This window comes from Atractosteus spatula, chromosome 10 (genome assembly GCF_055471065.1).
Source record: "Atractosteus spatula isolate fAtrSpa1 chromosome 10, fAtrSpa1.hap1, whole genome shotgun sequence".
Lineage (NCBI taxonomy): Eukaryota > Metazoa > Chordata > Actinopteri > Semionotiformes > Lepisosteidae > Atractosteus > Atractosteus spatula.
Genome location: NC_142715.1, coordinates 1,364,427 through 1,436,515, shown reverse-complemented (window position 1 = coordinate 1,436,515; position 72,089 = coordinate 1,364,427). Strand labels below are relative to the sequence as shown.

Here is a 72,089-nt window from a genome sequence, read left to right as displayed (position 1 = left end):
TATTTACTCAAATATTTAGGATCGAAGGTACTGCTGTAATCCTTGTCTTTTAAAAGAAACGTTTGCAGTTTTACACCTTGCAAATTCAGTGGTTAGCACATAGGTATCTATAAACTAAATTTTGTGGATGCCTTTGTCGGAAGCCTTTACCCAACTATTGAATTTATCGCTCTATCTGCGCCACTTTACCAAAATCTGTTTGTTTTTACTACGCCCCCTGGCTGCTTTAATCTTTTGGATGCGATAAACGCTCTCAGAATTGGGGTTTATCTTCTGTAGTTCTTCTGCGTAGAAGGAGCCCTTAATGTCATCACCTGCATAGTCCTGCAGTTTGTCATAGGGTCTCAGAGCTAGGGTCCGCTCTTTGACAATGAAAATTTAATCTGTGAAGGTCTGTTCATACCCCTTCTCAAACATTCCCTTTTATTTTGGACACCCGCACATGATCACCTACATTAAATGAAAACTTTGACGGTTTTCGCTTAAAGTGTTCGCCATAGACGGTTCTCCACATCTCAAGGGAGTTATCGGTCATAACAGAAGCCGGGGTTCGTTTAATAGTCGTGTGGTAACTATGGTTATAAAAGTAAATAAGATCAGACAGATCGATATATCGAAAGGTGTTTTTGTGTGTCAGGTACCTCACATTTTTGTTTTAATAGTTCGGTTAAACCTCTCTATCACACTACTGCTTGGTGGGGGAAGGCGGGACATCCGCCCTATAACAACACCATTGGTTGAAAAGGGGTCGGGACATGGGGTTTTAAAGTTTTGACAGACACTGCACACCACAGTGGGGCAGACTTGAGTTTTTCAAATAACTCTCGGTTACCAGCGTTGGCTAGCAAGGTGCTTGGTACGTTGATTTCAGCCATTGCCCCCATGAACACATCCCAACATTTTAGCTTCTTACCGGCCACAACTGATTGCTGTTGTGTGAGAGCCCTGACAAGATCAATCATGTGAGAGCCCTCAACGGGTGCCCCCTTGTACACAAATTTTCCTTTTTAATTCCAGGCTATTAACAGTTTATTGTGTGCCATAGTCTTTAACAAGATCTCGGCATTTCTCTGGAACCACTGAGACGCGCTGTCTAAAATATACCCAAAGTCAGCGTCTGTTGATGACGGCTGTTGTGGTAACGCGTGTGATAGATTGGTGAGTGCATTTTCGGGTAGTACAACAGTTAAAGTCCCCTTTTCAGAAACCTCCTGGCGTACTAATGTCAAATACCGTTGTAACACCTGATTATATTATATTTCACTTTTTCATATTCAGGCAGATGCGAGTTCTGAAAAATGTCTCTCATTTAGACATCCAACCTGTGGGTTGTTCATTTTCTCACATCGCTTTCATTACCGGACTGCTCTCGGAGTCGATCGAGCTGTTTCTGAGGTACAGGTACATTTTTTTTCTGCGTGGTCCATTATCGGTGTTGTAGAAGCCCCGTAATCAATGGTACTGCAATACTCAACAGTGTCCCAGTAAAACTGCCGGACTGGTTCACCAAGAGTCTTTCTTTTAAGAGAAAGACCCTTTTTACTCAGTCTTTAAAAGCTTATGCTTTCTCTTCAGGGTCCCAAACTGCTAAGCAGATAATGGTATGTTCCCTTTCAAGGTGTTCAAGGTGATTTTAGCTATTGCCTGTACAAGATCACCTTAGGTTTCTTAAGAGAATAGGTTTCTGCTGACTGGGGCTGGCTTTCACCAGAAAATGTAAGAGTCAGGTTTCCCTGAACTCGTGAAGACATGTCGACGGACCGAATGTGTTGTTTTTTTTTTTACTGAGTCTATGGTTGCAAGATCACCGACTTTTAGATTTTTTTAAATCCATAAGCCGTGGGTACAGATGCAGCCATTCAAAGTGTGCGTCACAGACACGTACCGCAGGTGACGTCGCTCAGTATGACGCAAGATGACGCGCGGCACCGCAGTAAGTGATTGGTTGACCGACAGGGGCACTCGTGGTCCGTTGGTCTGTCGTAGAAAGACTTACAGTAAAAACGTCTTTGCTGTGCCCGTTGTAGATATTGAATTTACCAATGAAGGGAAATCTTAGTAGCTGAGCATAAAAAGAATAGGAGCATACTGTAACGCGTGTGAAGGCCATAAACGATATTAATTTTGGAACATAAACATACAGTATATAGCTGGTCTTGGTACTTTAAAGAAAAAAATACACACCAGTATTCCATTTCTCCCTAAACATTTTAAGCTTTGAAGTCTTTAACTAATGTGATACCGGAGTCAACAAGCATACTTTTAGAATTTGATTAAAAGGGAATATAATATGGAATCGCGTATCTAAGGAATTTAATAATGGTATTCGTGTGCTGCGACAGGGCTGTGTAGGGCTGTTTCGCCTGCCTGGTCATGCGAGCTGTGTTGTAGCCGACTGGTCTAGGTGCGTGCCTAGCAACTGGTAGGTTGTGTGTTCAAATCCAGCTGGTACCGGACTTTTCTTTTAACAAACATTTCTTCGAAAAAATAGAATAGCGATATTATGGACAATCAATTGACTTTTATATTTCAAAATATCGCAACATGATCGATATTTGCGATATTTTGAACATATCTTCCCTTCTGACAGCGGTTCCTCCTTCTATTGTGTGTGTGTGTGCAACAGAGTAATTTTTTATAGAGAAATGGAGGCTGGACAGTATGCGTTACAATATAAACATTTATATTGATTTAAATCGTGTTCTGATTTAAATCGCAAACGCGTGTTTAATTATGTGTTTTTTAATCATAATCAGGCTAATGCATTCCTACATTTTCTGTATGAACCAGCTTAGAGGTTCATACAGAAAGACAGCTTGTGTTTAAATTGAGTGTAAGGTAATTTATGCTTCTAAAGTCATGGTCAGCATTTATTATCGTACTGTGCTGTAAACTTTTTCTGTGCCTAGTCACATTATTTTATAGCGTTTTTATTGCGTTATTAAATCTGGTGGCGCTGTGTGTTACAGTAGTTTCGTGACTCCCATGTCACATGGTCTGTGATTGAATCCCATAGAACTATGACTTATTTTTTTAACAAACATTTCTTTGAAAAAATGAAACGTTTCCCTTGGTCAGAGATTAAATAAAACCTCACTCGCACCAAACAAATTTATATTTCTAAATATCACAAAATATGTTCATTGTCTTCCAATCGAGTCGAGTTGACATTGGAAGCCTGCCACACCCGGACTCTTAAACCAACGCATTAGCACGTCAAAGCCCATCGAGGGTATTGAGCCAGTATTGGCTTTAGTATTCCCCCCCTCTCCCCTCAATTCAATTCAATTCAAGGTGTTTTATTTGCATGACAGATGGGTACAAGCAGTGTTGGGTATGTATATTGTAACGCTTACGGCAGACAGGCACTGTGTAAGAGCCGGCGCACCAGAGCAGCGCACCGAGGGAGCGTCTGCATTTCTAACTTAGTTTTTAAAATTAGTCAAGCAATATGAAGCATCCCCTTTTACTTTGTGCCTGAGCATAAAAAGAATAGGAGCATACTGCAACGCGTGTGAAGTCCATAAACGATATTAATTTTGGAACTTAAACATACAGTATATGGCTGGTATCGGTACTTTAAAGAAAACATACACACCAGTATTCCATTTCTCCCTAAACATTTTAAGCATCGAAGTCTTTAACTACCGCGATACCGGAGTCAACAAGCATACTTTTAGAATTTGATTAAAAGGGAATATAATATGGAATCGCGTATCTCAAGAAATTAATAACGATATAATTATATTCATGTTGCAAAAGAACTGCAACGGACATAAAAACTCCCTTGCTTTTAATAGAGCGCTCCATAATTTCTAACTACGAAAATGCCAAGTGAAAGGATTTGTAAACATATTTTGTTAAAGCAAGTCAGTTTTTTCCGCAACACATAAAAGACATTTTTCCAAGAAAGTTTAGCCTTTGTCACTAATGAAACCACTAAATAAAGACATAAATATAGAAATCTTAAGATTTGTTTTATTTAATGTTGGTAGCAGGATGAACTGTCAGAGTGTATATTTTGTCGCAGAGTTGCTGCAAGATGTTAACAGTGAAAAAGGTATTTAGAAATTAGTTATTTCAAGATGAAAATTTTCAGAATAATTGCAAATCTAGCAGGATAGAGAAAGCACAGAAAACTGGCAGTTAGATTGATCAGATTAGTATGAAAAGTCATTTAGCAAAGGGAATTAGAAGAGTGACAAACTAGTATACTTTAGATCTTTTTTTTCTGAACCAGGGACAATCTGATCATGTTTCCCTATAACAATAATAAAAAACTTTATTTGATATATCACCATTAAAGGTGGCATCTCAAAGCAATACAGTAGATGTAAAAACAGATAAAAGGACCACAGATTACAAAGTAAATGCATATAAGAAAGACAAGCAGGTAGAGGTGCTACCAAAATTAGAAAATGAAGCAGATACAGACACTAAGTCTTCTGAAAAGAAAGGTTCTGAGGTTAGATTTAAAGTGGCCCTGGTGTGTGTGTGTTTGTGTCTGTCCTGTGATGGACTGGCGCTATGTCCAGGGTGTATTCTGCCTTGTGTCCGTCGCTTCATTCATGTGCATCCAACACACAGTTCAACGCTAGCAACTACACAAAATCTAAAATATGAGCTCTACTTGCCACTTACAGTACCAACAGTACCAGCTAACTTTAGTAGTGACATTTTCATGGATCTTTTTAACAATAAAATTTACAACATCAGACTTCAGACACAATTAAACAGGCCTCAAAAAAGTCTGGTACAAACATTTTCAGCATGGAATAAACTGTTACTTTAATGGTATAAACCTTAAATGGATTCATATTCTCAATAAGATTTGGTGCTCAGTAACATGACTTAGAAAATGACAGAAGACATGCGTATCATGCTTATCCTTCTATTTTTCATAATCGTAAACTCCTTAAGGCAGTTACATTTTCTCTGTTCTGACCTGGAGTTACAGAGAAATTTAAATTCTAATAAGAGATTTGTAATGAGGAAAGTCATACCAATCACTCATACAGTACCAGGATTTGCAATTACAATACAAATACTTTCTTTCTGTATGTGTTTATTTTGCAGTTTGAGTCTATGGCATTCCTTTGGGGGTCTATACTCCAAGGCATGACTTTTTTATGTATAAACATCAGTATTTACTGCTATTAATTACTGTACGATTTATAGTTGAAATCTGAGCCTAGATATAAAGTTAGATATAAAGTTAAAATCTTGACAAAGCAATGTAGGAAATACAGAGAAAATAAATTCTTTCTGACATCTAAAATCAGTTTCGATCAAGGTCTCTAAAACGAACAAGAAAAAGAAGATTTTCGGAGGGCAATTACGCTGTGTTTATATAGAATAAGTGATTTATGAGCAATCTAATTTCTTGTTCGTTTAAAACAGTGAAATGTCAGCTGTAAAAGATCGCACCAGAAACAGCACTCACTCTGCCTGTCATAGACGTTCAGGAAAGGCTGAATGAAGTCATGTCAAGTACAATAATTCGGAGAACAATAATACCAGTTGTAGGACAGTATATAAGGAGGATAAGGATTTTGAAGTTGACTCGAAATCTGATAGGTAACCAGTGCAAGGACTTGAAAACAGGTGTAATGCATCCCTGATAGGATTCTTGCTGTCATATTCTGAACATATTGAAGATTGCTCAGTGTGGATTTAATTTCCCCAGTGAACAGGATGTGCATTTATTAATTCTAGAAAAAAAGCCTTTCTTGATTTCTCTAGTTCTTAGTTTCTCTAGTTCCCTTTAAAATAAACTATTATTCCACAATGCAGAGTATTACATGGCCAGTATTTACACATGATATTTGTGATTTAAAGAAATTAACACAAGCAGCTTTTGGAGATTTAAGTGTTGGCTGAGTTATTGCAGGATAAAAGACTAGAGATGTTGGCAAGAAGAAGATAGTTTGGGGAAAGCTGAGGAATACACTTATAACAAGAACACTTCCTAATGGGGTTAGGCATACTTTTGATGAAGATGATGAAGTTAACAGACTATATGTTTACATAGATACTGAAATAAGGATTGTATTTTAGATTATGTGTAGTTGCTGGCATTGAACTGTGTGTTGGATGCACATGAATTGAAGGAATGGGCAAACATAGCTGATGCGGATCCACAGAGCCAGCATATTAAGATGTTTATAATTAGAGGCAATTTGTTTAAATAACTAGGTATGGATACTGATGTGCAAGAGAGGTGGAAAGGCTGTTTCCTTAAGCCAGCAGTAAAAAATATTTTATTCTCAGTGAGATGCTGCCATTTCATAGTGGGTTTCTAACACTGTGTATAGTTCCATCCACACAGTGCCTTTACTTCCATTTCTAATCTCTTTATCCAGTACAGAGGATTTGGAGCCTATCCCAGTAAGCAACGGACACAAGGCAGAATACACCCTGGACATAGCGCCAGTCCATCACAGGACAGACAGACACAAACACACACAGACCAGGGCCAGGTTTCCCATAAACTAATTAACTTACCAGTATGTTTTGGAGTGCGAGAGGGAGTCATATCACACATATGGAGAAAAACCATGTAACCCAGAGAGAACATGTAAACCCCACACACACAGGATGGCAGGAATTGAACCTAGGACCCCAGTGCTGCAAGATAGCAATGCTAACCACTTTGCCACCATTATAAATGGATGGATATCTTAGTTATCTTTCTAGTTCACAGGTTTGCATGCATAATTTAATTTTGAAAGCCACTGAGACATCAGGTACTACTGTTGTATTTATGAAAAAGAAACAAAACAAAAAACATACTAACAACTGTGCCATCCTACGCCTTAGCTAATACATTTTATTATTCATAAACAGTTAACATTGTTAGCAAAATATTTTGAATTATATTTAACCCTATTTTTTCTTTAGTTTTGTATTTAACTTATTATATGATAGTCAGACTTAATGTATATTTGAACAATGAAAATATATTTTTACAAGATTTTACATTAAGCACTTAAAATTAATATGGTTAATAATAGTAAACTGTAACATGCTGTAACAAGATCGGTTAAACAGCGAAGAAAATGCTTTCAGAGAAAATGTTTCAGGTGTGAAGAACATAGATCTCCAATGCAATTTCAACCAAACCTGTTCCCACACACCCTGCCCCCACTACCATTAGAATATACACAAAGCACTCAAATCTTTCGAGCTAATGATCAGGTGACCCGAGAGAGAGCGAGAGAAACACCAAGGGGTGCGGAACCAGGGAACTATTTACATGGAAAACGGGCGATCTCCCCAGACTGTCCGCCCGTTTCACTGTTACCTGGATACCTCTTTATTTAGAACTCACTAACACTGATTTTTAGTTTAGAAGGATTCAAGTAGGGTTTTAGATGAAAGGCAGCGACCTTAATCAAGCCCAAATCACAATTGAACCCATTCAGAGCCTACATTACATTTTAGCGTTTCATTCTGAGCAGATGACCCTCACACCTGAAGAAGGGGGAGGTGTTTTTCGCTGGAAATCTCGCCTGCTCCTACTTTACAACCGGAGTGCTGGCTGTGACGAATTAAACCGGTATTACAGGTTCCAATCACAGACCATGTGACATGGGAGTCAGGAAACTAACACCGCGCCACCGGATTTGATAACGCTATAAAAACGCTATAAAATAATGTGACTTGGCACAGAACAAGTTTACAGCACAGTACAAAAATGCTGACCATGACTTTAGAAGCATAAATTGCCTTACACTCAATTTAAACACAAGCTGTCTTTAGCCCTCTAAGCTGGTTCATACACAAATGTAGAGATCCAGGCTCAGAACACACAGCTTCATTAGCGAATACATATGCAGGACAACTAGAGAAGACGTTTTACAGAGGATGGATTTTTAGAAACATCCCATCAGTGACATCACTGAAGTCAACTCCTAGGTACTGTAACTGTCGTGTGGATAGTTTCACAAGAATCAGACAAAGGTTTAAGCATCGCTTGTTCTAGATAAAACTGCAAAAAAAAAACAACCACCCATAATGTACTTCTTTGCGGCTCTGTTTGCCCAAATCATATATTCACAACGTGAAATCTAGAACATAATATTACGTAACCAAAATCCGCAATATGGAAACAGAACCTGTGTAATTGTTGATAGATGATGTACTCGTAACATTTTTTCAAGACGAACTACAACATTTAAAAAATGACTTGTATGTACTTGATATCTCTAATCAATCCACGGGTCCCAGCACGAAACGAAACTAAAACGCATACCGTTTCGCGCTTCTTATTAGTTGCTCAAAAGTAATTTGACCGTATGAAATGCATAATATAAACCTAGAAACATATACGTGAGTAGTACTTAAGCACTGTAGTATCTGTGTTAAGACATCAGGATGTCTTCTATCTTCTTCAGGATGAATAAAGTGGGCCTATTTATCTATCAATCATATTTAAATAACTAGTGTTCTGTACTGTGGTACCCCTAAAAGTACCACACTTGTACCATACAACAGTAGTACCTGATGTCTCAGTGGCTTTCAAAATTAAATTATGCAATAAATAACCACATGTAAGACTCTGATGCTTAAAATGTTTAGGGAGAAAGTGGAATACTGGTGTGTATTTTTTCTTTAAACTACCAATACCAGCCATATACAGTCTGTAACGTAGGGATTTCTATACGTCTTTATTTAGTGTTTACATTAGTGACAAAGGCTAAACGTTTAGCTTCAGTAACGTGTACATATCTCCCCTTTTTATAAAACGACATGGTTGAAAACTGTTCCAGAGCCACTGTTGTTTCATCAGTGAAAAGTACATCATGAAATGCCTCTCCCTGTTCAATCCACTGGAAAAAAGAAAAGGAGCATAAAGCTTCTGATGGTCATAAACGATATTCATTTAGGAGCAGCATCAGAGGTATGTTTTTAACTGCACTGCATTGGAGAGAATACCATAGTGTGTTTTTTTTTACTCCCTGGCGGAAACTGGCTTCCAGAAGAATCAGTATGGCTCAGAGATTAAATAAAACTTCACTCGCACCAAACAAATGTATATTTCTAAATATCACAACATGATCGAATTTAAGTCATTTTAATAACAATGAATAGTCACCTATGCGTTACAATATAAACATTTATATTGATTTAAATCGCGTTTAAATCACCTTTATTTAAAACCCATAAATAAAGCTGATACTGTTTAGACTTCCAATTATTTAAAACTGTATTAAAGCAGCACGATACACAATGCAACGTAAATCGCTATCTTTGTCTTCTGTGTAATAATGTTCACCTCTCTGTCTAGCAAATTTACAGGTTAAAAACAATACTGTTAGGCTGGGAAAACGATTTTTCTCCCCCCCCCCTCAAAAACCCAGTAAGTACAGTACTTACTAGTTAAAGGCTAGGCTCCCGACTACGGCGAAAGGAACCCTTCTTTCATTAGAATACAATGAACATATTTTAGCCCTGAATGAATAAATAGCAAACATGGTTTACATAAAAGACATTTTTCCAAGAAAGTTTAGCCTTTGTCACTAATGAAACCACTAAATAAAGACATAAATATAAAAATCTTAAGATTTTTAAAATGCATGACTTTGCTAAAATTTATTTGAAAATAAAAACAATTACAACCGCCAGGGGAGAGAGAGAACAGGGGAGGGATGTTGGTTTTGCATAAGGGGCGGGGCTATGGAAATTAGGTCTGTTTGGGAATGTGTAGTTACATGTTCTGGCTGTTTGTGAATTATCGTTGTTGAGTATGGAGTGTTGAGGTATTGATTTTGTGTAATGCTTTATGTTGAAAATTGAGGTGGATTTTGTTTATGATAAACAGGATAAACTGGGATGGGAGGAAGGTTTGGTTTTGCATAAGGGGCGGGATTATGATAATTGGAGGACTTTGCGAGAGTAAAATGGTTTGATATATTTGATTTTGTATTGTGGTTGTTATCTATGTTTTTGGTTGGTATTATGTTTATATGGTTGTTTTTGTTGGTTGGTTGTTATTATGGTTATTAATAATACGATCTATAGTTGAAATCTGAGCCTAAATAAAAAGAAAAAGCAAGTGATTAGGTTTATGAGCAATCTAATTACTTATTCGTTTAAAACGCTATATAAAATAAAGTTTATTATTAATTTGCTGCACAGAGCGGTGAATATTGTTATGCATAAGACAAAGATAACGATCCTGATCAGTTTAGAAATCTGTGTACGCTGTAAGGTTTTTACTTCTTAAACTTTTAAAGTACACGTTTTGAATAGAAAGAAATCCTCTTCCTGTTACAGTATGTATAGCAAACTAGCACGTCTTTTTTCTCCAATCAGAGGGGTGTCAGATGGTGTCAGCCAATCACCATTCTGCGTTGGGTAGCAACGGGTGACTGTTCTCAGGCGGAAGATGTAAACAGCTTAATGTTCGTGTTAAATAATTTTTTAAAATTCAATTAAACGGGCACAATTAAGACATTAAATATACATATACATACTGTATACAGTACAGTTTGCATACGGTAATATGTTACGCGATTAAAAAATAAATAAATAAAACTGGAAGGTTCAGCACCAGCTGGATTCGAGCACACACCCTGCCCGTTGGCAGGCACGCACCTAGACCAGTCGGCTACAGTCAGCTCGCATGAGCAGGCAGGCGAAACAGCCCTACACAGCCCTGCCGCAGTACATGGATATAATCATACCGTTATTAAATTCTTGAGATACGCGATTCCATATTATATTCCCTTTTAATCAAATTCTAAAAGTATGCTTGTTGACTCCGGTATCACGTTAGTTAAAGACTTCGAAGCTTACAATGTTTAGGGAGAAATGGAATACCGGTGTGTATTTTTCCTTGTGATATTTTAAGCTCTAGTTGAATGATAGGTGTCGCATTTTAAATCATTTTCGTAGTTAGAAATTATGAAACGCCCTGTTAAAAGCAAGGAAGTTTTTATGCCCGTTGAAGTAAAACAAAATGCCTGACAAAGTATGGCTTGGACAGATTCCAAGTGCTTGTACAAATGTGCTAAAGAAATTATACTTTGAGTATACAGCTTGTCCAAAGTCATCCATTATTAATACTATTAGTAATATCTCCGGTAAAGGCTTTGATGCATAAATATTTCTGATAAAGGTAGGTTGTGTACTTTTGTCCAACTGAGCAATCTTGCTTTCATAAAATATACCAACATTTTAATGACTGAAGATTAACATGCTGTAATACACTGTTCAAAATTAAAGGCTCAAATGCTGTACATGAGAGGTTAAGCTCCCCCTGGCGGTTTTACAAGGTGACGCCGGATAGTTTCCGGCAGAGCGTCAAATGACGCGCGATTAACACGTCACACTGCGTGACACTGCGAGATGCCGCGCCACGCCCACCGGGGTATGCCGCAAAATAACGCACGCATTTTGAATGGCTGCATCTGTACATCTGGGGGGGAAAGACCTGTTCGCAAGCGATAGTCATCTGGGGTGTCGGCATTTAAATCCACCAACAAGTAACTGAAAGGTTTTTTAGTAGCGTCATCGAACACTTCCAAAAAATATTTGGCTTTACTGGGGTACATCTGCCGGGACAGGGATGTAATCTGTAGTTTATCTCTAGGGTTTTTAAACAGCACTATGTACTTTGTATTTAATGCGATGGTTCTACTTTTCCAGCCTTGAAAAAAAACATTTTGGACAATATACATAATGCTAAGGTTTCGGTGGTGTAGGTATTTGGTAAAAGCTTTTTCTATCTCATTATTTTCACACACAGACTCCATAAAATCATCAATTGTAATCAAATGTATTCTATCAGGCGGTAGTAACTGATCGTCGGAAAATGACGTTGGTAGACCACCTAAAAACTGAATGTATGGAAATTTCACAAGCAACTCCGTGTATAGAGGTTGCCGGCAGCTGTAACACGAGACGGTGTTTTCAGGTTTACGAGTCATAACGGCATCACCATTCTCCAAAAGTTGTTTTATAAAATTACTTTTACTGCAATTTGAGGGTCCGGACAAAATGCACGAAAAAGGGTGCTTTATCTCTTACTACCATTGGCTCTACAGGGTTAATTTCCGCCTGGAAGCAGGTACCTCTATATATCTTGCATTTTATTGGAAAACATGTATAGAACAGGCCTTGTAGAGAGTTTGAATTCAAGGTAACCCATTGGGTATTAAGTCTGAATCATCTAAACCTTTATATCCCTGACCCAGTACACACCCTAGAGTTGTAAAGGCAGAAAAAAAACAATAAAACGCTTTTGTTTTTTATATTTTCCATAGTCAAAATTTGAAGTTTTAGTATTGGTAGAGAACTATAACTTTGTCCAGGCCTTCTCCAATATGTCTACAGCTTTGCGTAAAAATCTGGAACTTGTGAAAAACAGTCAACAATTTCTGCATAGGTTTTTAGACAACCAGGTCCATGGGTCCCCAAAACCTCTCCAAACCTCTCACAACTGTGAATTTGTGCCAATATTGGTGGCCAACCATACCTGGGTTTTATGAGCAAAATTTAGTAGGGATGTCATTTTCTGTTATTCTAGATATTGTACTTTGCATAAACATTACAATTCTCAATCCCCTTATTTTCCTTTTCAGCAGTGGATCCAGTCCTTCATTAAAGACATCTTCTGTAAAAGAAGATGTGCTGTCCAGATGTGAGAGCACATCTGATTTTTCTCCCGAATCTCTCCGATATCATTCTTCGATTACCTGAGCATCCGTCAGCTTTTTAGCCTTCTTGGGTGCTTTGCTTGCCATTTTTAGTGTTTCTTAGCAAAAACTAAAAAAGAAAAATGTTTTCCAGTAAGCCGTACAGGTGCGTAACTTATCATTGGGCAGCTTTTGTCATTATTCTACTTATTATACCTTTATATAATAACCTTACCCAACTGATGAACCTGGTTGAAAGCCCCATTTTTTGTAGTACTCTTAACATACACTCATAACAGATACGATCGTAAGCTTTCTCGAAAAAAAGTTTAAGACAGCTAAATAATGCTAACATATCCCAAAAGGCCCTGTAAAACTCAATGAATAGACCATCCAACCTTGGAGTCCTGCCCGTTTTGAAAGTCCTCAAACTTTCCATTAACTCTTCTACAGAAAGGTCTTTTGACAAAACAGTATAGTCTTTTACACTCTTTGGAACCACTTTCACAGATTTTTCTAACAAATCCTTAGACGCTTGTTTCCTTCTAAACAACTCCCCATAGAAATCCTCAGCTACAGTCAACATGTCTTTTACGTAGAAGTTTTCAAAACCCCCTCTTGTCCCTTTAATGCTGACATTAGTCCCCTCCCTGCAACCCTTTTCTTGAAAAAGAATCTTGTACATTTTTCACCTTCTTCAAGCTCTTTCACTTTGCTTTGAAACATGATTTTTTAAATATTTTCTCTAGAGAGATTTAAAAGCTCATTCTTTAGTTCTTCAATTTCCTCACTGAAGTCCCACCCCTCTTCCAATAACTTAACATACCTCTGTAATCTCTTTTGTAATCCCTTTTCAACCCTTCGTATCCTAGCCTGTTTTCTCCTCCCCATCTCTATGAAGAATGTTTTTGTACGCTTCTTCACCTGCTCCCACCACCATGCCAAACAGGTCATACAAAGACTGCCATTCCTTATATCTTTCCCTGAACCCGCTCGTCACTTCCTCATCTTCCTGAAGTGAAATATTCAGCTTCCACACACCCTTCCCCACAGTAACAGCCATTGGAATAAAAAGTGTACATGACTGTAGACAATGGTCAAAGAAAAAAACAGGGGTTAAGCCTGCGGTTGTGCAAGTAAAATCACATATCAAAACAACATCCATGCGTGAGGCTTGGGTCCCATTAGACGTGTGCCATGTGAAACCTGCCCTTCCCTGACTATGAAGTTTGAAGGCATCTTTCAGTTTAAAATCTTTACATACTGTTTGCAATAATATTGATGATTTATCAAATTGGACCTGTCTCTCGCCCCTTATTCTGCCTTCTCTTTCTAAAAGGCAATTAAAATCCCCAGCTAAACCCAGTGGTTCCCACCCCAATAAATATTCTCTCAATTCCTGAATTAGGAGATATCGGTCATGTGGGCAACTCGGACAATACACATTTAAAAGTTTAAATTTGACATTCATGAAACCCAGATACAACACCAGTGCTCTCCCTGGTTTCACTACAAGGTACTGACGTACCTCTACCATCTTATTTTTAATTAAAACAGCATCAGATTTATTATCATTGGACCCGCTCCAGATTGATGGGCCCAATGTCCACAGTTCTTCCATATCCTTATAGCTGTTGTTAAAAGGGTAACCCACACTCCTGTAACAACACAATATCAGCATTTACCATACACACAAATGATAGTACAGTCCTTGCCCTTAACTTGGAGCAAATGCTTCTCACATTTATGGACACAATATTCAGAGCCATACTTAAAGTAGGACCAGGGGAGACTAAAAGCTCTGGCTAGAATCGTTCAGTCGGTGACACCTACTATACAGGCCTTCCCCCCCGTTTGCTTTCCTTGTCTCCTCCTCCACCACCCCGGCCATCCATAGGATGGTTCTCCACCTGCCCTCCTTGAGTCTCTAGTTCTAAAGCTGGGTCAGTAGGATTGGAGAGATCTAAACCCATGGCAGAACATGCCATCTGATGACTCTGAAAATGATCTTCCCTCACTTTTCCTGCTCACAGTTAGATCACTTTCTAAATCCAATGTCTCAGCAGACCTTTTAGACTGCACCCTCTGTTCTGTACATTCCTTTCCGAGTGCTAACAGTCTCCACAGGTGGCAGGCTACTGGGAGAGATGCTGCCAATCAATTCAGATTCCACCTCACCTTTTGCAACATTATCATTCTCTTCTACCCCACCCTCATCCCCTTCACTCCATTCAGAACCCTCGCTCTCCTTTTCACCAATTTCTTAAACCTCAACCACTTCCAGTTCCTGATCCATATCCACTGATCCAGCCCTAAATGCCTCTTCAAACTCTTCCTGTTTTTGCATTGGTCTTCCCGGTTTTGTTCTATTTGCAAAGGAATTTGGACAGTCTTTAAACACATGACCTTCACACTCAAAGAGATTGCATTTCCTCACGCTTGTACATCCAGTATATGCATGTCCAATTTCCTTGCACTTACCACACACCACCTTTGTACAGGTATCCACAAAGTGACCCAGCTCCCCACACCTCCTGCATGGTTTTGGCTGCCCTTGGTAGAACACCTAATCCAATCAAAGAAGGAATGTGTTTAAATCCACCATAACCATTTTTGTCTTCATGCAACAAAACAGGTACTCATCATGCACAGTTCCAGATGCCATCATCATCCAAGACTTTCTGAGGCTCACCTTTCACTAAACAATACTTAGACAACCATGTCACAATATCTTCCTTCATCACCATCTCATTAAACATGCGAACAATCACAGTCCTATTAGAAAGATCCATCAGCTTCTGCCATTCAAACTTTCTAATCAGGCCCACATCTTTTTTCTCTTCTATTTTTCTCTGAAATTCTTCCAGTAACTTTGCAGACTTGAAACTAACGTCAAAACCAATTCCCTTCGGCAAAGTAATTAAGCAATTGACATCTAATTCCTTAACCTTTAACTCTTTCTGTAACACCTTCCTTGAAAAGTCCAACCGTGAAATATCACCCGAGTGAGATGAGCCCTCACCACTCTTATACACCAAACGCGCGCAAAAGTAACGGCGCATGCCGACCCTACAGGCCGCCATGGTCGTTACAAATGTATCAAAAGCAAACTAAACCTAAACCCAAACCTCTTCTGTGCACCAAGCCCTATTCCCTTAATCTTATACTCGTACAAAAACTCTACTCTCGACTTCTGGGTTTAACCCTTTACATCTCCAACACTGGTTAGACACTCAATGTTTCCCGGGCTCAGCGGTTATATAGGACAGGACTCGGCGAGCTGCAGGTGAAACTCCCCGTGCGGAATGCGCGTCTCCTCCCTCCAGACTCATCAAACCGCCTTCATACTCTACAGCGGAGAAAAAAAAAACTCCCTTTACTGTCTTCATACAGTACATCCCTCTTAAATCCCAGAAACACAGAAACTCTGCGAGTCAGTACTGGGTTTCTCTGTTACAAGCAGAAACAATAAAAGCGCTGAAAGCAGGAAGTTATTTCTGCTCGTAGGCATAAATAATTTTGCTGATTCCTAAAACTTAATAAAATCCATGTAAGTCTCCTTCTCGTCCCCAATGCACATAACTGAAAATAAACCAGTCAAGTTCAGGTACTTTTCTGATGTATATGAATACACGAGTTCTGGGGCAGCTGTTACAACAAAGATACTGTAACGCAACGGGGGCTCAGGCGGGCGCCCTTGCCGCATCAGGTCGGCCCAAAGTATAGGTGGCTCGAACCCGGGACTTCCGCGTCTCTCTGCAGCGACCCAACCCCGTGAGCTAAAGAGAGATCTCTATCCAGCCCAGTAGCTGTAGTCCTGCTATCATAGGGAAGGGCGGTGACGTCACCTGCTCTGGTACGCCGGCTCTTACACAGTACCTGACGGCCGTAAGCGTTACACTCTCCCCCGCTTAAATCGCCGTCCCCGGCGAAGGGCTATCCCACCCCGCTTCTGACACCAATGTAACGCAACGGGGGCTCAGGCGGGCGCCCTTGCCGCATCAGGTCGGCCCAAAGTATAGGTGGCTCGAACCCGGGACTTCCGCGTCTCTCTGCAGCGACCCAACCCCGTGAGCTAAAGAGAGATCTCTATCCAGCCCAGTAGCTGTAGTCCTGCTATCATAGGGAAGGGCGGTGACGTCACCTGCTCTGGTACGCCGGCTCTTACACAGTACCTGACGGCCGTAAGCGTTACAATACTTAAGAACTTTTTTTTTCATACGAGCTCTTGCCGTTTTTAAATTGAATATTTTTTTCATTTCGGTAAATCACACCAAACACCAGCAACACTCATCGTAAGCATCTGACCAATCACATTCCTGAATTTTAAACCCATTTAGTATTTATTTTTAACTTGTTTTATTTTTTTTTTTAATTTTACACACCTGTTTTAAGTATTCTTGCCATTTTTAGCATATTGTAAGTGGATTTTTTCAAACATTTTATTTTTTAAATCATATCAACCCATTGTAACTTCCCATTGACAATTCCTGAGCTTTATAACTGTGTATTATTTCTTTTTACCTTGTTTTATTTTTTTATTGGTTTACAAAGCTTTTTTAATATATTGTGAGCATTTTAGTGTCATTTTAAAATAGGACTATCAATGCTCCTGACTTTTAAACCTGCATTTATTCTGACATTATTCTCTCCACCTGCAGATGAGGGAGGTATTTGATTTTAAATTTGTTGATTTTGGGAGAAAATGTACATTCATTTCCTTGTATGTATCACCAGTAGGAAACTTGGCATTTTTGGATGAATTGCAATCTTTACTTCAAGGCCTTCAGACTGATATAGAAATGACGGGAGATTTAAATGACACATTTGATAAATCAGACAGGAACAGCATAACATCTAAAATGACAGAACCCTCTAAAGTACTGAAAAATTTCAGGCACATTCATAATAAATAAAATGTATTTAATTTGAAGCATGAAATTTGCTTTAAAAAGAAAACCACAATTTGTACGATATCATATTTCAATATCAAGTTCAGATGAAGGATTTGAAGAAGCAACAGCGATAGGAAAGTACATTGATTTTGGGACAATGTTTGCATCTGAATAATCCTTCCTCCTGGAAAGAAGAAAAAAAAACATGTTTTGAGTCTCAGCCTTCAGGATCCAAAAAAAAAACTTGCTAATTTCTTTCCGATGTATTTTGGATAAAGTTATAACTTTCATAGAAGATAAATTTTATCAGTTGAATGCAGTCGATACTTTCGACTTTTTATATGATGACGGGACCTACATTTAGGGCTCAGTACTGATAACACTGCTGCTATTGATAGAGTAGAAATAAGTGATGTATTGGCAGTTTTTTTCTGAGGCAAGAAGTCCTAGAACACCTCCTATAAAAATGTTATAGACTCACAGCAAGAAATATTTTTTCCACCTCACCTAATGCTATTGCATTAACGAGGCTGAAGTTGGCTTCTTATTCGCCAGCTTCTTTGCATTTTTCGTTCCATCTTAAATGCTGCTGCTGTGATGTTATGCCGCCTTTCACCTGTAGATGGCTCTCTACAGTCATTTTTAAAAATACTTATCCGGATGTATTCCTGTACATATCCTCAGTAAAGGGGAATATGTAAGTAGAGACTGTCCAAATTGCATTTTTGTATGAAACACATTTCAGAAACAGAACTCACAATAAATCAAACTGGCATGTTATACAACGAGTAAATAAGACAAAGGCAAAACATAAGTTAACTGGCACTTCCTGCATATTTTCCACGACCTTGCCTTCTGATCATTAAAAGTCTCAAACTCTTGCATTTTGCAAGAAATTTTAATATAGCAGTTTAAATGGGATATTTAGAACATGGCATATGAGAATATATGGTTAACTGAGGATGAGCAGAGGGTGATCACACTTTCTTCTTATTGCTGTGAACCTACCTCCTGGTTATAAAAATGTCTAAAAATTCTGACAGATGTGTGAGAGACAATGGAAAAGACTATCAAAATCCTGAACTTCAGGACATTTTACTGTACCATTTTAAAAATATGACCCTCTGAACATGGCATGTGAGAAAATGGCAGGTGAGAATGCATTGGGAAAAGGTGAATGCAATTTCTGCTGAATTGCTATGGCCCTCCCTCCTGATTACAAAATCGTCTCACAATTCTGACACTGAGGTGTGAGACGCAATGTAACAGGCACTCATAATCGTGAAGTACAAGAGATTTTACTGTTATGTTTTTTTTAAAAATGACCCTCTGAACATGGCATGTGGGGATTTATAGTCAACAAAATAGCACACATTCTGCCAATTTGCTTTGTCCCTCCTTCCTCGTTACCAAAACATCTTAGTATACTGACACTAAGGTAAATATCAGAGTCAACCGAGACTGATCAGGTTCTGCTGATGCTGAGCCCGCAGCCTTCACCATAAGGTCCGATTCCCCAAGCCTGCTGACCATATATGTCCATCCCTTCTCGTCAAAACTCGTATTTTCACAGGGTACCCTTCAGAAATTGCAGTATAGAATGAAAAAAACCTCCAATAGATTCGGCCGCTGTTGGGGATTTTCCTTTAAAAACGAATGAATGTCCGGAAATTTTACAGAGTGTATCACTTTCACTGAGACCGAGAAGTGTTAAGCTGTACATGAGTCTTTGTGGCTCAGTTGTTAACCAAAAGGGTGGTGGTTTGAGCCCTCCCAGGGACGCTATGAGCCTTTTAATGTACACACCCTCCTCACTTCATTTCTCCACGACCGGTCTTGTACCCGCAATGAAATACAGAGCGCGTAGGAGGCAGTAGGCTCGCAAATATAGCTCACTGTGTATATAATGAAGAAGCAGAGATTAGTTCCTCATCTGCATGTTGCAGAGCCTTACGCAACTCGTACCAGCAGCTGGGGTTTGATCCCTGCACGGCCGATTAGTTGAAAGACCATTATAAATGACATGTAAAAGATTTAGCCAGCTGGCTTTTATGTTTCACACTAAATTGAGATCTTGAAACCAAAATAATTAAAAATATGGAACACAACCGTTGTTCACCAAGAAGGAAAGCTGTTTAACACTGATGTCACTCCTTTTTATTTAACCCAGATTGTGAAGACAACTCCACCCTATCAAAGGAATATGTTACACAAAAGTTGGAAAGCACACTCTGAACCCATCTGTATATTTGATTCCCGCGATCCGTTCAAAGCTGCTTAGTTGTTCGAAAGCAAATCATTTTAGGGAAGAAACTCAGTTTAGTGAACTACTTTTGTATTTTCACTCATTGAATTTGATCTTTGTACTCTCTTTGCATTCTCACCAATACTGTAGCCTGTTGTTAAGTAATTACCACCCTAACGATGTGAACGTGTTCCATCAGTCTCCTCATGTGTGTGTATGTCCTGTGTTTGGTTTTGTGTGGTTTCGATAAAAGAATAAAGCTATCGCTTGGTTTGCTATCATGTCGCCACTTGTCCTTTTCCTGAGGGAACCTGAAAACAGTGCAATATTATAGCATGAACCCCTGACGATTTTCTTGATACGTTTTATGTGCTCGTTTGTATTGTATGTATTTTTGTTGTTCAAATAAAAAGTAAAAGACACAACTTTCCGGATGAGGCTGCTGTAAAAATAAAATGACATCAAGGGTGCTGTACACAGAGGTCTGAAACCTGCTCCACAGAAGCACTGTATCCAGAGGTGTTAAAGAAGTCGAGATCTCGCCATGAGAGGGGAAGCATCTCAGAAAAAGCAGGTGCAGTCGGTTCCACGGTCATAACGCCACTGAGTCGGGCAACAAGAGCAAAACCCACCCGGCTTCCTCCAGGCAAGTAATGAGACAAAGTGAGAGAGCACAGTAGGTAGCGTGGCCGAGCGGTCTAAGGCGCTGGATTAAGGCTCCAGTCTCTACTGGGGCATGGGTTCAAATCCCACCACTGCCAGGTGTTTTTGTCAAGACCTCCTTTCACCTGACTTCAGATAAAAGGGAGGGAGCTGCTCTTTGGCAGTCTCTCGAGAAACTAAGCAAAGTGTTTAAAGATACTTTCTCAGCTTGACATCAAGGCACAAACCAAAAACCTTCTTGCGTCCTCTCAACCCAAATGTGTTTTGCCACTTTTTGCGTTATGCAGGGAACAACGTCTGCCGAATTCACTTTTGTGTCGATGCAAATCGTAGTGTGCCCTCCGCTTTAATGTTGGTTGTACTGGCGTGCTACTTCTGTCTGTGAAACTTGAATGTTCTGCTTCTTCACACCGAATCGTCGGCGGGGGTTGAGCTTGTTAAATCTTTGCGCATAGCGTTCCTTTGGAAGTACTTTGTCCAAGTTCAAAAGCGATCGTGGGATTTACTTCATGCGTTCAAAAAGCATGCCTCGCACGACAGATTTAAATGGGGAATGGAGTCTGCTTCTTGCTGTTTTTCCTGTGGTTGCTGTTACAAAGTTGATCGTGCTTTCACATTCTGTTAACAGTATTCACTGGCTGAGCTTTATCAGTTGGTTCGAAAAGGAATCTCTGCTTCGGTTCCAGAAAAGTCATCTGTAGTGTGTTTTTTTCCGTGCCCATGGCAGTCTTTTAAAACTGGTAGTAATGGCGGCGAAGTTAATTTTTTATCCTCTTTAAAAGAATAAGGACTTGCTCGCTGGGGCAAGCTCCATTTACCACTGTTTCAGCTAACCGCCGAACTCGCGAACTGATTACACTGCAGAGCCACAGCCGCCTCGCTTTTCTCCATTCTCTGGGTCAGGGTGAAAAAAAAACTTTGCTGGTATTAGCTGGCCTGCTGGGAGTACCTCTTCTTCACTGATAAGCAAGATTTGTTTCATCTTTCGCAAGCCGTATAGATTTCTTTCAAAACAAGTTGTTCCAGAAAGGAAACGAACACTTGCATTCACCTGAATTAAAAGGGATGGGATTTGCCCCTAAGGATGAATTCTGTACAGTAAGACAGGAAGAAAGGCACCGCTGGGAATCGGACCCAGGATCTCCTGTTTACTAGACAGGCGCTTTAGCCAACTAAGCCACGGCGCCGGCAAAGTGCCGTCCTTTGACAGCCACTTGGACACGTCTCAACTGCTCTGAGACATCTGCGTTCGGTGTGCACCGAGCTTGCTCGCCTTGCAAGTTGCCTCATTTACATGCGATAGCTCCACCACTAAGAGTAAGGATGAGAAATCTTTATCTGGCACTTTTCATGTCAGAGGATCTCAATCTGCTTTCCGTGTACAAGAGGATGTCCAACTCATGTAGCTAAAGACGTAGACGACAGTGCTCCACTGAAATCTTGATCTCACAACCCTCGGCATGACTCCGCAGTGTTCTGCTTTAGACAAAGGGGGGAAACGACTTCTTTCATCACAAGTTTTGCACTGTTTACGGTGTTTACAGTGCTCTTTCTTAAATGAGAACCAGGAATCGGCACCATATGAGGTGAGACTAGATGATATTGGAACAAGTAGCCTCGCCATTCCATGCGTGACGTGAGCAAAGTGTAATTCCTGTCTTTATAGTGTGCTTGTTAGAGACTTAACTGGCACCCAGAGCGCTTTAAATCCAGGAGTCAGCAGCCCAAGACAAGAGAGCTTCCTTCGTCTATGTTTTTTGCGTGAAGGGGGGAAACCATGCGTGTGCTGCAAACGATCTTAGTATCGAAGTGCCGTCCCACAAAACCGATCCGAACAATCTGCTTTACAGAGGAGCACTGCCAGAGCTTATCGTTGGCAAACTGAAGACCAGGCCGACCTCTTCTGTGACTCTTGAACACTGAATCTCAAGGTTGTGAATTCAAGCTCCACGCTGGCGGAAATTCCATAGGTAATGATCACATTTTCTTGCATGCTAATCAAAAGAAATATTAAGAAACTTTTCCCGATACCAATTTTTTACAAAAGTAAAGGTACACGGCACATGTGTGCCACATCACGTCCGAGTTTAGTGACAACTACCTCAGAGATTGTAAGCTGGGTAGTTTCAGATCAGATCACTTTTTTTATCAAAGGTTCAAGCAAACCCGAATACTTTTGCAAGAGACATTTCAGAATCCCAGTCAAATCCAGTACGATTGCTGGATCCTTCGTATTCGACTGAACTATAGCACAGATCTGCAGTCCACCACTAGAATACTGTGGGTGTGTTGTATAAGCCATACCGCCCAAAATAGTTCTAAAACAGGAGATGCATCCTCGTTTAGGAATGTGGTATAAAGTGAAATGGTCTGGGAAGAGTCCTACATTTGAACAGTTCAAAATAGACGTAAAGGGGTATTTACACACTCTTTCGAAATGTAAGAACAAGCTGTGCAGACCTTATCTTTATTTACCTTGTGTAATCATTTTTCATAAAGTGTAATAGTATTATAGCATGTGCCCCTGCCAATGTTATTGATATGTTATATGTGCTCTTGTTTGTATTGTATGTAGTTTTGTTGTTTTCAACTGACTTCAAATGAAAGGGAATGAATTGCTTTTTCACAGTCTTTTCGAGAAACTCAGTTTTAATGCCCTCCATTTTAATGTTGGTTGTGCTTGCGTGCTGCTTCTGTCTGTGAAACCTGAATGTTCTGCTTCTTCACACCGAATTGTTGGCAGGGGTTGAGCTTGTTATATAATAATAATAATAATAATAATAAAGTTATTCATTATTATTATTATTATTTTAGATAGCACCTTTAAAGGTGGCTTCTCAAAGCGCTCTACAGGATGACAACAACAATAAATAAGAAGAATACACAAGATAAAACACAATTAGAATATATAGAGGAGACAGTGGATGGTGGTACTAAGAAAAGCAGAGGGGTGAAGAATGGAACCAGTTAAGTAAAGCCTTTTCTGAAGAAGAGGGTTTTGAGTCTGGATTTGAAGGAGTTTAGAGAATTTGACTCACTGATATCCTTGGGGAGAGAGGCCTAGAGCTTGGTGACATAACAGGAGAAGGCCCTGTTACCCATACAATGTAGACGTGGTTGGGGGACAGTAAGGACAGCAGAATTAGAAGAGCGAAGGTTGTGAGGTGGGGAGTAGGGTGATAAAAATTCAGACAGGCACTAAGGTGCCAAGCCATGCAGAGCCTTATAGGTGAGCATGAGGATTTTAAAGTCTACACGGAATTTGACCGGTAGCCAGTGCAAGGACTCCAGGATAGGAGTAATGTGAACACTTGCACTAGACCTGGTCAGGACCACTCAGACATCCTGACAAGTGAAAACAAATGGTGTGCCGAATGCACCAGTAGTTCACGAAACTACGTTTCTTCCCTGAACTGCTTTGCTTGTGAAGTGCCAAGCTGCCTTGAATGGATCGCAGAAATCAAATATATGGATGGATTCGGAGTGTGCTTTCCAACTTTTGTGCAACATTTTCCTTTGATAGGGCGCAGTTGTCTTCACAATGTGGATTAAAGTGAAAGGAGTAACGTCAGTATAAAACGGCTTTCCTTCTCGATGCATCTGTAACGCTGCTCTGTAGAGGTGAAAAGGATCCGATGCAGATGCAGGAGTCGTAGGTAGGTAAGTAAGCGTACAGAGCAAAACCAGGAGCTGAGTCGTAGTCCGAAGGCGAAGGTAGGTCGAGATCCGGTAAAGGCACTGGTGGCGAACAATCCAAAATGTGAGACAGAATCGTGGTCGAAAAGAGAGCTGCAGGGTCAAATCCGAAATAGGCACAGATAGCAAACAATCCAAGGGGCGAGACGAGATCCGAAGGCAAAAGGTGAAAACAGATTTCCAGGAAGGCAAAAGGGTAAGAAACGCTAGGCAGAGCAACAAGAAGTGAACTCAATACCGAGCAACGGGAAGTAGATTAGAATGGTATAAATAACCCGGCGAGCCGCACGGTAGAGCAATTGCAGGTGTGTTAACTCGTGCAGCGGCGCTTGTCAATAGTAATCCGCTGCTGGTACTGATTAGCTCGCTTACGTGTTGATCTCTGCTGGCTGGTGGTCGTGACAGCACCATGGTTGTTTTCAATATTTCTAATGATTTTGGTTTCAAGATCTCAATTTAGTGTGAAACATAAAAGCCAGCTGGATAAATCTCTTACACATCATTTGTAATGGCCTTTCAACTAATAGCCCGTGCAGGGATCAAACCCCAGCTGTTGTTATGAGCTGTGTTACGCTCTGCAACATTCAGATGAGAAATTTACCTCTGCTTCTTCATTATATACACAGTGAGCAATATTTGCAAACCTATTGCCCCCCGTGGACTCTGTATTTGATTGTGGTACAGGACCAGTCTTGGAGAAATGAAGTGAGGAGGGTGTGTTCATTAAAAGGCTCACAGAGTCCCTGGGAGGATTCAAACCACCACCCCTTCAGTTAACAGCTGAGCCACAAAGACTCAAGTAGAGCTTTACACTTCTCGGTCTCAGTGAAATTGATACACTCGATGAATTTCTGGAGATTCAAGGAAAAGAACCAAGAGTGGCTGAGATTTGCAGGTTTATTTCATTCCATTCTGTGATTTCTGAAGGGAACGCTGTGAAAACACAAGTTTTGACGAGAAGGGATGGACATGTAAGGTCCCCAGGCTTGGACAGTATGGTGAGGGCTGCAGGTTGGGGGTTCGACAGCAGCAGCAGCAGAACCTGATCAGTATCACTTACCTCCGATGTCCTCCATACATCCATGCACCAAACATTGAAAATGACAAACTTGGTGAATTTCCACCTATTTTCATCAAGTTGAAAAGAAGAACAAACAGTGTCCCTGGATCTGTTATCAAAAACACCACCTTAACTTCTTGGTTCATGTCATGTAAACTGACATAATCAATGGAGTCATGCCGAGGTTGTGAGTTTAAGCCTCACCTGGAGCAGCTTGGTTTTCTGTCTTGACAGGCAAACAGTGTTTTGTGTTATTTGCTTAATGGAGAGATGATTCTCTGTTAATTGTGCTCCTCCTGGAAGAGGTAAAGATGTGAATTTCATAAGGACATTAGTGGAGATGGTGTATCTACTATCTGTGTGAGTGCTGTGCAGGAAGTGCAGTCTGTGGTCTGGGAAGAAGGGACTCTCTTCGGTAGAGCGGCACTGTTCACAGGAGAGAATATACATTAAAAAGATATTTTTCAGGATGCTGATTTTTCTTCTTTGGGGAATTAAAAGGAGTGCAGTTTGTGACCTTGTGGTGCAACGGTACCACGTCTGACTCCCAGTCAGAAGGTTTTGTGTTCAAATCATGTCGAGGTCAGGCAATAATCTTTCAGGTTCTGCTGATGCTGAACCTGGAATTCTCACCATGCAGTTGAGTTCTATCTGTACACCACATAGATAATCTTAATGAAATAACAGAGCAGTGCAGGACATGCGGTGAGGAGCTCATGCAGCGAATACTGTTGAAAATGATAAAGTCACTCTGCACATCTGGGAAACATCACGTCTGACTTTAAAGAGAGTTTCATCTGAGAATGGAAGTTAAGAAGTTTCACACCACTTTTGTTTTACAGGCTTAATACATCACCCCATCTAAAACGAAATTCTAAGTGAGAAAAATGTGTTTTCTAAATTCTTATTAGTTTTAAAATATCATCTCTTTAAAACAGACAAAGGGTTTATGTGTCGCTCTGAAATTCTGATTGATTTAGAATTAAAAGAAAAGACTGTTTTCTTCCACAACGCCGTGAAATGATCAAATCTTTCACTCTACTTCTCTCTTGTAGTTGTATTGGGTCACGTATCATGTTTAATCACTTCTTCTAAACACTGGTGCACGTTTTCACCATGAAAAAAAAAAGACGTTTTTCCCTTACATGATTTCTCTTTTTTTATCAAACAGAACAGAAAGAAGAAAAAAAGAAAAAGTAGTTTCGTAAAAGAACTCTGTCGCCCTTAGGATATGTCAAGCGCATTGGACATGAAAAGTGCCCAATAAAAGCCATTTCTCTTTGTTTCTCTTAGTGTCGGGGCTGCTATTGTGTGTAAAGGAGGCAACTTGCTAAGCCAGCAGACTCAGCGCTTACTGAACGCAGATGTCTCAGAGCGGTGTGTCCAAATGGCTGTAAAAGAGGAGCATTCTGCCGGCGCCGTGGCTTTGTAAGTTAAAGCACCTGTCTAGTTAACAGGAGGTCCTGGTTCCAAATCCCAGCGATCATTCATCAGGACTAGTGTTAATATCAATGGAAAGTAGGAAGTAGGAAAGCATTTAAAGTAGAAAAAAATCAGTTCAGATGATGTCTTTTAATTTTTGAGAAATGTGCACACACATCACAAGACACTTAACTTTTTCTTCATTTGAGCATGCATATAAACAGCTTATCTCAAAATGTTTGTAATCGTTATTTTTATAAAATTAAATACATCGTCTATCAATAGTAAGAAAGTAAGAAACATATTTTAGAAACTATGAACTATGAAGAGCGCTTAGCAGGTTGTGTCTTTATCTTAGTCAGTAAAGCATCAGATTTCCAATATGGGGGTCCAGGTTTTAAGTACCTTTTTGGGTAGCTGTGTTTCTGAGGCTTTTGTGAACGCCCAAAACAGTTGATGTATTGTCCTTCAATTTTTCAAATTGTGCCATGGATATTTTAAATGTTCAATCTTTTCAGGCTCTTTAGCATTTTCTTTCAAATGCGAAACAAGTTCAAGGTGTTATTGTCACTGGGCTGTAGGTACAGTAGATAGTCTACATGAGAGCGCATGTAACAGCACAGGACACCCAGTTAGGAGCTCACACAGCTTTCAGCTCAGTGTGCAGCGCTCTCCTGCCTTCCTGAAGATGACGTTAAATTAGTTAAAATCATGTGATAGTTAACAAAGCTTAATAGTGAAACAGCCAGCACAAATGGTTGCGTTTGTGATTATGTCACTTCTCTACTACAGCAGTGTCGATAAAAGAAACTCTGAAACAGCTAAAGCACTGCACAACTGAATTCGGGAGAATAATATTAGGGATTCTGAGCGATATCTACATACAAGCAATCCAATACAGATGCTGAAGTCTTTAAATATTGACTCTCCCTGTTGTGCTGCCTTTTCCTTGAAGGAAAACTATTCAACTGGAAGAATGTTTATCGCAGGTTTAAAACTTGCCGTTGCTATTTGGAGAAATCCACAAACTCGTGTTTTTCATGTGTTTTAAAAGACAGCCATACCCACTGACAAAATAACGACACTGCTGCTGATTTTTTCCGGACCCGAATGACAGTTGACCTTTGTGAGCCAATTGATGAAGCCAACCCAGTGAATACTATAGCAGAAGGTGGAAGAGCATTCAACTTTATAACTACCGCAACCACAGGAACAACAGCAAGAAGCAGAATCAATTTCCCATTGAATGGTGTTGTTGTTTGAGGTATGCGTTGTGAACGCATGCAGAGAATCCCACAATTTCTTCTAAACTTGGACAAAGTATTTCTGATGGAGCGCTGTGTGCAAAGATTTCATAAACTGTACTCCTGCTGACAATTCGGTGTGAAAAAGCAGAGCATTTGAGTTTCACTGACAAAAGCTGAATGCAAGCCAAAAGCAATATTAAATGGAATAGACAGCACACTACGATTCGCACTGACTGAAAAGTTATCTCGGCAGCTGTTGTTACCCGCATGAAGCTGAAAGGGTCAATGAGCATTTCTGTTGAGATGACAAATTAAAGCTTTTTTCTGCCTTGATGTTGAGCTGACAAAAACTATCTTGAAAGATATCGCAATCTCTCGACAGACTGTCGAATAAATTCTTAACTGATTAAATTCTCATCGGAAGCAAGGTCTTAACATAGAAGAACCTGGCAGCAGTGGAATTTTAACCCATGCCTCCAAAAAGACTGGAGCCTAAAATCCGGCACCTTAGACAACGCAGCCACACTACCTTCTGCAGCACATTCCTTCCTCACATTACTCAATCAAAGAACACTGGGCTTTAGCTCTTGCCCGACATGGAAACGACTGTACCTTCGTTTTCTGAGATATTTCCTGTCACTTGGTGAAATATCAACTTCTTTGTCAGCTCTGAATATAGTTCTTTTTTGGAGCAGACTTCGGACCTTTTATTTAATTTATAAAGGAGGACGCATTCCGAAATGTGTAATTCCTGTTTTAGAAATGCTCTGGGCGGTGTGTCTTCTTTTAACGCACAAACAGTTTTCTAACTGTATACTGTAGATCAGTGCAGCTATCGTACTGGATTTAGCTGGGATTCTCACATTTTTCTTGAGAAGGTATTCAGGGTTGCTTGAAACTTGAATAAAAACGTGATCTGAAACTACCAACTGTACCTTCCAATCTCTGATGTTGCTGTAACTAAACTCGGATGTGATCTTTTGCAGATGTGCAGTGTGCCTTTACTCTTGTCGTATTAAACACTAGCTCTGTTGTTGGGCATAGTTGAAGGGGAACAAACTGCACAGAAAATTAGGGAATGATAAAATGTTTCTACACTTCAAAATGTCCCTTTAAAACCCTCCTCACACACGTCAGTGTGGGGAGTTTGCAGGTAGAGAGGTTTTACAGATGCTCATGATATTTCTCACGGGGTGTTACCTGTTGTAGTATCTCTCTCTGCGCCTTTGGAAATAAAAGAGCGGCTGAAGTGTGAGGTAACGTTTTGAACAGCCTCTTTGTCTTACAAAACAAGAAATGAAAATCAACTGGTAAATTGAACAGTGCAGTAATCAGCGCAGTATACAGTAGGAAGCAATTAAACAAAATGATTAGCAAAAATTGAAGTTGAGTAGATTGGAGTAAGAAATTAATTCTATTTGTAAGCAAACAAGAGCCTGTGCTGCGCATGAGACACACCAATCTTTCAGCATTTCACACCAATCTTTCAGCGTTTGATTGAATTGACAAAAAAATCCTCTCCCGATCTTCATCTTTGAAAAGGTTAACCTTTTGAGCCAGCAGGTGTAACACTGCAAAGCTGCCTGTTTCTCACAGATGTTTGAAGCTGTAGGTAACATTTTGCATGTTTGGTGCCACGGCTTAGCTGGTTAGTGTGCCTGACTAAAAAACAAGAGATCCTAGGTGTGAATCCCAGTGGTATCTATTCATAAACACCAGGCCAATCACTGCCAATATTTATGGAGCTCACTTAGTCCGGATCGCGGTCACCGAGGACCACTCCTGTCTCCCCAGATGACACTTTTTATTTTTAAGATAAACACGAGATAAACAACGTTTGTTTGAAACCGCTCCACAAATTTTCTCACATGCACGTATTCTCAAATATCACCACAACAAAACCATAAAGTTTGTTTCCACAGACATGACACTATTATGCAATTAACCAATAAATTAATGAACTAGCAGAATCCCAATAAAAACACACAGCAACCCGGCAAGCACAGCATGTCAATATCATACATTTTTACCAACAAAACCGCAAAAGCAAAAACCAGCAAATATATATCCCTTGTTTTTACCTTATTCTGGAGCATGATATATATCCAAAATAACCCAGACTAGTTTATCTCAAGAGCTAGAGACTAGTAAACGTTATTGATTACGTAGTAAATGTTTGAAGAACGAGCGCCAGAAATAAGGCGATTTGATTGGTAAAAACCGCTGTCATTCACTGTATTTTCAGCCATTCAGAGCCCTTAGGGGGTGAGACTTCCTCTAAAAGCTTCAGGCTGCATTTTTAGCTGTCAATCATTGATTCAGAAGGGGTAATCAATCAGTTTTTTTATCAGTTTCTTATCAGTGCTCCTTTTTTTCACACCAGAAGGCAACTCTGAGGTTTTTTTTCATTGCATAACAGCAGATAAAGGCTCTCTAGCAGTGTCTTATGGTTTTTATAGCAATTGCAATGGTTTTTATTCTTATTATTTTCAATATTTTTATGATTTTTTATTATAGGCGTGAAATTTCATTCCAGGTCCAGTCTTCACAAAACATGATGTATATTTTTTTCTAATTGATCAATTTGTCCCAAGTTTTTATCCAAGCTAGTAGCCACCTAGAAGAAGGTTTTAAAATCATTACCAGGCCCTTGACATGCATATAGTTGAAAAATCTGACCTCTGAAGACCAAAAAAAAAATGTTCGCCAGCTGTTTTTTTTCATATTTTGTTTTTTTTTTCTGCTGAGTGGACACATTAAGAAATATAAGAAATTTGAAGAAGACATTCCTTACATTCACCCTCTACATTAGCAGAGAAAAGAAGGACAGATAGTTAGTGTCACTGGACACTGCGTCACAGATGGCTGATCTCTTCTCCCTCATTATGCAGGCTTACCCACTCATGAAAAACTGTCCTCCAGCGATAGTCAGCTGCCATCACTGACTCAGACATGATGTTCGTGTACATATTATACCTTAATTGTACCTGGCACTGCATTACAATAATTTGATCAAAATGTCTAATGAACAAACAATAATCAAATATTTTCCTTCTTTTAGTAGATAAAGTCTTTGTCCAAAAATGAAGCATTTGTTCCTTTCCTCTCCTACCAGCCTTTATAAGTCACCCAGTTTTCTCTGAGCCAACAGTGTGAAGTATGAGGCAGTCAAGGCTAACACAGCCGAGCGCTCTTAAGAGCTGGATTAAAGCTCCGGTCTCTTTGGGGGCATTGAGTTGGATTCCACTGCTGCCAAATATCTCCAACTATCTCTGTGTCAAGTAGAACTTGTTTTTTTGTTGTTACATTCCTGTGGTTTAAACCAATTTCAGACCAATTAATTTAAACAACCATGCTGTTCTTATGGCACGGCAAACAAAAATAACATGACACCTCCTTTAAAACACACATTTGCTGCAGAGGGACCAGGAGAACTCAGCCTTATAGTGTAATGTAATTTTCTCATGCTTGTTTTAAGATAATTGTGATCGAATCTATGATCAGATCTATGACCCTTCATAAAGGTAGCACAGATATAACGTGCCACGTTTTCAGAGAATTGCATTAAATACAGGTCAGAAGAAAGTGACAAAATGTCCGCTAGACAGTTCAGCAATTTCATCGGTGTTCTCTGTTGTTTAGGTGTAGAGCGTCAGATGTTACAACCAGGAACCATACAGTTTCAGGCGTCAAAAAGACTTCCCCAAAACCCTGATTCTCTCCTTGCTCCGATGATGGCATCCACACATTTCCTGCAACAAAGCTGGGATACAGTCTTCAACAACACAATTGAAAAGCTTGTTTAGAGAACCACACAGTGGCAGGCGTCAAAAAGACTCACCTAAACCCTGATCCTCTCCTTCCTACAATGATGGCATCCAAACAATTCCTGCAACAAAGCCAACAAAATGAGTGAAAAGAATATTCCCTAACCCTGCAATCTTTCGCAATGAAGGACTGTGTGTGGTCTGTGTTAAATACACTGTTCATCATTTATAATAATAATCATAAACCTTATTTTATATAGCTCCTTTAAAGGTGGCTTCTCAAAGTACTTTACAGAATGATAACAACAATAAAATAAAAAAATACACAAGATAAGCAGGATGAGGATATACAGTTAGAGGAGACAGTAGATGGTGGTACTAAGTACAGTAGAAGCAGAGGGTAAGGAAAAGTTAAAAAAAGGTTCTTCTAAAGAAGAAGGTTTTGAGTCTGGATTTGAAGGAGCTTAGAGAAGGTGACTCTCTGATATCCTTGGGGAGAGAGTTCCAGATCTATGGGGCATAACGGAAGAAGACCCTATCACCCAGGGAGTGTTGACGGGCTTGGGGGACATATAGGAGACCAAAATTAAAAGAGCAACGATTGCAAGGTGGGGAGTAGGGCAATAATAGCTCAGAAAGGTACTGAGGTGCCAAGCCATGTGGAGCCTTATAGGTTAGCTTGAGGATTTTGATGTCAACACAAAACTTTGCAGGCAGCCAGTGCAAGGACTACAGGATAGGAATAATGTGATCACTGATCAGGCATAGTGCAAATTTCTCCATTATGGCCGCTGGTTCATTTTCGACTGTCAGCTATTAATAAGTCCTCTATTTGACTTGATCAACACCAATCCCTAGAGATTAAATCAGTGAAAGATTTATTTGACAGTCTGTCCTGAGGTACGTCTTTCAAGATAGTCTTTGTCAGCTGAACATCAAGGCAGAAAAAAGCTTTAATTTTTCTTCTCAACAGAAATGCTCATTGGTCCCTTCAGCTTTATGCTGGCAACAACAGCTGCCGAGAATCAGTGCAAACCGTAGTGTGCCATCAGCTCCACTTAATATTGCTTTTGGCTACACCACAGAGAGAATATAATATCATGCCAGCAGCAAGGACTCGCTCGTGTGTACAGAACTCTTCCATTGTGCTCAGCCTCTTGATGTGGAATTGGGAGTCCAATGGTTCTGTACACCTTCTCACACGCCTCAATTTATCTCTGATCTCTATAGGAGACTCAATACCCACTTCTGAAACTCTGAAATCATTCACATTTTGTATCAGCATTTGAAAGGAATTGGGTGAGGATTTTCTTACACTATTGTTATATTAGCATTACTGTAGTGTTGCTAATGTGCTACATGCAATTTATAATCCTAAAATTTTAAAATTCCCACATTTGTAGTTGATTTTGTGTGATCTTCACCTTCACACTATTTTATGTGCCATTTATTGCTTATTAACGTACTATTTTTAACCAAAATAATATTAAGTAAGACCTGTATGTATTCAAATAGTATTATTATTATTTATACTTACTTGTCAAAAGAGGACTGCTGAGATTTTTGCAGATTTCTTCTTCATTGAAAAACATGAAAGTATTTAACCAAAATGGCGACTAACGAATATCAGCAATACATTGTGGTATATAACCGGAAAAGTTACTGTCTTTCCAATGTCAATTATATATGCGTTTATTAATGTTGTCAATATTACGGTTGCAATTTAACATTGATAATACATCGCAGCAAGGTGCTCCCTGCTGTGTGCTGATGTGCAACTTTAACGCATGCAGTTAGTAAGGAAACGGTCACTGTTGTAAGGTATTATATATAATGACATTATGGAATAGGATGGGGACAGGCCTGGCGTCACAGGGGGAGGGAGGAGTGTCGCCCCCTCAGTTCTGGACAAAAGGATTTTTGAACACTTTCTCTAACTTAACCTGCACCCTAAAAAAAAGTTGTACTTTGTCAACGGTCAGATAACACTAATTGACACTAACAGTCACTCGGACTGTTTGATGTGAAGGAGGGCTATCCGTCCAGGAACGGCACATATCAGTGTCATTATTGGGTGTCAACATTACGATCCTGTTTGTTCAGGTGGACCAATTCCTTGCAGTAGTTTATCTTTATACTTAAAATCGTTATATAACTAGACTAGTTATAGCAGTCTGTGCTTTCTGTTGGTTTTACAACTATTTTTTCTTAACGATTCAGAATCTCGTTACCGTCGGATGTAGCTGCAAAAATGAACGCATTAGGTACTTTGTCGCTCCAGGCAATACTAACCGTGAGAGTGCTGAAAAATGTGAAACTGAACTTCATCGCAAATACCAGATTGCTAGTCTTTATTACAGAGATGAAGACAAATTTCAGCGGCCAAGTTCATTGCAATCGACCCGTTGTAGATACCGATCAGCCTCAAGAAAAAAACATCACTTGTGCCTTTAAAAAAAAAAAGAAAAACAGAGTTGTAGGTATTGAGGTAATTTCAGGTAAATTGTAAGAACTAAAGTTAACTAGTCCCACAGTAATGCGTGGGGTCCTATCAATAGAAAAAAAAATAGTTGTCACCCGAAAACACAACAACCACACCACGAGAAGTCTTCTGGAAACCTAGGTAAATCCCTGTAGTAGTCTAACAGCTATAAAAACAATCAAATGAAACAACTTAAAAAGAAAAAAAACATTAAAAACATATCTAGGGAGCAACAAAAACACAGAATCTAACTGCGAAAGCTTTTTCAAGTTTCTGGTACCCCATCGTGCTCCTCTCGTTTAAGAAGATATCTCTCATCTATCTGTGTACAGGTCAGCTGGAGGTCCACAGCTGATGGTAATTTAAGTTAGTAGCTGTGTTAGCATGCATGGGCTGCAAAGGAACAAGTAAAGGTTTATTCCATGCTGAAACGAGAAGGAAGCAGTGGAGCCTTCTTTGGGGGTGATACCAAGGCATCGAAAGTTAATTTTTAATTATTGTTCCAAAAAATGTTTCGTTTGTTTTCTTTCTTAAATGTTGTTGATTAAAAGATCTTATTAAATGTGAAAAAATCTGATTGTGAAAAGGTCAAAATGTTAGTGAAAAAATGTGTAATGTGAGGAAAGATGAATTGTGGGAGCCCCTTGACTCCTCATGTCCTACTGTATTTCTCTCTCATTCTACTAGGAGTGGCACCGCCACTTCTGCATAAAGTCCGTCAGTGGTCATTCCAGACAGATCAGGTACGACTGTGCTTCGGCACAAGAAGAGACATGTGACTTGCGAGGATCCCGACAGTGTCAACCTTCTTCTGGAGCCTGGATAGCTCAGTTGGTAGCGCATCAGACTTTTAATCTGAGAGTCCAGGGTTCAAGTCCCTGTTCAGGCAGTTGTGCTTTAAATCTATTGTGAATGTCATTATAAATCGGTAAGGTGTCGGTCTCGTAAACCGATGATCGGGGAGTCCAACCCCTTCCATGCCTATTTCATTTGCCAAGACTTTACTTTATCTATATCGTCAATTGTCTTGCAATGTAGAAATCTCTGTAATAAGAAGAACAGAACTATCAGTAGTAGTTAATAATCCTTCGACAAAGAAACGGGCGCATTCAACACACCAGCCTCCACTGCTTGTTAGGGTGGCTGAGTGGTCTTAGGTGCCAGACTCAAGGACTCAATCATGGATAGTGACAGTTTTATGTTATTCACAACACGGATTTCCATTCATGTTTATTAAGATGTGTAATTTGTATGTTGTTTGTATGAGAACAGTTTCTTCAAAAGTCCTGTCAATTAACAGTGGAGAGCTAGCCGACGTACGTCTTCATGAAAACGCTCTTTAAGGCGATTACAAATGTCTTGGAACAAATCTGCATCATATTTTTAAAATAGTTTAGCTCAAGATGCAACGGGAGTATAAATGAATTCTCCCGCCCTCCATTCCAAGATAAAACTCCATGTGAGAATCTTATTTTACTTGAAGTTGATGATGTTGGTCATTATTGGAAATTGCCCAGTGATATCGACTCAGGTACTCAGTTGTTACGTGCCGTAATTCGATACATGCAAAGCATTTGCATTCCCTCCAATTATCAATAAAGTCAATAATGTATTAAACATTACATGCCACTTCTTCCCTAGATGATGTTCATGTTGGATCAGTAAGAAAGGCATGCCAGGTTGTGCTTGAACCAGCATCTTACTATCATTTTAGTCCCAACCTGACCACACTAAGCAATTGTACCACAGAGACTCAAACGGGTCAGTTTTCTCCATTTACGGTTGTTTGGAAAAAAAATCATCTAATTTTTAAGCAAGATTGTATTTCAAATTTCACAAATTGTAAGTATTTCTGGAAAAACACTGTTTCAGAAAGAAACTGAGTAGACGGGAATAGCCCAGTCAGTAGAATATCAAACTTTTCATCTCAGGGTCCCTATTCAGGCGGCTGATTTTCTTGCAACTACTTATTCCATGCTGAAACAAGCAGGAAACAATGTTTCAGCAGTGGAGCCTTCTTTGGGTGTGATATAGAATAAACCTTTACTTGTTTCTTTCAAATTAATTTAAAGCTCATCTCCAGCACCTAAACTCGTCAGTTGCTTTCAGTAGCTAAAGACACAGACCATACTGCTCCAGGTGAGGCTCGAACTCACAACCTCGGCATAGCTCCGCTGTGTACTGCCGTATAAGTACCGCGCGCTGACCAATTGCACCACTGGAGCTGTGGAACACCTGCTCCTCATACAGACTGACGCTGCAGAAACACAGGGTGAAAACAGGGTTTCGGTTGTGAATCCATCTCCACATGGGGGAAAGGGACAGTACAATAGAAAAGAATATACAAGAGAAGAAACGGAAAGAATTGTGCTCACTGCAAAGTAGGAAGGAAAGAGGTGGCCGGATACATAAAACAGCTCGGTGGATAATTTGTAACGACATTCTTTGCTGACAACCAGCAGTCGGATTTCTTTTCATGTTCCGCTGTGCAGTTTGAACGTTTGTTCTCCCAGATCGGTTGGTTATATGAGATCAGCTGATATAAATTAGGACTAATCAGAATCAATACAATTGATGTCTGGCAAAGGCAAATAACCTTTGTACATGATCTGGAATGTGACTCGTTAAATTTCAGCACAGTTGCAACCCCCTTTATAAAGGGTGTGCACACGTATTCAACCAAGGCATTGAAAGTTTTTTCTTGTTTATTGTTCCAAAAAATGTTCCATTTGTTTCCTTTCTTAAACGTTGTTGATTAAAAGATCTTATTAAATGTGAAAAAATCTGATTGTGAAAAGGTCAAAATGTTAGTGAAAAAATGTGTAATGTGAGGAAAGATGAATTGTGGGAGCCCCTTGACTCCTCATGTCATACTGTATTTCTCTCTCATTCTACTGGGAGTGGCGCCGCCACTTCTGCATAAAGTCCGTCAGTGGTCATTCCAAACAGGTCAGGTACGACTGTGCTTCGGCACAAGAAGAGACATGTGACTTGCGAGGATCCCGACAGTGTCAACCTTTTTCTGGAGCCTGGATAGCTCAGTTGGTAGAGCATCAGACTTTTAATCTGAGGGTCTAGGGTTCAAGTCCCTGTTCAGGTGGTTGTGCTTTCCTCAAATCTATTGTGAATGTCATTTGTTACGACCCCAAGTGTCTAGGGGTAAAGGGGTGTAACATTTAGGATAATTCTTTTGGAAGCAGGGGGGTTTTGGTGAGGGACTAGGAAGCGTGATAAGAAGGGTAAGGAACTAGAGTGGTGCCAAAGGAAAGAAAATAACAAACAAAATGGAGTTGGCTAGGACAGTGAGGGAAAGCTAATCTGACTACAAAAGAAAACCCGAAACACACGGTCTTCGGCGTCTTCAACACCCTAGCTAACCTGCACTGACTACCCAAAACCATACGAGACAAATGGCACTCACCCGTACTAAACTAGTGTACTAATACAAAGTGTGTAAGTGTACCCAACAACCTAAACTAACCTTATATACAAAAGTTCACACAAAAACACAAGTGAACCAGGAAGACAAATAAGGGAAAACAAGAGTAATAAACAGGAGCAGGGTACAAAAGAACACAAAAGTTGAACATGTAACACTGGGGCAAGGTAGTGACAAAACAAGGATGAACACACAAACAAACAAAAGTACAAAGAAACAAACAAAAAAACAACAACAAAACAACAAAGCCGAAGCTATACGAAAATAAACACACACAAAGCAAACCAACAAACCAACAAACGAAGCCGAAGCAATAACAAGAAGCGAAGCGAAGCGAAGCGAAGTGATAACCAAAACCAAACGGGACCGAAGTCAAACGAAAGGCCTCTCCTTGCTGAAAACCTCCAGGTTATATACTGAATAAGATGCACTCTGATTGGCTGAGAGGCTGATTGATAATGATGTCATACTTAGAGTGTGGTGTAATGGTGGGCCAATGGGGAAGGGAGAACAATCAAGGGTCCGCAGTGTGGACATAACAGAAAAACACACACAGAACACACACTGGGATGTAACATCATTATAAATCGGAAAGGTGTCGGTCTCGTAAACCGAAGATCGCGGGGTCCAACCCCGTCCGTGCCTATTTCGTTTGCCAAGGCTTTACTTTATCTATATCGTCAATTGTCTTGCAATGTAGAAATCTCTGTAATAAGAACAGAACTATCAGTAGTAGTTAATAATCCTTCGAGAAAGATACGGGCGCATTCAAAACACCAGCCCCGACTGCTTGTCAGGATAGCTGAGTGGTCTTAGGTGCCAGACTCAAGGACTCAATCATGTGTAGTGACAGTTTTATGTTATTCACAACACGGATTTCCATTCATGTTTATTAAGATGTGTAATTTGTATGTTGTTTGTATGAGAACAGTTTCTTCAAAAGTCCTGTCAATTAACAGTGGAGAGTTAGCCGACGTACGTCTTCATGAAAACGCTCTTTAAGGCGATTACAAATGTCTTGGAACAAATCTGCATCATATTTTTAAAATAGTTTAGCTCAAGATGCAACGGGAATATAAATGAATTCTCCCACCCTCCATTCCAAGATAAAACTCCATGTGTGAATCTTATTTTACTTGAAGTTGATTATGTTGGTCATTATTGGAAATTGCCCGGTGAGGGCCAACACAAGTTTTAATGTAGATGACACTGTAGCAAAAGAGGTATTGTTAACTCTTGTAGAGTGATGCTGATTTTATTTTTTGCCTTTATTTTTAATGTGAGCTGCATTCTAAATCATAGCATGATATGACATAGCATGACTCTGAGCTTTAGTAGTTCAGGTGGGTAGTTGCGTCAGCATGTGTAGGCTGCAAAGGAACAAGTAATAGGTTTATTCCAAAAAAAAAAGAAGAAAGAAAACACAATGTTTCGGCCGAAACGTTGTGTTTTCTTTCCACACCTGAAGAGAACGTTCTGTTTTCTTTCCACACCTGAAGAAGGCTCCACGGCCCAAAACGTTGTGTTTTCTTTCTTCTTTTTTATCAGCATGGAATAAACCATTACTTAATACTCTGAGCTTTACCTACAGATGACAGTCAATCAGTCATTCTGGAGTACAGCAATATTTGGCAAATTTCAAAAATCCATTTACCCACTTCAATACAGAAACAAAATATTTCAAAGAAAAATGGGGAATTGTTGAGGGATCAATTGAATGGGGATCCCAAAGAAATATTGCATGGGGTAAGATATGATTGCCGCCGATATCAGCAAACTGGCACTTACGATCAAGTGCCCATGAGAGAGACGTTTATATATGCCCCCATTATGGAAACATTTAAATTTATGTGCTGGAATTCTCAGATTTATGAGTTGCTTAGAGAATGTCATACACCAAGATTTTTTGTGGTGGAAGTTACTTTAAGTCTCATCCACTGTTCTCGAAACTGAGCCACACATTACAAATTCAACTAGGATGATTTTGAAACCACTAATCCACTTGGCTCTAAACGTGGGGATCAGAAGATTGGGTGCCTTTACTTTGTTCTTGGAAATTTGCCACCAAAATTCAACTGAGCTGTTATGAATATTCATTTGATATCACATTTTTATATTCAGGATCTGGTGTATGGTTTTGATGTTATACTGCCACCATTCCTAAATGATATCAGAACTTTAGAAGGTCATGGAATAGATCTTCCCTTTTCCACTGGGAAATTACTGGTGATAAAGTATTTTTGGTTTTATAGAATCTTTTGCTGGAAATTATTTTTGGTTGCATTTGCTTGATTGATAAGAGAGATATGTATATAGGGAGAGAGACAAGAGATTATATATTGTGGGGATGACCCCAAAATAATCTTGGGGGGATTTTTTTTTAAATGCATTGGCAGTCTCTTCAAGTTGACCCACAGCTAAATTCAGTTTATGGTGTGAAAAAAAAATCAGTCCTCAACTCTTTACAATATTTTCATGTGTGTGATAATTACTCATCATGACATCATGCATGGCATTCTCGAGGGTGTATGAGGTGAAATTACTTTTTGAATATCTAACAGAAAACTTAATTTCACAATCAGATTTCTTATTACGAATTTACTTCTTTGATAAAGGGTTTTAGAGCGTAAATAAATGTCCTACAAATGTTAGCTTGGAAGGCACAGGTCGTAATATTGGGGTGAATGCTATACAAACTCGGTGCTTTGACAAAAACATTCCTCTATTATTTGGTGAGCTCCATCAAGGAAATCCAAACTGAAATTTGCTGTTACTTCTTCTTGAAATAATGAGTATAGTTTTCTCCCTTATTCGTACTGAAGGTATGACTGTACATTTGAAGTATTTGATTATTGACCATCATAAACTTTTTAAACTGTTGTATCCAGAGAGAAGCCTAATCCCAAAGCATCACTACATGGTACATTATCCAAGCTGTATAAGAAGTCATTTGTTACATGTACGGACTATGGGGTTTGAGGGCAAACATAAAGTGTCTAAAAACATACTTAAAAACTTCAAGAACCATACAAAATCACTTGCTAAGAAACATTAAATGGATGCTGGGTATCATTGGAAAAAATTATCAGTAAGACATACTGAGGACCAATGACATTCTCTTTTAATTAAATTACTAGTGGTATTGGTTTGGCACAAGCTCTTCAACTGACCTTATAAAAGAATGTGTGCATTACAAATTACTTAAAGTTGATGGTATATAGTACAGACCAGGCCGTGTAATTTGCAGAAAGATTGAACAAGAAATTCCAGTTTTCTGCAAAATTAATAAAATACTGATGATTGATAACACCATCTATTTTTTGATGGACAAGCTCTTCACAAATCACCTTGATGAACATTACCATGCTTTCCAAGTGACTGAAAGTGAGGAAAGGGATGTTCTGAAATTTGAGGATTTGAAGTTGTGAAACCCTTTTGATCCTCAGGGTACATATGGTAGTGATGAAAACATTTACATTATTCCTATATTTTTTATAATTTGATTTGTACGTGTATGTCCTTATTGAAAAAAATTAGTTGTGTTTATTGTTTATGGGAATGCTGATTGGATGAGAGCCTTTTGCAGAAGGCAGAGCTAGATGTTCGAGAAGGGATCTGCGATCCTGCATTGGCTGCAAAGGTACATGTAAAGGTGCATTGCGTGGTGAAAGGTAGAAAGAACAAACGTGTTTCAGCTTTGGAGCCTCTTCAGCTGGGAGGGAAAGAGAGAAAGCAAAGAAATGAGGCAAATGAAGAAGAACAAAAGACAGTTAGGTGAGAATGGGCATAGAGCAGGTGAGAATGAGTGTCCACATTGAGGTGGATATGAAAAGCCAAAATATGTAAATAATGCAGAGGAATTAGAATGAGATGAGTCTGTTGTTGAGAGAAATGGGGACAATCTTGTGAAAATTTGGAACATATCTTCCCACTCATTCTCACCTGCTGTTTACCTATTCTACCTTCTCCATCCTATGTTCTTCTTTGCCTTATTTTTTTGCTCCTCTCTCCCTCACACCTGAGGAGGCTGCACATCCTAATCGTGCTTCTTCTCCTTACCTTTCACCATAGAATTAAGATTTACGCATTGTAGCTATTCATAAAACTGTTTTTTATTTCCATATATAAAAAAATGTTTAAAGTGGACTTTACCTATGTTTGCCGTTTTATAGGTTAAACTAAACGGCATTTTACTTAAGTGGTTTTAAATGTACTGCACACAAATTAAGGGGACAGAAAATGACACTTAGGAATGTGCATTCACTCTCCTATTCAGTGTTACTTTACATTAACAGTGTCAATTGATTGACAACATGGTGTTAAAAAAATGGATAGTGTTGGCACTTTGCACTGCACTTACTGCACACTGCAGAAGTGTACAAATAACACTGAATGAAACTGAGAGTTTAACACTGTCAGAGTTTGGGCTCAAACTATTTAGAAAGTCCTAATTTAACTCTGGTGAGTGTGGAGCCATATAAACGCTGAAAAAGTTAACGTTTTGAGTTCATTTAACACGAGCTGATTTGCTGTGTATTAATACATATACAACTGAGTTTCAAATAAGTTTACTGCAAATAGGTGAAATCTAAATTTCTGTTGTGAAAGTAATTAGTTTTGAGGAGTGAATCTATGGTTGATAATGTTTCTAGACAAAAAGGTAAACAATGTTATATGTACATAAGTAAATGTTTGCAATATTAATTGAAAACGTATCTTTGTAAAGCAAATGTATCTTTCATCAAAATATGTAAATTTATTTATTTTTAATTCACTGTTGTAAAAAAAACAAATATAATGGTTGGATTTAGAGAATACTGGAGAACAATTTCATGAGAAATATTTTGTGTAACTTAAAAAAGTTACCTGAGTTACTTAAAAAAATGTTGTTCATGATGATGTACATTTAACCTTAGGGTATTGTATATCTAAAACACCATACAGTTGCAGGCACCTGTGAGTCCTGCTAAGAGATTAAAGACCTCAGGCACTCATTTACTTCATGATCTAGCCATGCCACAATAGATTAGAGAAAATACAGAAATTTGACTGTTTAAAATGCATTCATCATTGTACAGTTCTAACGTTCTGTGTATTGTCTTATTCTATGCTTATCTCCTATGTGAACGAGCTGTTGTCTTTTTAAGAGGCTTGACAAATTAAAACTCTTCCCACACTGACTGCAGCTGAAAGGCTTCTCTCCTGTGTGAATAAGCTGGTGAGTTTTTAAATGGTTTCAGTGACTAAAACTCTTCCCACATTGAACTAAATGCACTCTCCCCTTTATGAATGTGCCGATAACTTTTTAATTTACTTGACTGACTGTCCTCTGTGTACTTAAACTCAGTACTGTTCTCTTCACCAGGTATGACGATCTGCTGCTCCGGATGGTCAATCATCTGAGGCTCCATGTCCTGCTCTGTAAGAATAAATTTGTCCAGTTCTTCTTTGTGCTCATGTACAGAGACACAATCCAGTTCACTACAATCTTGTGTAATATTGTTAGTGTCCAGATTAACATTCTCATCAAAATCATCATAAACTAAGAACCCAGGTGTCTCACTCTCAGGCTCTGTCTTCATCATGGGCAAAGAGTCCAGATTTTCAATATTCTGTCTGCTGTCTGTTTGCTGCTCACTGAGTTTCTCTTTCCCTTCTGCAGCAGTGAGCTCTGTCTCCTCCATCAGACTGGAGCCCCACTCTTCCTCCCTGTACTGCTGTTCAAGAGGAGATCTTTCCCCAGCTTCAAGGAGAGCACTGGCCTCTGAGCCTGTAAACACAGGACAAGAGGACAAGGCCTTTCAATCAGGTTCAAAAGCACATAACCCCCACCAAAGATATAAAGTACCCGCATATTAATATACAACATGTTAAAGTTTGACAAATGTAAACATCTGGTGTTTTATGTACGGAAGATGTCATATGTTAAGATGAAAGTAAGAATAATTGAAAAAATGAATAAATGAACACAGAAACGTTTCAACTATTGAGTCAGTTAATACATTGCTTTCAAATATTTGAATCCCATGCTAAAATTCAAATATAAAACCATACTAAATCCCCCACACAAATTATATTTCTAATCTCCAACTGCATAATACATTTATTTCAACATTACTGCAATTGTACAATATTGTACACTATTTTAATCAAATGCAGAGAAAGACCTTGAACTTGGGATTTGAGTAGAGTTAAAACCTAAGAGAAATACAAGTACTAGGCTCATAAAAAAAACTGAATATCCACCATTATGGAGCAATACGTATCAACAAAGAATAGGAAGAACATCAATAATTGTGTTAATTATTAAATTTATGCCCTGAGTTATCTCACAAAAAGGCACAATTACAAATGCAATATATGCAATGCATACATTAGTAATTTATTTTATTTATAAAGTGCCTTTATATCGTTGCTATAGTTTTTAAGTTGCTAAAATCATTGGAGTAAATATGTTCAGTATTCTTGCTTATTATTAATCAATAATGGATGTCGCACCTCCATAAAAGACAATAACGGGGTATGTGAGGGGCCCCAGACCACTGGCAACAATATAATCAATATAATTAGTAATATAATCATTCCCCCTTGTTTCTATCACAGACAGTTCAGTTCCCACCACTGGAGAGATCCCGACACCTCCACTGCCAACAGGTCTTGATCTCAATCACAATTAAACATAATTAGTATTATCAACCAGCATTACAGTTACTGTAGTAATGTAGCCATGGTCCTGTGAATTAATAAATAATATGGTAGAGATGCCAAGAATCCTTCTCTCCTGCTCATTGAAAGCAGCCGCATTTGTTAGAAGCAGAGCTTGACACAGGAGAATACATAGGTTTATCCTCTTATTCTGCTATGCCATTTACTAATTTTCAGAAACTGAGTAATGGTAAGAACTGATCCTGGAATATTCTCTTCCTAGGATGATAAAAAGCTACAGATCCAGCACCCCAGTGCTTTGAGTCAGCAATGCTAACCACTGCGCCACCCTGCTGCCTGGCAATGTTTTAAACACAACTCATTCTAAACTATGTACTATAAACAAATATATAATGCATAAATAAATTGTGTTTTTAACGATAATCACTTTGATAATTCCGTTGCTATATCACACACGTCTTTCCCACTTCATTCTGCATCTCTTCATTATATTCTCAGCAGGAAGACACTGTTTTTAAACACTCAGACACTGATGGCATACAAGTCACTCCACTGACCTGACAGCTTCAGTTACGTGTCCATTTCTTCTTTTATTCCTGCAGTGACTTCACAGAGATGCGTGTGTCCAAGATTATGTGTCTGTCCCTGATCTCCTCCTGCTCCCGACTCCTTCTCCCACAGCTGCAATCTCCACTTCAGAATCTCATTTTCCACACGACCTGTCTCAACAGAAACTGTGAGATGCTGTGGAGTTTGTCTTCTCCTCCTCGTCCTCAGAGTCATATATCCTGTTTCAGAAGCATTCTGAGACTTCGTAAACGATCAATTTGAGCAAAACCTCCATGAAAACGTGAATCTCAGTTTCCAGATTGAACAGCAAATTTGCCATATTTATTCAGAGTCCATCACAATCAGAGAGTTACTGCTGTGCTGATCTAGTTAAATGACAAACACTAAGACTCTTGCACACCTATGGGTCTATTTCAGTGCCAATTCTTACACTTGTATTAATTAATAAACATTAAAGTGCGGCTTACAACGTCTCCAAAAAGGTCACCTTTTGGATAAAATATTGAATTGCAAAGACGAATAAGAGGAATGAGCTGTATACAATGTACAATATCTGAAACACCAAAAACTGACATCCCTAATAAAATGTGTCCATTTAAACTCAAGAATGACTGGCCATAAAGATTTACACAATTTCACATTTTGGTGGGGTCTGGGGACCCTTTAGCCTGTTTGCTTAAACCCACATGCAGATTTTTTTTTGCTTTGTTCCATCAGTCTCGAATTTTTATCCACAGTCCAATATCTTTTAAATTAAGAATAATTCCTGTTTGTTTACAGTGCATTTTACACTAGGGATTCCCTAAAAAATAAACTTGCATGTAAGAATGATAAGAAATGACATACATAATGAGAAAATTTACTTGTATTCAAATAAAATAAATTCTCCACATAAAGAAACTCTCCACAATTTTCCTATTGTGGGAAATATGACCATCATCTTCTTGCTAAGTTGTTTTTTCTGTTTTTTCTTCTATTGTCATTGTCAGTGATCATAAGAAGAGGGGAGCAATGCAGGGAGAAAAAAACACAGCTTTCTAGAGTGGGATTTGAACCCACACTTCCATTCAGAGACTGGAACACCCAAGTAAGCTGGAAAGACACCTTAAATCAAGCTCCTTAGACCACTTGGTCATCCTGACAGGCGATAAAGAAAGGTGTGCTGAATATACCAGCAGTTCACTAAACTGAGTTTCCTCTCCATCTTTGCTGGAGAAGCTCCAAGCTGGCTATTGTAGCCTAAACGGATTGCGGAAATCAAACATACGGGCTAAATTTGTGTTTTCCAAATTTAGCGTAATATTTTCCTTCGCTGACGCCTTGGGGGAACAGAAACGATAGATTGTCTTCACAACCTTGGTCTCCTAATACAGAATGGGATCAGTGTAAGACAGCTTTCCTTTTCGGGGAACCAAGGTTGTGTTCCAGATTTCTAATTGTTTAATGTCAAGATCGCATATGATGTGATGTGTAAAAGTTTACGAGGCTGAAGTTGGCTTCTTATTCGCCAGCTTCTTCTTCGTGTTTTTCGTTCCACCTTAAATGATGCTGCTGTGATGTTATGTCGCCTTGCGCCTGTAGATGGCTCTCTACAGTAATTTTTAAATGTACTAATCCAGATGGATTACTGTACATATCCTCAGTAAAGGGGAATATGTAAGTAAAAAGTGACTGTCCAGATTGCATTTTTGTAAGAAACACACTTCGAAAACCAATTTTCAAAACTCACAATAACACAAACTGGCATGTTATACAACGAGTAAATAAGACAAAGGCAAAATGTGAATTCACTGGCACTTTCTGCATATTTACCACGGCCTTGCCTTCTGATCATTAAAGTCTCAAATTCTTGCATTTTACAAGAAATTTTAATATAGCAGTATTAAATGGGACATTTAGAACATGGCATATGAGAATGTATGGTTAACCAAGGATGAGCAAAGGGTGATGGCACTTTCTGCTTTTTGCTGTGAACCTACCCACTGGTTATAAATGTCTCAAAATCCTGACACTGAGATATGAGAGACAATGTAGTAGACTATCGAAATCCTGAACTTCAGGAAATTTTACTGTACCATTTTTTAAAATATCACCCACTGAACATGGCATGAGAGAATACATTGGCAAATAGTGATTGCACTTTCTGCTGAATTGCTGTGGGCCTCCCAAAATTGTCTCACAATTCTGACACCGAAGTGTGAGAGACAATTTAAAAATTGTCAAAATCCTGAACTTCAGGAAAGTTTACTGTACCATTTTTTAAATATGACCCTCTGTTACGGACGTGGTCTGAAATCCGTGTCGGGTTTTGTAGAAGACCCTATGTGATGCCACAAGAGCTGGAGAAAACAGGAGGCATGGTACAGGATAACACACAGGGATTTAATGGTGCACAAAATAACAGTGACAGTCCATGAGACAGTGAGTGGGGAAGACAAAGAATGACATCCAAATCCGAGCAGGTCCAAAGGCAGGTCAGGGCACAATCCAAGAGTTCATCAACAATTAATGCATCCTCTGATGTGACAAGGTTAAAATCACCGGGAGGGGGGAAAACACGAACACACACAAAACATGGAGGTCCTAGGATGACTGGGTGAGTTCCTCCAGACCCTGAGCTCAATAGCATCCGTACCCTAATATTGAGCCCTGGGGACTGGAGGAGCTAGACTTTAAATAGCAGTACGCAGAACAGGGTACACCTGGGGAACTTGGCAACAATCACGGGACTAATGACAGGAGTAGTGGAGCGCCCTCTAGGGGAGAAATGTCAGGCGTGACACCCTCTGAACATGGCATGTGAGAATGCATTGGGAAAAGCTGAATGTACTTTCTGCTGTATTGCTGTGGCCCTCCCTCCTGATCATAAAATTGTCTCAATTCTGACACTGAGGTGCTTTACGGCTTTCAGAGGGTCTTTTATTGACGCTGCTGTAGTAGAGAAGTGACATAATCACAAACGCGGACAATTGCGTTGGTTGTTTCACTAAGCATTAAGCTTTGTTAACTAATTTAACATCATCTTCAGGCAAGAAAGAGAGAGTCTTTTGACTTCTTACTGTTGTGGCTGTTGAAGAAGACACCTGTTGAATCTCACCCGGGATATCTTGAGAGATTGTTGAGCGAGCAAGGCCTCACTCTGAACTCCTCACTGAGCTGAAAGCTGTGTGAGCTCCTCACTGCGTGCCCTATACTGTTTCCTGTGCTCTCGTGTAGATTATCTACGTGGATAACAGCGACAAGAACACATAGAACTTTTATCTGTATGTGAAGAAAAATGCTAAAGAATGAAAAGTATTGAACATTTAAAATATCCATGGCACAATTTGAAAAATTGAAGGACAATAGTTCAACTGATTTTGGACATTCACAAGAGACTCAGAAACACAGCTATCCAAAGAGGCATTTAATTTTAATAAAATCACAATTACAAACATTTTAGGTTTAACTGTTTATATGCATACCCTAACAAAGAAAAACATCTGTGTTTTCTAGTGCTCAATTCTTAAAAATTAAAAGACAATATCATTTAACCCATTTTTTTCTACTTTTAATGCTTGCCGACACTTTAAATATGTCGGTTAAATTTTTTATTTGTAGTACTTTCTAATTCTATTAATACTAGTCCCAATGAACAATTCTGGGACATGGTGCATCTTTAATAATTTTCAAATAGGTTTCAGTTGGGAAAAACTACATTCACCAGAAGCTACCGAAACCAGTAAAGTTCACATAATGCGTAATCCAACAGCAATGTCTGGGGGTGAAAAATAATATTTTTTGCTATGAATACTAACACTGTTATTTAAGTCAAGAACCTTACCATACAATTGTAAGAATTCTATATCAACACACAGGAAACTTACTATCAATTACAACTAAATTTATGTAAAACCTTCCATTTCTATTCACTTATTCAACTCTCTTTTTTAACAACAACTAAATTTTAGTTAAATTTCTACATAAGTCACTTCTAAATATCACCTCATTTCTAGCAGTCTAAGTAACTTCTACATAGAAAACACAAACAAAATAGGCAATTTAACATTTGCAGAGCTATGTACTCTTCACTGTCTGTCTTTTCCTCGTTAGTTTTCTAAGGGGCTCTGATATATCTGTATAATTAGGAATTAATTTGATCAAAAATCCACAAGTGCCTAAGAACGAGTGCAAAAGTGCAACATTCTCAGGTCTCGGTGCACTGCAAACAGCTGTCACCTTTTTCGGGTCTGGTTTTATTCCTTCTGCAGTGACCAAATGTCCCAGTATCTCGATCTCTTGCAGGCCAAATATACACTTATCTTTATTTAAAGTTAAGCCTCTGTCTTGGAATCTTTGGAATACTTGCCTGAGCCTCTGTTCTAGTTGTTCTTCATTTTCCGCATGTACTACAACATCATCCATATACCATACAACACCAGGCATTGCACACAACATCGAGTCCATAGCCTTCTGATAGGCCTCTGGGGCACTAGACAAGCCAAAAGGAACTTTTCTGAAACGGTAACAACCCCTGTGTATGATGAAGGTAGTCAGGTGTCTTGATTCCGGGGCCAACTCAACTTGCCAGAACCCTTTTCGAGCATCTAACTTTGCAAAAACTTTGGCTCTTTGCACTGCTTGCAATATGCTGTCAACCGTTGGTACTGGATGTCTCTCTCTGATAACTGCTTTATTCACTTCTCGCAGATCCACACACAGTCTCACTTCCTTGGTGTCTTTTTTAGGTATTATCAGAATATTTGAGATCCATTCTGCACCTTCATTCACGTCTTCAATAATTCCATCATCCAACATTTTATCTAACATCTTGACTAACAGCTTTTATCATTGGATAGGGTACTCGTCTCAGACTTTGAGCTACTGGCAAAACTTTCTCATCTGCTGTAACCTTGTGACTGTAACCCTTGATCTGTCCTAAACCTTTAAAGAGTGATTCATATTCCTGTGCTAAGCGCTTAAACCTCTCTGAAGACTGGTCAACCGCATTGAGTGTCTCCTACATTCAGAATCTTCAGGTCAAAACATGCTTTTCTTCCCAACAAGGCTTCTACATTTCCTTCAACTACATAGACTTTGTGCTTTATTACATTTTTCTGCCATTTCAGCTGTGCCTCAAAGTAGCCAACACACTTAAGTGGACTAATTTGTGCATAGGTATAAAATTTCTTCTTAGTCTGCTGAAGTTTAGTTCTGTGTGCAAACACTTTCTTTAAAAGTTCTACTCCAATGAAGTTTATTTGACTTCCTGTATCTATCACCATTTTTATCTCTTGGCCATTTATTCGAACAGTTTCTTTACCTTCAGGGTCAATGGAATTAACAAATTCATCTGAGTCTGAAGAAGGTTCTTGAACTGCTCGCAGTTTTGTCCCTTCCTTATTTGTATTAAATTTCTTTTCCTCATGGGAACCGTCTTTCTTTCTACACACTCGTGCATAATGTCCTGTTTTCTTACAGTGTAGACATTTTGCTGTTCGCGCTCCGCATTCATCTGCTTTGTGCGTTGTTAGTCCGCACCTGTAACATGTAATGTCAGCCGTCCCATGTTCTTCTATATCTCTAGCATGACTGCGTCCTGCTGCTCGGCTTTTGTTTGTAAAGTATGAGCGAGCGCCCCGTTCAGTGTCACTTTGTCACTGTGGTCAGAAAGCATTCTTGATTCTGCTTGAGCTGCTTCATGAATTCTAGCGACTGTAAGAGCTCTTTCTAAAGTCAGCCTTCCTCCTGCAGCAATTTATAGTCTCTTACGTGCACATTTTTCCACAAGTTGATCTCTTAACACGTCAGTTTCCAATACTCCAAAGTCACACGATTTAGCCAGTTATCTTAGTGCAGTCACAAAAGCATCAACAGATTCGTCCTGAGACTTCTCTGCCTAAATTTATGCCGTTCCAAAACCACATTTCTCCGCGGTGTAAAGTAAGCGTCTAAGGCAGCTACAGTCTGTTCATATGTACCTTTTTCTACCGGGGTAAAGTTAGCTTGAAGTTCGAAAACGATTTTGGCACGCCTGTAGCGCTTTCACGAAATCTCTTAGAGTTACAAAAACACTTGCTTTGTGTATAAAATACATTGTGGATGATTTCTCAGCCTTTACTTTTTCGGTTTTATGACATTTTTTTGACCAAGCACGAATATTCTTTTGTCCATATCTCCGCAATGGAAGCACAGAACGCCTTCAAACCAAAAGCATTTTAAAGACCACGACTTGTGGATATTTCCACACCCTTTACATCAAACTATCAGTGAGCTAATTATCTTTTTTTAAACCTCCGGTATTTCATCGATGCGTAATTACGCACGAACTGGAACCCGGGGGACCGCTGTGTGCACACGTTCACAACGCGAGAAGTACTGTTCAATACGGCTTCATGCGAAAAACCCGTATATGACCATAGGAAGCAGAACAGCGCAGTCTCCCATTACCCAGACTGTAAGCACGGGAATAAAGCTTTGTTTGATTTCTGAAACCCTTCCTTTACATCCTGTTTTCATTCAGGTAAGGGTCAACTATATTCACAATACTACTGACAGCAGGAAGATTAAAATATTCTTTTCTCAGCAGCTTATTAAAAGCAGCTCCCATGATGTTCAAACCGACGTTTTACACAGAACACTGACACAGCTTTGTGTTCTGAATCTCTTTTTCTCGTGCTTTTATTTAATGTGGCACAATGCACTGGGATAGGGGTATTCTGTTCACAAACCAATAGCATTTAAACCACAGCACCCACAATGCTGCAAGTGTTTTGCACACTAAGCAGGTCCTCTGCCTTTTCCCAGCTTTGTTTTGGGTTGTGGAACCTTTCTTTATATTTTTTAGGATTTTCTGAAGATAACACTACAAGTAATACACTGGGATAGGTGGGTCATCTTCACCTGTGTGGTGTGTAAAACACTTGGTTTCAGCAGTGTGGCTGTTGTATTTGAAATGCTATTGAGCCATGAAGTCGACCCACCTAGATAATTAGCTGATAGTTTGATGTAAAGGGTGTGGAAATATCCACAAGTCGTGGTCTTTAAAATGCATTTGGTTTGACGGCGTTCTGTGCTTCCATTGCGGAGATATGGACAACAGAATATTCGTGCTTGGTCAAAAAAATGTCATAAAAACGAAAAAGTAAAGGCTGAGAAAGCATCCACAATGTATTTTATACACAAAACAAGCATTCTCGCAACTCTAAGAGGTTTCGTGAAAGCGCTACAGGCGTGCCAAAATCGTTTTCGAACTTCGAGCTAACTTTACCCCGGTTGGAGTATTTATACCTTGTCTTAGTATTTGTGAATATTACAGAGCTCCTTTTCAAAAGCTGTCAGTACGGTTTAGTGCTTAGGTCTCCTGATTTTCACCCAGGCGGTCCGGGTTCGACGCTTGGTATAGGAGCGCGTCTGTGTTGCCTTCTGGATCTCAAATGAGCAGCTCAGTGCAGATAAAAGCCCCGAAGAGCAGCATGCGGAGTGCAAAAAAAAGTATAATAACGATCGTCTTAGTGTGTTAAGAGAGATACATTGCGCGTGGTGGGGAGGTGTGACTGGCAAAGAGTGTTGACCTTCGAAAATAGGACTCTCGGGAAAATATTTCCACATCCTGAAGAGAAGATTGTCCCCATTTCTCTAGCCGGAACTCCTCTAATGCTAGAGAGCTGTAGAATGTGGAGTCTCCTATCCTGCTCTGGGGGTAGGGTGTACTGTCGTTTCCGTAGCGCGGTGGTTATCACGTTCACCTCACACGCGAAACGTCCCTGTTTTCCCTCTTATTATTATAATAGTTATTATTAATAATTATTATTATGAATAATAATAATTATTTTATTTTATGAATATTTTATAATTAATTATGAATAATTATTAAACTAAACAGCCAGCAGCAATGATATCACTCCTCTTCTTCATTAATTTCCTTAGTCTGTGTCTGTGTCCGAGCGCCTGGTGCGAATAGTGAGATAAGTCATTGTTTTCCGATATTTTCCAGGGCGGTTAATTGCTTACACTTATTATAGTGCTTTTCTGGACACTCCCTTCAAAGCACTTTACATAGTGCACCAGAACATACACCCCACACCAGCTCTCAGTAGGGAGGAAAGCAGAGCAATAGAGCCAATTCATAGATTATTAGGTAAAGGCCAAGGGGAAATTTACACCCCTGGGGTAAATGGGAAGCTCTTTTCAAGTTTATATCTCATTTATATCCCTGTTTATAGCATAGTGTCCCCATCACTATACTGGGGCATTAGGCACTATACTGGGTGAGTACCCCCTGCTGGCCCCACTAACACCTCTTCCAGCAGCAACCTTAGTTTTTCCTAGGAGGTCTCCCATCCAGGTACTGACCAGGCTCACACCTGCTTAGCTTTAGTGGGTTGGCAGTTGGGAGTTGCAGGGTGATATGGCTGCTGACTTTCTGGTTTTCATATTGAACGTGTTACCTGTAAAGTCAAAGTGACACTTTTACACATGAATTTTTGTATTCACAATATTTATTTTATTAGAATACTAGTAAATCTTCTTATTCGCCATGCAATTTCTTGGCCTTCTGACAGGCATGTGTTTTTTAAAGAAACTCTACTGTATAAAAAATAGAGAGGAGCCAAGATACCAATAATGGTCGCAATAATGAGCAGTGTTTTGATCATGCAGTTTCAGACGATAATGTGGCATGATATTCACTGCGTTTATCTGTGTCCTAGTGTCCAATGAAAATACGTTGAAAGCAGAGTCCTTGATTCATTTACTCAAGCAAGGAAAGAAATTTGCTTCTTGATAATCTTTAACTGGACCAAATATATGCATTCCCATTTAGTGCTAGGTACCATTAAGGTGTAAAGTGCTAGGTACTACTAAGGTAATTAAAGATCTTTTGTAAGATAATGACATACACTGCACCCAACATGGGGCTTGAACCTACAACCCTCAACTTAAGAGTTTCATGCTTTCTTGACTAAGCAAGTCGGGGACAGATACCAAATAGACCTGCTGTCGTCAATTTGAAGAGGTAGCTGGCTTATAATTATGTGGTGACCAGGAGTCCAGTGCCTATCACGGTGTGGTGTGTTGATTATTCAATGCAGAGCAAATGTCAGTAGCCATTGAAATTAATGGTTGAAATCAAAAGCATTTAATTCTTTCACACAGTAACAGATACACATATAACATAGGAAGATCTTCATACCGGGGTAAAGTTAGCTTCAAGTTTGAAAATGATTTTGGCACGCCTGTAGCATTTTCATGAAACCTCCTTCACAAAACCCAAAGCAAGGCTTGGAAAGGTCAGAAGGCCTGCTTAGTGTGTAAAACACTTACTTGCAGCAGTGCCACATTCAATAAAACCACAAGAAAAAGAGATACAAGTGTATCAGTTTCAGGAAAAGGTAATGCACAATGGTTCTATTGGATGCAAGTGAAACCTTTTCTGAATGGAAATCAAGACAAAGATAATACTAAACAATGAATACTAATCATTTTTCTTTTATTTCTATTAACAGGACAGGAAATGGTGTTCCAATATACCAGGATCCAGAATATAACATATGTAGATTTTACAGATTACCATGGGACAGACCTCGAAGAGTTAGTGCATTAACAATGGCCAATATATACACTTAATAGGGAGGGCAGATGGTGAATGGAGAAGGTCTGTTCACCAGGTAAAAATATGATTCAGGTGAAGCTGGAAAAACCAGGAATGCCGTACAAGTTAAATCCAGTTTGAATCCAAGTAAAGTACGACAATGTATAACATGGTGATAATATAGACCATATCTGAAAAGATTATCATCCAATTTATCCAAACTCAGAATACACAATGGAACTTATGACAGTTGGCTAATAACCGCTCTTTATAGAAATGAAACTGGACTCATTATGTGCATCAAAACATATACTAGGAGCATCCTAAGGACCCAGAGTATGAATTAGTACTGATTTTAATTACATCCAGATGGACTAATTTGAAACCTTTTTTATGGACAAATGGACTCGATGGACAATATTATTCAATTAAATGTATCAATGTTATCCAGAGGAAACACTGTGAATATAAACAATGTTTCAATCCAACAGCCTGTGGCTATAAAAAACTAACAATATGTCCAACATTGATGACACCACCAACAGATGGACTTCTTAGGGAAGCAATGTTGCATGATGTTAAAATCATTACTTTAGAGGTAACTTATGTTTTAGCTAATGTTGTATTGCAATATAAAAAAAATGTAATCAATTGTAGAAACAAAACCAGTACTTTACAATGGCTGCAACAAAGCATATCTGTTACAACTTGCCCAATGAGGACCTGACACACACCTCTCCGCATTACAGTGAAAAAAAAAATCAGAAACACCCCTACTCCTGGGTACTTTAACCTGCCTCACTCTCATCTCCCTGCTCAGTATTTGCTTGAACTTCTCGTGATACAATTCAGAGCCTTTTGCTATCTTGATTGCTTCTTGGTTATTCTAGACTTCTGGTTTGCTGACTCGACTTCGGTTTTGGATCTTGTTTTCGGATTGGTCTTTTGGATTGACTTCCTGTTTTTTTTAACTTGATACTTTTTGACTACGGATTATGGCATCCTGGTTTTTGGCTTCTTGTTTTCTCATCTCCCGCATACATCTTTCTTCATCTTTCGTCTTTTGTTTAAACAAAGTGTAGCAATATCCACACTAATTATAGATGACCCAATTATATCAAACTTAAATTGCACCAAGAAGTGCTCGGGGAAAAAAAAAGTTTGTTTGGAGATATTGGAGGTCTCTTTGGAAGTTCAAATTTGGCTCTAATTTCTTGGAAAATTGCAAATACAGAAGCATGTGCTAACTAGGCATATGCTCAGCAGGCATTGCAAGGTCTGGGTTTAGCAGATAATGGAGAAAATTATTTCTTGCATGCTGTAAAGCTTTAGTAGAAATAGTGAATACATTAGGTCAAGGTATAGTGAAAAATACAATTATTCATGTGAAAATTTTGCTAGAGATCTATTAAATGCAGTCAATAGTGAATTATTGGATATCAGATAAGGAGTAGTACCTAAATACACTATTGGAAATGCTTTAAAAAATTAGGCTTACAATGGTTCACTGACAAAAATGAATTAACTTGACAAAATTACAACAAAACCCACTACATGAGGTGACACTACTACAGTTAAATTTTTCTTAGTGTTTCCTCACATTTCCTCACATAAGCATAGATACAAGAAAGTAAGGCATTTTGAGAGTTTGGCGATTCCATATAAAGATATATTCCATATTAGATTCCAAATAAAGATCAAGTAATGACTCAAGGTAAGAGAAGATCTATAGTAAACAGAAAGCATGACACTGCTTACTACAACTGATTGCTGTACTGAAACTCACCATTATATTATATGCAGTTGTAATACTTTACAGCCTTTATATTACAATTCTAAATTTATTTCTAGAATTGCATCCCTGTTGGGAACCTCACAAGCAATACAAATGTCAGCCATGCAATGGTGTACCACAAGTAGTAGGTTTATTCCATGCTGAAAAGAGAAGAAAGGAAGCAAGTTTTGGCTGTGGAGCATTCTTCGGGTGTCACTGCTGTCAATGGTATATCATGTCTGACAGAGAAACCTATATATATGGGGATCTATTGTGACCAGAAAAGCACACTTCTGCATACAGTTAACAGATGCTTTCCACATGGGACATTGCCGGACAAACACTGTCTTTGCTCAAATTTAGCCCATGGTGGGAGAACATACACCATGAAGAAAGCAGTGTTCTTGCCCACATGCAACAGGCTGTTGATAAAGCAATGTCAATAGCTGCACAGTACCCAAGTAAAGCTGAGGTGCAGGTTCATAAAGTAGCGTTGGTGGTTGACTTGATGCGTATGGAAGCACAGATCCTGGGAGCTTCTCACAGTGGCACTACATATAAATATTAATGGTGGAATATAGCACAGTTGGGGTCTGCAATGGCATCTATCTGTATATTTACAGGATCATTAATGAGTATATGTTGCAAATGTCAACTCGATAAATTAAAAAAAGATCACTAAAACAAAAACTTTACAAATAGCATCAGCTAAAACGAATCATTCATGTATTATATAAGTTGTTCCATTGTACCATTTAATAAAATGTCCAAGGAACAAGAGGGGTGTGTGTAGTATTTTGATTTCTTTATAGGATTTCTGTGTAAGATTTGCCCTACATGCAAGAATTTCTTGTGCGAAGGACACACTGTACAAACACCTGTTGTTGCAAAAAAAGAATCTGACACATACGCTGAACAAGCAGACTGTTGTGTTGCATATATGAAAGTCTGTAGCATGGATCAACGGTTAGCCCTTAACATATTGATCATAAAATATGTTCTTCTCCAATACCATGTTAGGTACATAGAGGAGATGATTATAACGGTATAAAAGGGTGCTTTTGAACAATGGCAAGCAAATCAGATAGGATTACTCTGACAGTCTGATCTTGGGGAGGCCTCTTCATTATTAATAAACCTCTTTCAATCCTTCACTGAACTGCACTGTGCCTCTTTTTTCTACAACAGTACAGTTGGAGTTTCAGGTTCTTTTAGGTACAAAATTACTGCATAGTATAAATACTCAGATCATAGTTTTTTTTTGAGCTTCTAATGTGACTACTCAATTAGGGGACTACCTTCTTTATTATTTTTTTCCTGTTTGAAAAAACAATTCTCCCACCCTTCCTATCCCAGGAAACAAGATGTGCAAATTTGTATAGACACACACACCTACTGTATATATTCTCATATAATGTTAAAAAAAATGCCTTGCAAAAAATAATACTAGCCATTTTTGCAATGATTTAATTTAAACTGGGCCGGGTATCACTGTGCTAAAGGTAGAATGGTTGCAGTTGTTAAGTCCAGGAGACGTTCATAGCTTTGCCACTTGGGGCATCTTGTTATATTTTTTAATTCATGTTTCTGATGTAAAAAAAAGATTGGGGGGGGGGTTCCTTTCATCAATATACTGCCCTATAGTTTGGAGGTATAACAACCACAGGCTTCCCGGTTTCTGGCCTCCACATCAGGACCTGCGCGTCGTTGGCATTGGGCTTCGCCATGGCGTTGGGCGGGATGGGCTCGTTCCTGGCCAGGATCTGGGGCTGCTCCTGGGCGGTGGGCTCCAGCAGCTTGGCACGCTGGCCCAGGGGTTTGCCGGGGTCGATCTCGATCTGCAGCTGCATCCTCCACTTGATGGTCTTCAGGATGAAGTGCTCCCTGCTGGCCTGGTTGATGGCCACCAGCCAGGTGATGAAGCTCTGGTCCCTGTGGATATTGGTCAGCTGGGGCTGGTTGCTGTTGCTCATGGGCACGCCCCAGGACACACTGGGGTTGAAATTGTCGTCCATGCTGACGTTGAACTCTGTGTCCTTCGTGGTGGGGCCGGTGAAGATGTAGATCTCTTTCTTATTGCCATACCAGGGGTAGTTCACCCCATCAGAGTCACTTATTGCTTGAATTTTACCATCCCTTAAATCAGGGATCTCCCAGCTAGACCTAAAACAAAACACACCAATTAATAGATCAGCACATCAACATGTAACACAGCAACAGTGCAAGTTTGACACTTTCCCCCTTTATAGTAACACACAAGTCTATGGTGGCTTCTACAGCAGTTTTAGCCTTTTTATTTGAAACAATCTAGACAGTTCCTTATCTTGTACTGTAAAAAGCATATTTTTTGCATCACCAACATATTCAGGGGAAGAAATGGGACTTGTCATTGTTACTGACAAAGTATAAGTGATTCTTGACAAGGAACACCTGGCAAAGAGTTAGATTTGATTAGTAAATATGATTGATTAGCTACTATAATGTTTCTAATTGGGTCATCATTACTTTGAGTTCCTGAGATCATATTGTTGAAGATTCTGATCACTTATGGATCAAAAACTCACACAAACTGAACTGTAGGAAAAATAGTCAAAATGATTAGAGTAGTTGAAAACATTAATGGTGGCTTGTACCAATTGATGATGCTCATAACATATGGTAATTCCTGAATTTGTCTAAAATATCCAAGGCTTTTGCACAGCAATGCACATAATTAAAACTAAGGAAGAATTTTCCAGCAGTAAAATAAAAATATATACACAGTGGTGTGAAAAAGTGTTTGCCCCCTTCCTGATTTCTTATTTTTTTGCATGTTTGTCACACTGAAATGTTTCAGATAATCAAACAAATTGAAATATTAGACAAAGATAACACAAAATGCAGTTTTTAAATGAAGGTTTTTATTATGAAGGGAAAAAACAAATCCAAACCTACATGGCCCTGTGTGAAAAAGTGATTGCCCCCTGAACATAATTACTGGTTGGGCCACCCTTTGCAGCAACAACTGCAATCAAGTGTTTGCGATAACTGGCAATGAGTCTTTTACAGCACTGTGGAGGAATTTTGGCCCACTCATCTTTGCAGAATTGTTGTAATTCAGCCACATTGGAGGGTTTTCGAGCCTTAACCGCTTTTTTAAGGTCATGCCACAACATCTCAATCGGATTCAGGTCAGGACTTTGACTAGGCCACTCCAAAGTCTTCATTTTGTTTTTCTTAAGCCATTCAGAGGTGGACTTGCTGGTGTGTTTTGGATCATTGTCCTGCTGCAGAACCCAAGTGCGCTTCAGCTTGAGGTCACGAACAGATGGCCGGACATTCTCCTTCAGGATTTTTTGGTAGACAGCAGAACTCATGGTTCCATTTACCACCACCATATTTTACTGTTGGTATGATGTTCCTTTTCTGAAATGCTGTGTTACGTTTACGCCAGATGTAATGGGACACACACCTTCCAAAAAGTTCAACTTTTGTCTCGTCAGTCCACAGAGTATTTTCCCAAAAGTCTTGGGGATCATCAAGATGTTTTCTGGCAAAACTGAGACAAGCCTTTATGTTCTTTTTGCTCAGCAGTGGTTTTCATCTTGGAACTCTGCCATGCAGGCCATTTTTGCCCAGTCTCTTTCTTATGGTGGAGTCATGAACACTGACCTTAACTGAGGCAAGTGAAGCCTGCAGTTCTTTGGATGTTGTTGTGGGTTTTTTTCTGACCTCTTGGATGAGTCATCGCTGCGCTCTTGGGGTAATTTTGGTCGTCCGGCCACTCCTGGGAAGGTTCACCACTGTTCCATGTTTTCGCCATTTGTGGATAATGGCTCTCACTGTGGTTCGCTGGAGTCCCAAAGCTTTAGAAATGGCTTTATAACCTTTTCCAGACTGATAAATCTCAATTACTCTGTTTCTCATTCATTCCTGAATTTGTTTGGATCGCAGCATGATGTCTAGCTTTTGAGGATCTTTTGGTCTACTTCACTTAGTCAGGCAGGTCCTATTTAAGTGATTTCTTGATTGAGAACAGGTGTGGCAGTAATCAGGCCTGGGTGTGGCTAGAGAAATTGAACTCAGCTTTCCAAAGATGTGATAAACCACAGTTGATTTATGTTTTAACAGGGGGGGCAATCACTTTTTCACACAGGGCCATGTAGGTTTGGATTTTTTTCCCTTAATAATAAAAACCTTCATTTAAAAACTGCATTTTGTGTTTACTTGTGTTATCTTTATCTAATATTTCAATTTGTTTGATGATCTGAAACATTTCAGTGTGACAAACATGCTAAAAAAATAAGAAACCAGGAAGGGGGCAAACACTTTTTCACACCACTGTATATATACACCTGTTTGACCTGTATTGGCTTTAACTGACAGAAGTCATACTCATTCTTAATATCCCATGCATCTGTTTTTGTTAAAAATAAACAGAGGATCGCACTGGTATCACACAAGTCCTACATCCTCTTTGGAAAACTCCGCAGTACCAGTTATTCAGATGTGGCAAGATTTGTTCAGATATGCCCATTAACTTTTTTGAAAAGTAAATCCATCATCTATCCACACATATTATAACTGCTTCATCCAATTCAGAATTGCAGGGGAGCCTAATGCACAAGGCAGGATACACCTTAGATGGGACACCAGTCCATCACACAGACAAACACACACACACACACACACACACACACACACACACACTCACACGAGGGCCAATTTTCCCCAGAAGGCAACTAATCCACCAGTATGTCTTTGGACTTTGGGAAAAAACCCTCCCCATGTTCATTAGAAGATACAACTCTATATACACCCTAAGAATTGAACTCAGAGATGCTGTAATGCTAACCACTGTGCCACTTAGAAGTTGTTGCACATTCTGTAATCCCCACCCCCCCCCAAAAAAAAATTAAAATTGTCAATTATTTTCTTTTAAATCCCCCCCTCCTCCAATTTAGATTCTCCATAGTTTAACAGGCCTGTGTTTACAGCAGCTCCTAAAACCAGCACAGGAAAGATAAAACCCAGCAACCTTGCAGGAACCTGTGCTTGTCAGAGTTATCTGCTATTTTTCACTTCACAGGCCCCACAGATACCAATGGAGTCACCACTGCCTGGGGGACTGACACGGCTCTCACAGCTGCTGACAGATTGAAATCTGATGATCCAATGGATGTTTTTGATATGCAGGAGACTGAAGGAAATGACCAGCATCATCAGGAAAGCAAGATCATCCTCAGTACCTGGGTCAAGTGTGCAAATACTGTCTAAAAGTAACAAGAGTGCTATGGAGGCTTCTAAGGGTTGTATTGAGAAGAGGCAGATTGGCATGTAGTGGAGGGATGTTTCATACCAAAGCAGGAGAATGCCCAGGGCATAGGACAGTTTAGAACTATATCTTTGCTGAATGTGGAAGGAAAGATCTTTCTGGCAATTGTGGCAAGATGACTTACTGACTACATGCTGCTGAACAAGTACATGGATATATTAGTGCAGAAAGGAAGCAAAAAAAGGAATAGGGAACTAACAGTACTATGGCTGGACCTAGCCAATGGATATGGCTCATTACGACATAAATTAGTGCATCTGACAAGTAAGATGTAAAATGGCGAGTAAGATGGCACCGACAGTGAAGGCTGGCATCCTGCAAGTGTCCTGCGAGCATCCATTCGTCCTTGTTTATTTCTTTTTGTTGTTTTTCGTACTGCTAACTGCACATACTGTTTGCTCGGTGATTAGATATGACCAACAAACACTTATGGACATAAGATCAAATACTGACAAAGTTAAATCTACACCAATAATTTCTGCTGACTATGGACTGTGGTGTCTCACCTGTACCTGTACTGGGAAGAAGACGGCGTCGTAGGAAGAGGGGTAAACGGGCAGGCGTTCTGGTAAGACTGAGGCAGCGCAGCAATCATGCCCAGCTCCCGAGTATACTTCTTGCTAATGTTCAATTACAATAAGCTGGATGAACTGAAAGCAAGGCTTTCTTTCCAATGGGACATCAAGAACTGCAACGTGCTGGCTCTTACCAAAACTTGGCTTGACCCATCTGTTCCGGACTCTGCTATCCTCCCGGGAGGATTTTCTATTCACCGTCAGGACAGAAGAACGGATTCGGGTAAGAGCAAAGGCGGCGGGGTATGCATCATGCTAAACAATTCCTGGTGCACAAACGTGGAGATTATTTCAACATCATGCTCTATACATCTTCAACATTTGACAATAAAATGTCGCCCTTTCTATCTCCCAAGGGAGTTCACATTGGTAGTTCTCACAGTGGTGTATATTCCTCAGCAGGCAAATTACACAAGGGCACTGGATGAACTACACTGTCTCCTTAACAGACACGAGAATACACATCCTGATGGGGCATTCATCATAGCGGGCGATTTCAACGGTGCAAACTTGAAGAAAACAATACCTAATCTACATCGACACATCGACTGCCCAACATGCAGAACAAACACATTGAACAATGTTTACACTCCCTTCCAGGATGGTTACAAAGCCCTCCCCCGACCTCCTTTCAGCAAATCCGATCACGCCTCCATTCTGCTACTTCCCATTTACAAGCAGAAGCTTAAACGGGAGAGGCCAGTGTTAAGAACCATTCAACGTTGGTTGGATGAATCAGATCTTATATTAAATCATCGTTTTGCCACGACTGACTGGCAGATCTTCCGCAAAACTGCCAGAAATAATATCAATCTGTATGCAGACTATGTTACTGGCTACATCAATAAATGCATTGAAGACATGGTTCCCAGGATTATTGTTCACACATACCCAAATCAAAAACCATGGGTAAATGGAAAGATACATGCCAAACTTAAAGCTAGGACAGCCGCTTTCAAATCTAGCGAAATGGATATATACAAAAAAAATCCAGATACGACCTCGGGAAAGCCATCAAAAGAGCTAAATACAACTATAGAGTTAAATTAGTTATATTATCACAGCTGCAACACACGGAACATGTGAAGTGGTATATGCACCATTACAGACTACAAAACGCAACCCAGCTTTATCGCACAGTCTGCGTCTCTTCCTGATGAGTTAAATTCATTCTATGCTTGGTTTGAAGTCAGTAACGCAGATCCAGCCAGGAGGATTCCAGAAATCCAGGGCGAACACCCACTGATCATAGCCAGAGCAGATGTGTGCAAAGTTTATAAAAAGACCAATCCACACAAGGCTCCTGGCCCTGGCCATGTTCTGAAGTCATGTGCAGACAAGTTGGCAGATGTCTTCTCAGACAGACTCAATCTTTCTCTAGCTCAGTACATAGTTCCTTCCTGCTTTAAGAAAGGCACCATTGTCCCCGTTCCTAAGAAACAGAGTCAGGTGCCTAAATGACTACCGCCCCGTTGCACTTACATCAATTATCAAGTGCTTCGAGTGGTTGGTCAAAGCATTCATCACCTCACTGCCTGATACACTAGACCCATTAGTATTTGCGTATCGCCAGAACAGGTCAACAGAGGATGCTATAGCCACTGCCCTCCATACTGCCCTCTCACAAGGGGATAAGAAAGGAACATATGTGAGAATGCTGTTTGTTGATTACAGCTCAGCATTCAATACCATAGTGCCCTCAAAGCTCGTCATCAAGGTCCAGGACCTGGGACTGAACATCTCCCTCTGTAACTGGATCCTAGACTTCTTGATGTCCACAGGTGGTGAGGGTGGGCACCAACATACAGTGCTGCTAGAAAGTTTGTGAACCCGTTAGAATTTTCTGAATTTCTGCATAATTCTGACCTAAAATGTGATGAGATCTTCATCTAAGCCATAAAAATATACAAAGAGAACCCAATAAAACAAATAACACACAAAAGGATATACTTTTTCATTCATTTATTGATCAAAATGATCCAACATGAAATGTCTGTCAGAAAAAGTATGTGAACCTATGCTTTACATAAATTTACAAATGTATGTAGAAATTCAGAAAATTCTAAAGGGTTCACGAACTTTCTATGCTCTACCCAGACTCTAAAAACTGGAGCCCCCCCATGGCTGTGTGCTTAGCCCTCTCCTCTACTCCTTATTTACTCATGATTGTGTCGTCAGGCATAACTCAACTCCATCATCAAGTTTGCAGATGATACAACAGCCATCGGCCTGATCACAGATGGTGAAGAGTCTGCGTACAGGGAGGAGGTTAAAACCCTGGCAGCATGGTGCCAGGAGAACAACCTCTCTCTGAGCATCAGTAAGACTAAGGAAATTATTGTGGATTATAGGAACCAATAGGGAGATCACATACCTATTTATATCAATGGGACTGCAGTGGAGAGGGTCAGCAGTTTTAAGTTCCTGGGAGTTAACATCTCAGAGGACTTTACCTGGACCCACCACACCAACATCGTGGTCAAAACAGCACGGCAGAGCCTATTCTTTGTCCGCAGGCTAAAGATGTTCAGAATGCCATCACATATCCAGGCCAGCTTCTGCAGGTGCACTATTGAGAGTATCCTGATTGGCTGCATCACTGCCTGGTATGGAAACTGTTCCACCTGAAATCGCACTGCACCAAATACCACAGAGGGTGCAGAAGTCAGCGCAGCTCATTACCGGCTGTAAGGTACCAGACATCCATGAAATCTTCTCAGCTAGATGTCTTAAGAAGTCCAGGTCCATTCTCAAGACCCCAGTCATCCTAGTATCAAAGCATTCAAGACTGCTAAATAGCCAACCTGCAGCTTCAGAAAATCACTGTAATGGCTGCATGGATATACCGTACAGTTTTCATTGTATTTCTTTGTATTTGGTGTACTGCACTACTTGGACATAATGTATTGCATACACCCTGGACACATAACAGCTCTATTTATATTGAGTTTTGTTGGAGTTCATCTTATTCATATTCTATGCTACTTTAATTTAGTCATTTTTATGACCCCCCCCCCCTCGTAGAAAAGGCATTTCATTGCCAGCAATTACTGCTGCACACTGTATTGTTGTGCATTTGAGAAACATTGATTGAGATACTGGATGTTTACAGACAAGTCACAGGGTCACTGCTGAGCACTGAGCTGAAAATACACTAATTTGAAACCCAACAAACAAACCACAGACGACTGGACAAGTGTCTTTGTCCTGGTCAGTCAGATAAGTGGCTCACCCAAACTGAAACTGACACTGTCCATGCTCTTGGACAAACTGTCCTATCTTAACTGGCATCAAAACACTGCAGGACTGGGTAAGTGCTGTTTTGACAATAATTTGTTCCCTGGACTTGGACATTGAATACAAGAAGCTCCTTATACAGTATACCAAAATGAGAGTGTCAGCAAATCCTATAAATGCAATGTGTAGTGTGCACAGTGTCACTAGTAGTAGTGACATTGCATATGACTATTTAGAGAAGGTTAAGCTGCAACCTGGTCATAAAAAGATTACTGTACGGCAGAACACATTTGTGTACATCTTTACAGTAAGCACTGATTGAATATGTACTGTAGCAGCATTTCCTTTTTTATTACAGGTACATGAAAACAAAAGATTAAATGTGTGTCTCTTTGTATTTGCGTCTTCTTCTTTCTCATTTCTCTCAATCCCTTCCCTGTCACTCTTCATTTCAGAGACACAAAAGGGTTTCTCCAGAGGGAAATTGGAGTCCAGGCTACTGGTGCTGAATCTATTAAGAACCGTGTTAACAAGTACTCTGCTGGGAAATGTGAAATTTCTGAGAATATTCACATCTTGACTTGTGCCACTGTTTCAGGCATTTTAATATAGACCTTGTCACTTTCTCCACAGCAATTCTCTAACCTTCATTTGGTACTAATCCAGAAACCATTGCTGAGCTCATTAGAGCAGTTTGCAAACATCTCAATCTAGCTGACCATGGCTGTGTCATGGCGTAGGACGAATGCAATTAGTTTTGATTAAGAAACTAAACATCAAATGATACATTAATTTCCCCCCCCCCAATAATACCAGTTTTGAACATGTTTTGATAGGTCCACTTCACAGTCATTAGAGTTCAGTTATTTTACCTTCAAATACAACCAGAACATGTTCCAGTCATGTAGCTACAGTAGTTCCTGGCTAAAGATCATGATTGAAATAAAGGCAAACATTCACAGGCAACTATGAATGGTGAAAGAACAGCACCATTTCATAACAGCAGTTATGAAAATAACAGCACACGTAGGATTAATATACTACCTGTTAGTGATCCCTTAGACAGTTCACTGAGGATATAAAATACCAGATAATCTCATACTCTTCAGCAAAGCAAGAGGTACTGGAAGTTACTGAGGAAAGAAAGCTTTCAAAAATAAAAACAGATACAAATAAATCCAGCCATTTTATTTCTTAAGATGTGTAAAAATATATTAGAATGCAACTCTATACTTCTATTATATATACTGTATGTATAAATATTGCATAGTATGAACATGCTAAATGCTAATTAACCTCACCTTTATTTAAGCTGATCATACTGATAGTTACACTAAATCTAAAAGTGAAACCAAAAAGTTTGCTGTCTTGACACATGAAACTTTTTAATTTAGGACTCAGCAAAAGAAATGTGCACCACTTGTGAATTAGCCGATAACACAAGAACACTGCAATAACTCAAGTAGCACTGCCAGCTTGGGGTTCTAGGGGCGCTGTGCTGTGCTGTGCTGTGCTGGAAGTTTGGAAGAAGGTTATACAAACAGTGAAGCTGGGCTCTTCCATACTGAGCCATGTTAACATTAACCTCACAGTTAAGACTAAATACAGGGCTGCAAATACTATCCACTAGACGTAGAATTCAGGGAAGTGGGGGACACAGTGCAGAGAGTGCAAGGCAGGACACGCCCCGGACAGGACGCCAGTCCATCACAGCGCAGACAGACACAAACACACACACTCACACCAGGGCCAATTTCCCAGAGGCCAATTTATCAACCAGCATGTCTTTGGACTGTGGGAGTAAACCCATGTGAACATGGGGAGAACATACAAACTCCACGCAGACAGCACCCCAGGAACTGAACCTTAGACCCTGGAGTCCACCATGCTGCCCTGGATTTGATCATTCTGCTTTATTTCTGTGTACAATTTATATTACAATTGTAAAGTAAACATTCTAAATGTGGTGCCTGGTTACTTATCCCTTGCTACTTAACTTTTTCTCCCACACAGCCACAAATTAATGATCTACCTCAAAGGAGGAAAGCAGCTCTTGGATGACCAAATACTTGGGTATAATTTTTTGTACATAGGCCTTGCTTGAAAAGGTCAATTTCTGCCTGCACGGGCAAATTACAAGAAGGAAAAAAGAATAATGTCTTTTGCTGTATTTCTTATAAGTTGAATAATAATAATAATTATAATAATTGCTAACGCTTTTCTGGACACTCCACTCAAAGCGCTTTACAGGTAATGGGGACTCCCCTCTGCAACCACCAATGGACCGCATCCACCTGGATGATGCGATGGCAGCCATAGTGCGCCAGAACGCTCACCACACATCAGCTATCAGTGAGGAGGAGAGCACAGTAATGAAGCCAATTCATAGATGGGGATTATTAGGAGGCCATGATTGGCAAGGGCCAATGGGAAATTTGACCAGGACACCGGGGTTATACCCCTACACTTTTCGAGAAGCACCCTGGGATTTTTAATGACCATAGAGAGTCAGGACCTCGGTTTTACATCTCATCCGAAGGACGGCACCTGTTTACAGTACAGTGTCCCTGTCACTATACTGGGGCATTAGGACCCACATGGACCACAGGGTAAGCACCCCCTGCTGGCCCCACTAACACCTCTTCCAGCAGCAACCTTAGTTTTTCCCAGGAGGTCTCCCATCCAGGTACTGACTAGGCTCACACCTGCTGAGCTCCAGTGGGCTGCCAGTTGTGAGTTGCAGAGTGATATGGCCAAATGGCTGACTAGCCTGTGACTGCAAATACTGGTTGTCATCAGAAATGCTTAGCGTCAAAGAACAAAAACATGTCAAACAAGAGGCATTGATTTATGTGGCTCTGGATTTGTAGATACAGTGACTTCATCTCACTTTCCCACTGAACATCAGTGAACCACTCTAGATAGTGTCACTGAAACACCTGTCAGTAATGCTGGGCTGTGTCTTTTCTGGTTGATATTCTGTTTTAACGTGAGCAGAGAGGCAGAGTCTAACCTGGCAGACAGGATGCATCCCATAATGATGGTGCATCCCAGCCCATGACGAGCCACTAATTTGTCATGCCACACTCCCACATGTGGCATGATTTAGAGACGCCAATTAATCTGGACAGCATCGTGTCAGTGGACTATGGGAGAAAACTGGTGCAGAAGAAAATGTAATATACAGCATGCACTATGCAGACTCCACACAGAAAGCACCTGATGCTGGAATCAAACCCAAGACTCATTTGCTAGCCAGCATTCCCTATAGTATGCTCTCCTAACTCCCTACACAAAATCCCCATTTAAATAAATTGCAATTGTGCAATGGTTAATGGAAATAGGTTGTCAACAAGGATTTCCCAGCTCACATGCCACCTCTGCCACTGATTCATCCAGTATTTCCCTGAGCTATTGCACCTCCCTGCACTTCGTCATTAGGTATAAACCTAAAAGGTCGCTTCTGTTGATACTTAACGCACCTTGCTTCCGCGTACTGTTAAACCACACAGGAACACCAGAGCGCGTTTCCTCCGCTGCCTTGCAGAAACTAGAAACTTCTGAAGTTTCAAAAGTGGGTAAGAGGGGTTTGAAGTAAGGTAGAGCATAACTGCCTGTTTAATTCACTCCTTACTGTCTACATTCAATCAACATAAGGCACAGACTAATGTTAAGGAACAAGTAATACATTTATTACATGCTGAAAAGAATAATGGAAAAGACGGAAAACACAACGTTTCGGCTGTGAATCTCCTGTCCCAGCCTGAGGAACAGTGAGCCTGTCTCTCAATAATAATTATCCAGCGTGTGATCTCCTGTCCCAGCCTGAGGAACAGACAGTGAGCCTGTCTCTCAATAATAATAATCCAGTGTGTGATCTCCTGTCCCAGCCTGAGGAACAGTGAGCCTGTCTCTCAATAATAATAATCCAGTGTGTGACCTCCTGTCCCAGCCTGATGAACAGACAGTGAGCCTGTCTCTCAATAATAATAATACAGTGTGTGATCTCCTGTCCCAGCCTGAGGAACAGACAGTGAGCCTCTCTCTCAGTAATAATAATCCAGTGTGTGATCTCCTGTCACAGCCTGAGGAACAGACAGTGAGCTTGTCTCTCAATAATAATAATAATAATAATAATAATAATAATACAGTGTGTGATCTCCTGTTCCAGCCTGAGGAACAGACAGTGAGCCTGTCTCTCAATAATAATAATTGAATGTGTGATCTCCTGTCACAGCCCAAGGAACAGTGAGCAGTCGTAATAGTTACAGCTTTCCTTATTTAGCTCAGCAGCTTTTATTTCGCCTGCGGCAAGAAGTGCAAGCAACTTGTGAAAACAGATTGGGTTTGCTGTGTTCAACCGGTTTGGTTTCTTCGTTTTGTAAAGCCGAAACGTTGTGTTTAATTTCTTTTTTCAGCATGGAATAAAAGTATTACTTGTCCCTTTGCACCTTACGCATGCTGACGCAGCTACCCACCTGAACTATAGAATAATGTTATCAGACTTGCGTCTCTTCACCAATTTATACAGGATGTAGAAAGTCAAAAGTGACTACTGAAGTCTAGTAGATAGCCCCAATAAGCCATTGTATACTGTATATATATAATGTGAACATCAGTTCGCTTGCTAATGCGGTACTTACGTTCCTTCATCCCCGTATTCATTGTAAAACTGCATGTGCTTGCACGCTTGAATCCAGCCCACGGTCCAGGTCTCCTCAGCAGCGATGGGCGGCACCAGTACCCGGGCCGAAGCTCGGAAATATGGGGTTATGTACCGCAGAGCAGAGAAGGATTCGTAGATGCTGGTGGGATTTGAGTCTATGGTGGGATCCACTTCAAGAACGGCAATGCTTTCACGGAAACTTTTGGGAAAACTCTGGCTAGAGCCTATTGCATTGAATATCACTAGAACTCCCAAGAACGGTAACAGACGCATGGAAAACATAGTCACTGATTTTGTCTCCACTCAAGGAAAGAATTTTTTTTTTTAAAGAAGGTGTTACGGTCAGTCTTCCTAAACCGAAGGATAGATCCTATGCGGGTTCAGTAGACAGAACAATAACCAGGAACTTCCTCGGTAGTGATTTCGGAAAAAACAGACAAGTTTGAATGTTACACAAAGCCGCAAATAAAAATACAAAAAGGGGTCCGAAAACAAGAAGACACTCTAAATGAACAGTAAGGGAAGATCAAAAGTCAAACGCAATACTAAGCGAGGAGGATGAGCGGCGCTTAAATGCATTGAGAGGAGCGGGTGTGTCGGCAAGAGAGCAAAGCGGTAGGTTAGGTGGTTATCGATGTCTCGCCTACGTTTTGATCGGGACGTGTGGGTCTTAACTGAAGGTCTTTATGGCACATAGCCTAGCGTTATCGCGATGGTTAGATATCCTGTTGCAGTTTCAAATTTTTTACCAGTCTTGAAAAATATCCACTCCCGGCACATGTTCTGTATAAGAAACTTACTGCACGTTTTATGCCAAATCAGTATTTCTATACTGGGAAGATAAGGAGGTCCAGCTTTGTAATATTATAATAATAATAATAATAATAATAATAATAATCTAGTTATCAATAGCATTTTTTAATAAATATACAAACAGCTTACACTACTTCTCTGAAGCAGGTTTCCGTTTCTTATAGCCATAGAATAGTCCATTGCAGCAGAGAAGAAGAGCAGACATCAGTGGTTTCTATACAGACCTGCAAACATGTCCCAGATGAGTTCAGGTTCGCGATCAACAGTTACACCAAGAGCTGCAGCCACGCTTTCCTTTAAACTACCGGCGGTTTAAAAAAAATAGCCATTTAAAACAAAGTAGTGATTGACAGAACTAGACTGATCTACATGCTCTGATGCATAAAATAATATCGATATCTGCAACAGCAATGCCTGATAAACGATCTTTCCATCGAGCGCTTGAAGTTCCTACCTCAAGTTTTAGTACCCTTATACGATCAGTCGTTTTTTTTCTTACTTTTGTTATAGTTTCCTTAAAAGACGGAGGAGAGGATGTGAGAGCGATTTAAGCTACGTTTGCATGTTTCTGGTTGTGAAAGAGAGCGGAATTAATATTTTGATTTCTTCATAATGTCACATTCAGACTCATCTCATCCCTTCAGGGTAAGACTAATAGACTTAGCGTTGCAAGGGTTAAAGTACTGTCGCTTAAAAAACTTTTATACATAGCTGTGAAAATAATATAAAATATATGACAACCTCTTACATATTGTATAAGTCGTTTAATCGAAGATTGCATTCTCAAAAAATAAATTACTGTAACGCATACGGCCGACAGGCACTGTGTAAGAGCCGGCTTACCAGAGCGGTGACGTCACCGCCCTTCCCTGTAATAGCTGGACCACAGCTGCTAAGCTAGGGAGAGATCTCTCTTTAGCTCACCGGGCTGGGTCCTTGTTGAGTGACGCCGGAGTCCTGGGTTCAAGCCTCCCGACGGTGCGGGACCGACCTGATGCGGCAAGGGCGCCCGCCTGAACCCTGTTGCGTTACATTACATTATACCCGCTCTTTGCCTGAAATGCGTATTTAACAGAAAGTTTGGATTTTCAGCAGTGTGAAAATAATCAGGCTAGGACAGTTTGTGGTTTTTGGATTGCCTGAATTTGTTATACAATAATGTAATCCTCAATCTAACGGTTCCGTCCTGCATCGTTTACATTCAAATTTCATAACAGGAAAAAATATATATATTTTCCCTGCTTTCCCTGTTTGGAAAACCTTAATTCGCAGGCGCTTCTAAATAAAATATACTGTAATAAATATGCCCCTGCGCATAACAAGGATGTTGTTGCCCGGGCTGAGGA

The 72,089-nt window shown here is 39.7% G+C and overlaps 1 protein-coding gene and 2 non-coding genes across 3 annotated transcripts; all 3 read right to left on the bottom strand.

Moving 5' to 3' along the window:
- Nucleotides 1–21,557: 21,557 nt before the first annotated feature.
- On the bottom strand, nucleotides 21,558–21,631 carry trnat-agu (transfer RNA threonine (anticodon AGU)). The gene has a single exon. It is a non-coding gene; the product is annotated as a tRNA-Thr (tRNA).
- Nucleotides 21,632–36,249: 14,618 nt separating this feature from the next.
- trnai-uau (transfer RNA isoleucine (anticodon UAU)) lies at nucleotides 36,250–36,343 on the bottom strand. The gene is made up of 2 exons: nucleotides 36,306–36,343; nucleotides 36,250–36,285 (listed from the first exon to the last, which is right to left on the bottom strand). It is a non-coding gene; the product is annotated as a tRNA-Ile (tRNA).
- A 21,420-nt stretch (nucleotides 36,344–57,763) lies between these two features.
- On the bottom strand, nucleotides 57,764–70,212 carry LOC148824454 (protein FAM78A-like). The gene is made up of 2 exons (XM_088926152.1): nucleotides 69,908–70,212; nucleotides 57,764–58,301 (listed from the first exon to the last, which is right to left on the bottom strand). Exons 1-2 carry the CDS (start codon nucleotides 70,210–70,212, stop codon nucleotides 57,764–57,766), a joined length of 843 nt encoding a protein of 280 aa, XP_088782278.1.
- Nucleotides 70,213–72,089: the final 1,877 nt, after the last annotated feature.

Excerpts from the sequence above, each read along its gene's own strand:
- LOC148824454 (XM_088926152.1), bottom strand. The coding sequence starts at position 70,212 with ATGTTTTCCATGCGTCTGTTACCGTTCTTGGGAGTTCTAGTGATATTC. Across the intron at positions 58,302-69,907 it reads GAATACGGGGATGAAGGAAC|GTCTAGCTGGGAGATCCCTG; the intron begins GTAAGTACCGCA and ends GTTTTGTTTTAG.